Genomic DNA, 59,298 nt, shown 5'->3' on the forward strand with positions numbered 1-59,298 from the left:
CTGCAGCACAGTGCTTGTTGCCAAATGGAGCTGGACTATGCAGCTGCAGAAAACAGCTGTGGCACTGGGCAACAGATCAGCCAAAGAAGAGGTGCTTCCGCTCTCAGTGGGGGCGCTTGGAGTCAGATACACATGAAGTTATACTGGAAGAGATAATAACTCTCATATGTGGGTCATGTGTTTCCAAATAACTCAGCAAAATACCTTTTTGTTAACAAGATTAATATTTTAAAAGAGACTTGAGATGAGAGTCAGCAAACGCTGTGTCTTTTAAAACTACTTTGCAGTACACACTGAAAATTATCTTAAAAACTGGCAGGTGCTGTGTTTACTAGGCCATTGTTACTTGGTCCAAATTTTCATACAGTAGCTGAATATTTTCTTTCCAAGACGATCCCTATCCTTAAGAAGTTCATTTAGAAAAGTTGCCAACTTTTAAATAGCCAAAAAAATCATGACAATTAAATAAATTCATATATGTTGCAAATCTGTTGATAAATAATTCCCAGAAAAAGACAGTCATGACCTATGGTGTTGAAAAAGACTTTCTGAGAGTGAAACTGAGGATTGTCAAGTTGATCTTTGCTCTTGTGGTTCGGTGTGAAAGTTTGCAGTGGAAGTTAAAGGAACCCAGCATTTGCTTGTAGAGCCGAGTTTTGGGAGACTTCATTATTGACCTGGAATTAAGGGAAGTCCAGAATCAAATGTGTATATACATTTTTTTTTAAAAAGTGCTAACCATCATCAACAAGTCATCGAGTGATTGGAAGCGAAATTCTCCTTAAGAATATACAGTACACAGCAAGTCAAGACTATCTATACCTCTGACTTGCTTCTGAAAGGCCTCACTATCGTCAACCAAAATAAACACAGCTGCATGAATGCAAAGAACACACGCACTCGGACACAAGATACACACGGAAAAGTTGAGTAGAACACCAGAATGTCAGTCAGGGTGAGCAGCGTGGCCCTGGCGTCCAGTTTATGAATGGCATCCGTCTGGTCATCTGCTGCACCACCCTCATCAGAGCGTGTACCTCTTACATCTTCAGGACAAAAAACAAACTTATTATTTAATTCAAAAGGAGGTTCAATCTTATAGCTATGTCCTCCACGAGTCTGGGTGAAGACAAGTTTGGGCATTGGGGTAGTCGAGGCACACGATGTTTGTCCACACCATAAATGGCACCAGGGAAGCGACTGTGACTCACCCGTAAACACATATATGAGGATAACTTAGGTCTTAAAAGTCATTGGATCTGAACCCGAGCAGGTTAGGAGAGACAGCACTCACTGGATTTTGTTATGCGTCAGTGGATATGGACTACATTTTACGACTGCAGTCTCCGTGGACATAAAACTGGCATTTCAAAGAGGCGCCCAAGCGATGCAGTAGGAGTATTGATGTAGTATTGCACTAAAGTAGGGAAACTTGCTAAACCCAAATCAAGAAAAGAATAATCATAATGAATGAAGCAGAATCTGAGACATTATGACTTTTAGTCCCAGGTATGGGTCAATCCCCCAGAACAATGGCTATTATATATATATATGAGATAAACACAATGAAAGCTCTCTCTAGAGCCATAGAACAAATAATATAACTCTTTTCACAGACTGAATAGTACTACACACGATGCATAAACTGAATTTGAATGTGTAAAATTGGTGGAGTACCCCCTTTAATATCTGGTAAAATGTTAAACCATGAAACAACATTTAATGAGAAATGATCTTGTGTCGTGCCCGTTGTTTGTCTTGACTCTCACATTAAAACAGAGTGCTTTGAATCTTCACCCGGCCTCTTCAGCTTCTCTATGATGAGAACACTGCTCCTCATATGCTATTATCCTTTTTTTTTTAGCTCTGGTATATAAACACAGATTTGGATTACGCAGAGCAGAATCAAAAGACAGCAACTACGTGCGCTTCTACTGCAATAAAGAACTGGCCATTTGCCTCTACAATAGCCTGTCTTTCTGTCGGTTGTCCATTAACTATAAATGGTGCCTACCTGAATATTCTCCCATTGTGTTCTGCCTGGTGTGTTTGGTCGTATGTAATCCCTCCCCAGTGCTGTAACAAAAGCATCAATATGTGTTAAATATCAAGAAAGTAAGAAGAAACAAGACAAAATAAAACAACTTATTGTAAGCAATTGCTTGCAGGCCGTGACTATGTGGCATATACGCATTTGAAGGCTTATTTAAACTGTTATTTTTTTGCTTTTAAAGTGCCAGTGGACTCGATGGACATCTTCTCACTCGTGAAACTGCCTTTTTGCTACTTATAAAACGTAAACACCATGCTTCTGCTGTTTTGGTCAGGTTTTCTTTACAAAAAAAATAGTATTTATATAATGGGGACTAACTATGGTCTGTATACAAAGACTAACTTTTAAAAAAAAGCTGTGATATTCCGACTCATCAATAGACCATTATACAGGTAGGAGACACTGTAACAGGTGTGTACCAGAAAGCTTCACGTTAAATGAGTAAGTTGCTCAGACTATCCCACAAAGGGGAGAGAAATAACCTGAACCCTAATGTCGTGAACTGCACCAGCTGTCTTACCTTTATTTCAGCGATCATATCTGGGGTGGCAAACTCTTTACAGTGCTTTTTCACGAGGGCTAGCGTAGAGGTCTTTCCTCCTCTCAATGCAAACTGCGTGCGACACCTGGAGGAACTGTCACAGAAGACTGAACTAAGCAAAGTTGTGTAACTCCTACAGGCGGTGTCCTAAAGTGTGGGCAATTCTGCCACTCCTTTGTGAAAGTGGGATGATTCCCCGTTTGTGTACAAATACAAGAGGCTCCCCTTTCCATTTTCTCTTATTTGCGAGCGGTTGATTCGGCCGCTTCCTTGTTTACTTCGCTGTGTGCTGTGATTGGTCCGTTACAGAGCGCCATAAAAGATCAAAACGCGGGGTACGTTTGTTTTTACGTTTTTTACTGCGCGCCGGGGGCACACGGATAGCATTACGTGGAACATTACGTTCACACCTAAGAATCGCACCGTCGCGGTGAACATTAAACCGAACGCGCCCTTTACATTCTCTCTTTCTCTCTATGTACGTGTGTGTGTGTGTGTGTGTGTGTGTGTGAGAGAGAGAGAGAGAGAGAGAGAGAGAGAGAGAGAGCAGTAAACACAAGCTCAGAAACCTCAAAACTTAAGTTTGCTCAAGCTTTACCGGAAATGTTGGGCTGTTGTGCTGAGGCAGCTTAGCCACCGTAAACAATATCAGTTACCATCAACATCGACTCCGACATGTCGCAACCCGTGCGGAGTCGTGCCGTGACGGCGGGACAGCGATGTGTGCACTGCCGTGCTTAGTTAGCCGGCCACCCTCAAACCTTATGCTGAGCTCAGGTGCTGTTGTAGCGGCGTTAAACGCTGTGCGTCTCGGCCACTGCAGCGGTGCTCCAGGATGGACCCGCGGTCAACGTCTTAGGATAAGAGGTGCAAGCCGGGCTGAGATTTAAAATACAGAAAAGGGAGGTTTACAAGTGTTGTGCAAAACGGTGGAATCGTAGCTACATTGACTCATTTAACCTAATAATGTACTGATAAGTGGCTACTGCTGGTGTCACTGCAGTAAAGAAAATGACTCAAACTCACCATCTTCTCCCCAAGACACCATGACAAAACCAAAATGCAGGTGCAATATCTTATAAGATTAGTCATTTTTAAAAAATGTTATTCATAAAAATACTGAGCAAATTATGTGCAACCTTTACGTGGGGTGCTAAAAGCCAGAAACATGTACACATATGAGCAACATGTCTCCTCATATTGATATTAGCTTTACCTAGCATCTAGATCTTGTCCTTGTCTAGATCTTGCCTAATGGGGACCTTGGGTTTCTGACTGGTTGGTCAAACATTTCAACCCGGACTGTGGGAAATTAAACATGGCTTTAAAAAAAAAAAAAAAAAAAAAAAAATCATTTATTAGACAAGAAGATTGATAGAATATTCGAGAAAATAATCTGCAGATTGATCGATAATGACAATAACCATTAGTTGCAGCCCTGGTCATTACCACGACAGCCACAAACCGACTACTTTGCTGTTCACTGACAGCAAGTACATGTTGCACTTTAACCAGTATGTCATCAACATGATGCCTGTATAGAGATCACACTTGGTATAGATCACCTCTGACTGTTGCCTCAGCCGCACTGCACCTGTCTGGAAAAGAGGTGGTGCAGGAGTAAGAGACTGTAAGTCTGTCAAAATTGCTCAGCAGCCTTGTCCTCCATGTGATCGCACAGGGCACTGTGAGAAGTTTGATGTGCGTGTGTTCGTGGACATCCTGTCTTGGACACAAGAGACGGTATATGGTCAGTCCTCCCGGTGCTCACTGCACCCATTCAGTACGTTGAGTCATCGATGGTAAAGTGATGTTTTTTTTCACAGTGCTTTGGCACATCGATGGTAAAGTGATGTTCTTTTCACAGTGCTTTGGCTCAGGAGGCCCTGAAGGCAGTTTGTAGAAGACCTTCTCCCTCAGACACTGGAAATCTGCTTTGAGGAAAAGAGTGATGCCCGCACACTGACTCAAAACCATAAAGTTATTAATTTAGGCAGGCAATGTATTGGTCCCAGTCAGGTCACCAGGCATCGAGATATCCCATTTTCCATCTATTTTCCTATCTTACCGTTATGTCAAAAACGTATCTCTTTATCTCCATAGCCGAGGGCCTTTACCTTTAAGGATGATTTGCACTTTGGCCGCGTGGACCAGGGCCTTTCAGAGACCTCTAATTCTGCAGGAAAATTATCTGCAAACTTCTGTTTTCTTTTTCATAAATGGTATTGAATTATTCACTGTTATCTATATACCGCACTAGTTGCACTCACGCACATTAAACGTTACCTCACTCTTTTTTCCATATGGTTGTGTTTGTTCTCTGAAGGCTAAAGGATTTTTTTTTTTTTTAATCATTGATGTATTCCTGATGAACAAATCTCCACTTGCACCAAGGCTGGTCAGTCAGAAGCTCTTTGATGAGCTCTGTCCTGTCAAACCTTTTTTTTTTTCATTATAAAATCTGTAAACATCTGATAAGTCAGTAAAATACAACATGAAAATGAACTAAACTGAAATAATATCTTGTTATAATTTCGCACCACGACTGCATCACATCTGAAGTATTTCGGATCTCTACACGTTGATGTGTATTCTCCCCTCAGATACCGCGTCCTGCTGATCACTCACAATAAGAAGGTGGCGGATTTGCTTACGTCTGCCGACGGCAGACAGCCGCCGCCTGTGACAAACACCCCCGTCCTTATGCCCTTACCACCGCAGATACACTCATACATGTCGCTACACCACAACTGCCAGTTATATGTGTGATACATTTATACTACAATATGTACATAATGTGTACAATATATGTTTGATATACCATATGTATAAAAAAACAACATACCAGGTAGCCGGGTTCTGACTCTTGTCCATGATTGATGGTTGCATTATCATACCAAAATCATGATTTTATATTTATGTGAATTGTGTCACATTGTAAACACATTAAAGTAAAGTCAAACTTAGTGTGTGATTGCTTGGTTTATTCATCAGTTTTGTCAACATAAACTGTCAAAATGTCATTAATATAACTTTCTTGGTACCGTGAGATGTAAATATTGAACATAATCATGTTATCCTGCTATCTGATCCTGTAGCTTGTGTTGAGGACTTGTCTCTGACAATGAAGACAACTTAACCAGAATATTGCCTTTCCAGTGAGTTTGATTTCATAAGCGTTTGCAAATGGACTCAGCACTGTACAGAGATCTGAGGTCCCCACAAGTGAGAGCCTGATGACCTGGGATCGGGACCGGTTCCGGCGGTTGTGGCGTAGGATCCTGGACGGCAGGGGTGAGCTGTGGTCCGGTTCTGTTTTGACACACTGAGACACTGGTTTTGACGGCTTTTCTGTCCCTACCTTCAAGCATCTTTCCCTCCCATTTGCTTCTTCTAACCAACATTATGTTCAATATCCAGTCTGCCACAAACAACTTACATTTCTTTCTTTTCCATTTCTTTTTTGACAACCTCTCGCATTCATCCTGACTCTCCTTTTCCCTTTTCTCCAAGGCTTCCTTTCATTGTTGTAACTGTCTTAACACTGAAACTACCTCTGGATGGAAATCCACATTCTTTTGCCCACGCAGACAACTGTTGCACAGAGTGTTCAGCATGTTTTGTTTTCATGAACAGAACATTTGGTGATGACCTGTCAACCAGGTCTTCCATATTTTCATATATACTATTATTGGATCCCATTTTCCTTATTCTCTAGATAAGGCGAATATATTATATATCAGATTAAAGATAAGTTGAATATATTACATTGAATTAACAAAATTCTGAGTTTATGAATTTCGTAGACAAGTTGGTGACATCTGGTACTGCCGAATGTTTCAGTTGGTCCTCAGTGCTGCATTTATCCCCTTAACGGCTTTATGGAATTTGACCTCCTTATTCCGGCCTATTCAGCAGAACTGCATGTTAATTTGGTTTTCAGGTAACCGTATTGATTAATAACAAACTACCTGTCCTGTTCTGTGTGGTCTGCTCTGATCAATAATATTTCATTTTTGGGAGGACGCACAACATTTCAAAGAGGAGGTTGGCAGCGGTCAGTGCAGTGTTTCCTGTTGAGGAGCAAAAAGTATAAATAGTGGTTGTAAAAATATACTGCATCTATATTTTGATGAGAAATTAAATGTGTCAAGTACCTGTGGTGTCATAGGGTGGAGACACCTCCACTAGATCACATCCGACAAGATTCAGACCACGACAGCCCCGGATGATCTCAACTCCCTAAATTAAGCCGAGACAGTAAAAAATGTATTAATATTCATAATGCTAACTAAGACAAACGAGTACAGCAAATTCAATTATTCTTAAAAAAAAAAGAGCATATAAAGTCTCAAATTTTTAACGTAACCTTCATCTATTTATTATTTTGACAAACTGTGTTCGTTTTAATAGCATCAATAACAATCACTCAAATTCCTCTGTTGACATTTTCCTCCTGCAGGCATGTACCTGTAAATTGCACTTGTGGAAAGCGGTGGAGCAAATACTTAACGTAACTAGTAATATGACAAGGATGTGTCATAAAAAAATAAATAAAAAAAAATTCAGACTATAGTTTAGAAGGATTCAAGTCTGTTGCGCCCTGTTTACCTGGATGGGGGTAAGCCCTGCTATCTCTGGTGTGCCGGTTCCAGGGGCAAAGCCCGGGTCGAGAGCGTCGATGTCGAAACTGAGGTAAACGGCACCGCTGCCCATCTGGGCCCTGACCTCAGCCATCAGAGGAGCGAGGGATTTGAACCAACACTCTTCCACTTGGACCACGCGGAAGCCCTGCGCAAGATACCAATACGGGAAATGATTGTCAAGAAGACAGCCGCTCTCCTTTGCTTAAAACGGACAACATGCAACCGACAGCGGCGTCTGACCTTACAATATCTGTTACTGGCTAGCTCAGTGATTGTTTGACCGAGAGCTGAGTTTTGGCATCTGCAACTTATTTTCAGTTCCAAACAAAAACTGGTCCCCTGGAGCTTTAAAACACACCACCCTTAGCTAGCTCCCTTATTCATGACTGATATGGGTTTATTTTTTTGTAATTGTAACTTTAAATTAACATTTCGACCTTTTGGGACATGCGCTTCTGCCCTATCTTGCCGGAGCTTCGATGAGAACACCGATACCACTCTCATGGCCCTACAGTGGGTAGGAAGCCGGAGCCAGCAGCCAGTCGGCTTAGCATAAAGACTGGAGAATGCGGGGGCCTGTCGCTATCGCGCCTGGCCAGGACATAGTCCCGCAAATAGGCCCGTCTGACATGTCACACTTGGAAAAGTGCAGGTGTACATAGTAAAAATGAATAATGGCTGAATTCCATTTAGCTGCTTTTCAGTTTCGGGGTCCCGGGATAGTGCATGCTGGCTCGCTGTCACACTCTCGCGCCTCACTGGGACACTTGAACACAGCTGAACCATCATTGACGTTATTAGTAACACCTCCGCTCCTCCTGCTATTACAAGTCAAAATGCCTGCTGGGAAAAAGACTTATCACCGCAACATATTATACATAACCAGGTATGCAGAGGAGACCTGTCTTCAGTCACAATTAATACATTATGCTGATAAAATAATAATAATAATACAATATGCTACTAAATAGTTGGTGTTAATTTCAAATTTTATTAAAAGAGTTGCATAAATTCTTTTAAAGAGAAAGTTTTTCCACATTAGTATTAATGCAGAACGCATTCATCTAGAGTTGCAACAATGAGTCAGTGAATTTATTAGTTGATCAAAAGAAAATTAAATGCAAATTATTTTTAATGACTAATTTTAATCTAATTAATTTAGTTTCAATAATTGATTGATCAATTTTTCAAGCAGAAATTCCTTCATGTTCTTCATGTCGTATTTTGGGAAATGTTAGTCAAAGCAAGACATTTGAAGACATAATCTTGGACTCTGGGAAACTGGGATGTATCACTGTATCTACATGACCTGCAGTATTCTAGCAGAGTACCTGGGCCCGGCTCCACTCATATGAGTCCGCAGAGTAGCCCGAACCCCGCAGGCCGATCTGGACCACTCTCTTACAGTCCAGTAGGCCTTCCTCCGCGCAACGTCTGAATGGAGTCCCGTGTCCAATCTTCTCCCCCAAGACCACATCACTGGTGTCAGCATGAGCATCCACGTGGACCAGACCCACCGGGCCGTGCCTGATAAAATATCACGGAGCAGTGCTGAGTGAGGCACGAGGACACAGCCTATAAAAAGGCCGAGCTTTGGCATCGGGTGTCTGAGATTCGGATTTGGCCTCAGCTTTGTCCGAGATGTTGGTTGGTTTTGTCATGTGTAGGCGTATATATCTACAAACCGTGTACAGTCGCGCAAAAGTCATAGTGCTCATCATGGAGTAGAACAATGAAATATCTGTTTTAGGGCTGGAATCATCGGTTAGTCGACCGCGAGAAAATGAATCTGAAAATCACTTAACTGTTTCAGTTGTGTGTTTAAATCGAACAAAAATGACAAATATACACTGGCTGAAGCTGGATTTTCTGCTTTTCTCCCTTTTTATCATTTTAAATTGAATATCTTTGGGTTTTGGGTCTACTGCTTGGACAAAACAAGACACGTGAAGACCATTTTTCTACTTTTCAATCACTACATTAATGGAAAAAAAAAATCAACAATTAATCGGAAATGAAAATAATTGTTAGTTGTTGCCCTTATCTGCGTTTTTCATTGTGGAAACAGGGAAAAAGCCTTGTCCACACTCGTCCAGGCAATGCTGAGTTCTGATTATATGGATCATACGCAGCCCCCGGGGCGATGATACATGGCCTACTTACTTCTCAGCAACAGCTTGCAGGATCGGATATGCAATGGTGTGATCGCCACCTGCAGACACCAAAACTTATCATCTGACCTTTGATTGAACATGCACTTCGATTTTATAAGGCTGTATGGCTAATAATTGAACAGACACGAGAGAGGGCTTGCTTTCACTCCTGTAAAACATTTACCGAGCTCTGGTGTCTATCTGTCCAAAAGCTGTCGGCTAGTTACTCTCACCCATAGTCAGAGGGACACATCCAGTCGCCAGGATCTTCCGGTAGGCCTCCCTGATGCGCTTGCAGGTGTCCTTCAGGTCGTACATGTTCACATTGACGTCCCCGATGTCGGCCACCATGAGGGACTCATAGGGCGCTGCCCTGGTGCCACTGTTGCAGGCCCTCAGCAGGGCAGACTCTGCTCTGATCTGACGGGGACCAAACCTGCAGTGGCGGAGCAAATAGCTGTTATTTCATCTCAGCGCTGCAACCTTTGAATCTACAGCTGTGAAGCAAACTGGGCCACTTTGGACTGTTACTATTGACAAAGTATATAAGTACTTAAGAGCATTATACTTGTACTTGTACTTTACTTGGGTGTTTCCATTATATGTTGCCTTACACTCCGCGACATTTACTGTACATGGCAGCCGCAGTTCCTCGTTACATTTCAGATTAAGATTTTTTTAAACACAAAAACATGTGGTCAGTTTATAAAGTACGAAGCACTGTTGCAGATTAAACAACCCAGCGTTACAGCAAGTTGTTCAAATGATTCATTCAAATGCTGCTTACATTCATGCATCAGCAATAATATTCATTCATATATACACGTGGTAAGTATGACACTGACTGGTGACCTCCTGCATAATAACTGAAAGCAGGACTGTTACTTGAAACAGAAAATTTGAATACTGCTGCTCAGTAATATTTATGTGCTGTCATATACTCAGCTGACTTGGGAGAAACGTTCAAAGAGTAGAGAATAAGACACAATTGTCCTCCTTGTGCACTGAATTACATTTTCAATTTATTTTCATAAACGTGGAGATAACAGCTAGAGGCCTGTCGCTGCTGTATCCACAGAGTAACAGTGTATTGTAATAGGGACAGATACACCCACCACACTGTGTGGATTCAGCAGCAACAGGCCCTCGCTTTCTCGTCAGCAGCTGCAGGGGCATAAACTCGCACCTGGCTCCGGGCCGGTTGGAGGTCCCGGTATCGATGGGGACGCCGACAAACGCCGCGTCGAGCCCGTCCGCCGTCTCCTGGTAAGGTAATTTGGCCATGGTGGGGATCCCCGACACCCGTGCGACGAACTCGGCGCTCGGCGGCACGTTGAAGCGCTTCCCCGAGCACTTTCTGCTGGGATTCGGGCATAACCCTCGCCCGTCGCCGCCTGGAGTCAGAGCCGGCCGCGGCCGCGGAGAGGAGACCACCGCCGCGGGACAATGCGGCGGAATAACGGTGCGGGCCGCATTCAGGTTTCTCCAAAACGAAAACATAACTGCGGAGCTCCTGGCGCAACTTGGGGCTGTGAGAGTTGTGCGGCAAACTTGCGCTGCCGCCGCAAGTGTTTTCATGTAAGCTCGCAGCGCCCCGTGTCCTATTAGCCTCAGGGAAATGGGAAAAACAAGTACACCAGGGGGGAGTGTTCACTGCTTAAGTGAGTGGTTATACGTCGTTGCGCTGAACGCACCGTCTGGCAGTTCAATAAATTATACACGACGCGATGTCACCCCTCGGCGAGATACTCACCTTCTCGGTCGTGCGTGCGGTTTTCAAATTTACGACACGGTTGTGAGCGTGAAGGCGGCACGGGGCGCACACAAGACAGCAACGGAGCAGGTGGGCGGGGCGTCTATGGAAGCCCGTCGCCGCCAAGAAAAAGAAAAGCGACGGATCAAAATTAAAAAAGAATGATTAAAAAAATTAAAAAAAAAAAACTCCCAACACACTATAGTGCAGCTGTAAGCAGATGTACGTTCTTATGAATGTATTTGCCAACAAATCAAACTCCGCCTGTCGGGCACCCATGAGCCGAGGTTGGTGGAGAAACAGATGAACGTCGATGGAGGCAAAACACAGTTGTAATGATATAAAATATGTCTTAATGGGAGAAGTTATAATTATTGACAAATACCGTACATTGATAAACATCTAAAATGTACCCGTGGCTGCTTGCAAACACATTATTGGGTGTTATATACAATTTATTAAATGTCCGTACAGCTTATTAATGATAAATAGGGGGGCTTAAGATAACGCTTTACTTTACTAAGTCTAAAGTATAAGATACTAAGTCACTGCCTTATAATTTGACTTTAGTAACTCAAATTAAAAGATGGTAAGACGTCAGAATTAGTGAGAATTCTGAATTCAAAATAATAAGTCAACATTTTGTTTTTTGGTTTTTGATTTTATAATGTATAAATATAAAAATACTCATGGTAAATCAAAATTATGAGATTGTAAGTCAACTTTTTTTAGTTAGAAAATCAAAAATTACAATATCGTCAAAATGATGAGGTTGTTTTTTTTTAAACTTTTTGAAGTAGATGAATAAATTGACTGACCATGAGTGGTTTTTATCTTTATAATGTTTAACCTTTTATTTATTTCTTTATCTTTACTTGTGGAAACTGGCCTCCATACATGTCATTTTTGTCATAGTGCTTCAGTCGCCAAATTCTCAGTTTTCAGACCAACCATTATGGCCTGCCTTGGTTACCACAGAGCGCGGTCAACAACTTGTTCAAAAATAAGAGAACCGCAATGGGAAAATGTATGTACTGTTTCAAAATCATACTTCATGACGCGATGCTATTTACATTTGAATGAATACATGCAGGTAAGGCTGACTGGAATAAAGGGTTGCTTGCCTCGTACATGTCATATGTCAAGGAGGCACTAATAGTTGTGTATGGTTATTCATAGGAAGATTCAGACAGGACAATCATTCATACTGAAGGCATTTTTTAAGACACGTTTTTTTTTTTTTTTGGTACTTTGAGAATTCTGGAAACAAATCGTGGAAATCCTTTCCACAAATCTTCCACAAAGGCTTGAAAGTGTAATGAAACTTTCGTCTCCACTGATTTTAGGAAAGAGGATTTTTATTAACTTTATTTTGCTTTTAGCCTCATTCATTAGTTGAAATTTAACAGAAACAAACTATTCACATTTTATGGGTTTTTTTATATAAATTATGTGAAAATATATCTAACTTTGACCCTGAAGGCTGTTAAAACGGTCAGGCACAAGTTATTCGTGTAATCTCTTTATTTATCACCCTGCCATGTTATGTTCTGCTCCTGTAACTCAGCAGTAATAGAAATAAAGTTTTTTGAAAGGAGACAGAAAAAAATAATCAATTTAAAGAGGCACAGTAGCGATTCTATTCTAGCGATGACAGACTTTATATATATATATATATCTATATCGATAAAAATATCGATATAGATATAGATATATATAGATATATACACATATATATCTATATACACACACACATAGAAAGAGAGATCTAGATAAGGTCGTGTGTCACAAAGCAAATCCACATCCAAAACCGTTAACCAGACCAAATAATCAACATATGCTCCAAATGAGGTTTTGGGTCGTAGAGGTCCTATTTAATGTTGCTCTGGATGCGGCAGACGGCGGAAGGTTTTTGTTTTCTGTTTTTTGTTTTTTTCCATGTGCGCACTTCACCTGTCCTCCTCAAGAGGAGGAGAGCGCGGTGCGTGCGTCATCAGACCAGCTTCAGACGCCGCACATCGCAGACGCAAACGCTCCCCAGACTTGTCTCATTACATTGCATAATATCGACAAGCCATCATGGTAAGTACGATATTAAATGTAATTTCTAACGTTCATCTTTACGTCTGTTGTTCTAAATGTGTGACCTATATCAAAGTGAAATGTGTGTGTGTGTGTGTGTGTGTGTGTGTGTGTGTGGGGTGGGGTGCGGCGAGGGGGGTTGTTAGGTCTTTTCTATGACATTTTCTCCAACGTTGCCCGCTCATGTCTCGGTATTTTTTTATGGCTATAAATTCATCGTCAACACGCCTGCGGTCAGACAATCAAAAAACTGAGGCAGATTTTCAGTTTGTTAGAAGGTAGTCTAATACATTCCTGCACTGCAAACGCCTAATCCTCTTCCCACATAACTCGTCTAAATCAGCTTATATACCAATACTTGACCACTGGCTTCACACTAACCTCGCTACCAGTTTGTCAGTTTTATTTTCTGGCCCTTTATGCAGCTTTTATATACATTTATATCACATCAGCTCATTGCCCCTTGCAATAAAGGTCATTTTATGTGAAATGATAAATCTCTCTGACTGTTTTTATTTGTTACATAAAACTAAGCCACCCATTATATTTCTATTTACCATACACTAGAAAAATAAAAATAAAAAAATAGATATAATAAGGTAGAAATCTGATGGTACACAACCTCGGTGGAGGATCTGAATGTGGCTCTTTAAAGAGCCAGCATACTGCAACATGTCTGACCTAGATAATCCCCTCTCCCTACAGTAATCCCATGCGACACAGTCTAGTGTCGCAGCAGAAAATGGGCGCCTGGGCTCCAGCGAAATAAATGGTAGACCGAAATTGGGTAACGCGCGTTATCGTAGAAAATGGACGGTGTGAATAGTAAAGGCTTTTCATGCAAGGTGGAGAGACTGGACTGATGCAGTCTGTGCTCATTTGTGACAAACAAGATGATACGTGCTGCCTGCGATGCCTTGCGGTTTTGTGGCTCATTTAAAGGGAATATTCAAGAGCACCTTCTGTTTTTGAAGAACCCGGAATCTTAAGTCTGAAAGGCCTTGTTGTTCGCACGTGTTTCTTCATTTTAATTATGAAATCACTCGTGGAAATTCCGTTCCCGATCTCAGAATTGCATCTTAATCCAAATCTTCTTTCTCTTCACCCCAGCGTGAGTGTATCTCCATCCACGTTGGTCAGGCCGGCGTCCAGATCGGCAATGCCTGCTGGGAGCTTTACTGCCTGGAACACGGGATCCAGCCGGACGGACAGATGCCCAGTGACAAGGCCATCGGCGGCGGAGACGATTCTTTCAACACCTTCTTCAGTGAGACGGGAGCGGGGAAGCACGTCCCCAGAGCTGTTTTTGTGGACCTGGAGCCCACTGTCATCGGTAAACCCCCAGAAACAAAGATACAGATATCATAGTTGCCTCCTGATTTCGGTTAAGTCAGACTCTCAAGTCATTTGTGATCCAATCTGTGTCTTCAGACGAGGTGCGCACCGGGACCTACCGCCAGCTGTTCCACCCTGAGCAGCTGATCACAGGTAAGGAGGATGCTGCCAACAACTACGCCCGTGGACACTACACCATCGGCAAAGAGATCATTGACCTGGTGCTGGACAGGATCCGCAAACTGGTGGGTAACGTAATATCAGGAGGAGGAGTTCCTAATTTTAATTCAAAATATTAAACCTAATCATAATATTGTGTCTCATATATTTGATCAGTGTCTCACCCGCTCTGTCCTCAGGCCGACCAGTGCACCGGCCTTCAGGGCTTCCTGGTCTTCCACAGCTTCGGAGGTGGCACCGGCTCTGGTTTCACCTCCCTGCTGATGGAGCGTCTGTCTGTCGACTACGGCAAGAAGTCCAAGCTGGAGTTCTCCATCTACCCGGCTCCGCAGGTGTCCACCGCTGTGGTGGAGCCCTACAACTCCATCCTGACCACCCACACCACCCTGGAGCACTCTGACTGTGCCTTCATGGTGGATAACGAGGCCATCTACGACATCTGCCGTAGGAACCTCGATATCGAGCGTCCCACCTACACCAACCTGAACAGGCTGATCAGTCAGATCGTGTCCTCCATCACTGCTTCCCTTCGTTTCGACGGTGCCCTGAACGTTGATCTGACAGAGTTCCAGACCAACTTGGTGCCATATCCCCGTATCCACTTCCCCCTGGCCACCTATGCCCCTGTCATCTCTGCCGAGAAGGCGTACCACGAGCAGCTCTCCGTGGCTGAGATCACAAACGCCTGCTTCGAGCCAGCCAATCAGATGGTGAAGTGTGACCCTCGCCACGGCAAATACATGGCTTGCTGCCTTTTGTACCGTGGCGATGTGGTGCCAAAAGATGTCAATGCTGCCATTGCCACCATCAAAACCAAGCGTTCCATCCAGTTTGTGGACTGGTGCCCCACTGGTTTCAAGGTTGGCATCAACTACCAGCCGCCCACTGTGGTGCCCGGCGGAGACCTGGCCAAGGTCCAGAGGGCTGTGTGCATGCTGAGCAACACCACTGCTATTGCAGAGGCCTGGGCTCGGCTCGACCACAAGTTTGACCTGATGTACGCTAAGCGTGCCTTCGTTCACTGGTACGTGGGTGAGGGAATGGAGGAGGGAGAGTTCTCCGAAGCTAGAGAGGACATGGCAGCTCTGGAGAAGGATTACGAGGAGGTCGGAGTCGACTCTATTGAGGGCGAAGGAGAGGAGGAGGGAGAGGAGTATTAGAGGGGGCATAAGGGGGTAATTAAACAGGAAACAGTTAACTTAATTGTGTTCCCAAATACTTTCCAAACAGAAATGTTTGTCTATTAATCACCAGTTTAACCATGTTCAGAGTAAAATCATTAGAATGCCAGTTTGGCTCTGTCCTAAATAAAGCTCCTGTAACGTGAAGTTGTTTGTGTCATTTATCAAGCCTTTTTTTTTTTTTTCTTTTTTAAACTGAATTTTTTTAGTGAATAGTGACGAATGAATTATGAGTAGCAGGTGATTTCACCATCATAATCTTGAATTACTGAATCAAATGCCATCAGAACTCAGCAGATGAGGACACTGCAGATCCAAGTTTGAGAAATATCTGTGCATCAATATAGACCATACGTTACATGTCAGGTTTTGCAGAAAACTTACTCTACACACTGTGGTTTACATTCTACCTTCATTTTTTTAAGTATTTATAGTTAAAAACTCGTGTGCACATTTGAGCAATGGCTTCCCTCACCAGATCTCAAATGAAGTGGGGTTTATTCAGGTCTAGGGTATATTAAATCTTTTTTTTTAAGTTTAGGCCTGTAGTTTATATGTTGCAATGTTTTCAAGTAAATTTGTGTTACTGAGATGCTGATTTGTGTCCCAGTCATCTTACTGTGTGTGTAACGAGGAATGATCTGTACAGTCAATTTAGAGCTTTTTTCAGACACATACCTTTATTCTACAACACGGCAGAAAAATCTACAAATATCCAAAAATATTTCTCACCATCATTAGTATGAAAACAGTACACGCACTCTTTATCTTGTATCCCTAAGTGTGAAAGGTTAAGTCACTCTATTCAAATCAATTTACTGGAATATAATTGGTATCGTATATATAAGCAAGAAACAAACAAACACCAGTAAATCATACCAGTGGCTCTGAGAAAGTGCAAACATGGACATAAAGTGCAAACCACGGGATCAAAAACCAGAACAAGATCCATGCGTTCCATCTGCGTCATGGTGATTTTCATGTTGTAACATGACGGGGAGGTGTTCAAATGCATCACGTCGTGCAGAACAGGAGTATCAGCGATCGTTTGACTCACTGCCTTACACCGACACCCACTGGAAACCAGCCGTTTCATGGCGATTTGATGGACAAACAAGCAGTTTATGTGGTGTGTCATACCTGTGAAGATGTAAAACTTAACGTCACCCTACACAGTAGAGTCTAACAAGTACAGCATATTGTAACTTTAATGTAAAATATCTGCACTTGCCTTCACCTTTTTCGGTCCTACACAGACCAAATTTTCGTCAAACACACAGGTAACAACAACTGTGCGGGTGTGGGGTCTTGCCTCGCAAATAGTGCAGTAGAGCTTGTAAAAGAAAATATATCCTCTATTATAGCAGAATTACCAGTAGCCAGTAGCCCTTGCTTTTCTGGCCTTATTTAGTTGTCTGACAAACATCCCTCATTTATGAAGATATTAACCTTAGAAAAAACAGGGGAGCCAAGCTCATTCCTCCAATCACAGTAGCTGTTATTGTCTGTGATGCACAGCACCCAGAAGACACACTGCATTTTGCATTAGCGGCGCTAGTAGCACTTTGTTCGACTCCTGCCGATGGTGTAGTGATGCCGAGTGAAACAAATTCACAAATTTGTGATAAACTCATTCTGGGAGATGCAGATCAGCAACTTCGGCAGCAGTAGACGGCACTGGGTTAGGGTGGACCAGGAATAGCAAAAAGGTGAATTACACCATTTAACAATTCACAATAAATGCTGGAATACACTACAGCCACAGTTGGTGTACAACTATGTAGGAGTACAGCGCTTTTGCTCCTCTGAGTAGCCATCAGATGTACAGGCTAAGACTAAATATTAGAAATATAGGTGTACTGTATATGAAAGCCAGTTTTAACTCTAGCCTCCCAGTCTATCCACATGAAGGTTTCTAAGTTACGTGATTTAGAGTATCTATGCAGACAGTATGAAGGCCTGACGCTGCTCTCGTCCATACAGCAGGAAGCCCACAGCGGTGCGCAGGTCCTCCAGGTCCAGGTTAGACAGAAAGCTCCTCTGAAGCTCCTCCTCCACCCTGTTCCCAAAGGGACCACGACAGCCCTTCAGGAGCACCACAGCAGACTGGCACAGCAGCCAGTCAGCCAGCTTCCTCATGCCTGCACTGTCCTGATTCGCCAGGGCCTTCCGTCCCCAGAGGCTGAGGTGTAGCATGTTAGCTGCGACACGGGCACTGGGGCGCTGTAAGAGTAAGAAAAACATCAGTGAGTATTGCTAGTTACTATTTCCAGACTAATCTAAGCTACTACCAGACCGAACAATTCGTATAGCATTCATTTATAACAGGAAGATATTAACAATGGGCAAAAATGACTACATGTAATGTAACAGAAGTTGCTCATAGTCACGAACCCACGAAGAATAACCACCTGATAATTTCTCCTCTTCGCAGACTGTCTTATCATTTTTAAGCTCACTGTTTTTGGTTTCACGGCCTGCAAATTTTCTGTTTCGGTTCACTCTCACTGCCCTCATCAACCTCTGCAAGCTGTCTGCCACTATTTTTTTTTTTTTAAGAAATACATATATACCATTTATTATGGCCGTGGTAGGTTTGTAACCCCTCATTAATCATGTTTTAACTGTTATAGTTATCAACTAAACAGAGACACGACTACAAAGTATATACTAAACTTGCACTAACCATGTACAGAATAAATATATATTTTAGTGCCTAGTGATAATCTTAAAGTAAAGTAATGGTTTTTAGTGTTAGTTCAGTTTCCGCTTAAGATTTTTTTTTATTATACTATTTTCTGTGCTACTTGGCTGTTGTAATGTTGCAATTTTCCAGTACGATTAGTAAAGTATTACCTATCTTAAACAAATTAATACTAATGTTTATAGGCTGGAAGTTTAAACAGGCAGCTGTTGTTAACGCAGCCACCATATCAACCTTGTAGGGAAATAAAACTGCAGCTCAGTGTTGTGTTTAGCATGGTGCACCGCCCCCAAGTGGCCAAAAAAATAAAAAAAATAAAAAAAATAAATCAATGAATTGAGGTTAAAGTTCTTTTCATAGTAATTAAGAATGATTAACTTGTTCTGAAAATTACCAAAACTTGTGTAACTTCTCACCAGAAAGACAGAGAGATAAACACAGCTATGATTACAACATTTCAAATTATTTATTAGATCATGTGATTTTAAGAGTTTTCCAGGACCTGTGGACACTCGGCTGAATCATATCAATCACTGACTGACCACACAGTGTCCTAACAAATCCTTCCCCAACCCCTGCTCTCTACCTTGCTTGGGTTCCTCCTGAGGAGCAGTCGGACCACTAACTGCACATCAGCTGGAACACGGGAGGGCAGAGACGGAAGCTGCCCCTCCTCGTAGCTCCTGCTCTGCAGTCCCACCGCTCGATAGAAGGGGTTGCACTGGCCGAATATCTCGTAGGAGATGGCACCCACAGCCCAGGCATCGGCTTTGCTGTAGTCGATCACCACACCACACCCTGGAACAGCAGTGGCCACCTGCGGGCAGGCACATCGTGGAAAACGATGTAATATATGGTTGGTTATGGTTAACTGTAAAACTTCTATTCGTGTGAATCACTGAACACAAGGACAACCCCTTCGAAAAGTCTCTTTACATTTTTAACTGCAGTCTGAGCTACTGCCACCTCCGGCTATAGCCATGGAGGAGGTAATTCCATCTCTACATACACTACATTTAAGAAGATTTTCATGAAAGTACACATGTATCGGTACATCGAAAAGCCGTATCTTTGACGGCTGTTCAAACTGTGATTACGGGTAATTTGGCGCTGCCGTCAACCCCAAAATGACATATCTCTCTTGGAAAGTTCGTTATTTAAAAGGATATGTGTTAGCTAAAAACACATGGAAACGCGTGTACATGTTGCCCAAAATTTCATACATCTGTGTGTGTAGGGGCCAGTGAGAGACGGCTCACCACCTGTTGGAAGCGCTACCTAAGCCTACCTCAGGTGCCATAAGCGAGGCATTCCCTCCTCTGTTGACCCAGATACTGTTGAAGGGCAGCTGTAGACTCGAGTCACTCTGGGCCAGGCAGCAGCCAAAGTCAGAAATCACTAAACGAGGGCAACAATCTGTATAAAAGCAAAAATGAATGGAAATTTTAACGGAAGATGACGTCTCAAATTGAAGTGATCTGCATTTCTGTTTAATTTGGTGATGGAACCCGGGATTGTCACTCTTTTCACCTGAGTCAAATTCCAACAGCACGTTGTCTGATTTGAGATCTCTGTGAGCGACGCCCTGTCTGCACAGATGGTCGACCCCCTCAAGGAGCTGCAGCACCATCAGAGAGCCCTGCCTGCCACCTGGCGTGGACACCTCCAGGTACTGACGCAACGTGCACGGGTAGCTGAGGCACAGAAGAAGACAGGCTGCTACTGCAACTGAGCTGGATGCGTCTGTAGTCTTTCTTGTATGCACCTCATCCAAGTTATTATACACAGGATTGTCATGAAATCAGATCCAGTATTTGATACTATTTACGGTCGGCGTGTTTTTCAGCAATAGACATTAGATGTATCTTACTTCTTCATGACCAGGAAAAGAGTGCGATCGTTGCCCAGACCGGCAGGGTTAAGCCTGGCCGGCAGCACGTCTGGGTACTCCTCCTGGGCACCTGGTAGCAATGGGACGTCCGCTGTGAAAGCCCGGTACACTCTGATCACATTAGGGTGAGCTGACACTCTTTTGGGCGGGACTCCAAATTGTCTGAATGTAGAAACAGATGAGACCACAGCCATTCATGAACAACTTCCCTACACCATGTTCAGCACTGCAGCACTGGTGGGGAACAACAAAAACACTTACCCATCCAGAGTCATTTGTTCTTTCTCCTGCTTTAAGGCCAGAGGGCCTGCAGGCACTAGCTCCTGTGACATGGATTTTAATATGCCCTCGCTCGATGAACCTGCCTGCAAACAAATGGTATCGAAAAAGACCAGTCAGTACTGATGCGTGCTCGTCATTTGTTTTCCCACAGACGCCTGGTACCTAAAATAGAAATCCCCGGCGATCAAACCTGTTTTAGAATACCCACCCCAAAGTTCCACATCATCTTGACAGCCAGAGGGAAGCTTCTCAGTGAGCAGCATGTCAGAGATCGACCCTTCTCTCCTTCCTCTTCATCTTCACTCAGCTGCACCACAGAGCCCTCGCTGTCGCTCTCCTTTGGCGGGGCAAACTGAGCTGCAGCCTCGTACACCGCTGCATTGGAGCCTTTCCCAATCTGTTTCCCAATGATGTAATCCTCCAGTTTATATCCAGAGGTGAATGGCTTGAGTGGGCTCTGGAACCTTTTCTTCTTAAACACAGCCTGTAGATTGGGAGAAATGTTTTTTTTTAAGATGTGAAATTTATTTAAATTTATTTCGGCCAAGTGAAGGATAACAGACTCAGCCAGGGAAAATTCAGAGAATCCTCACACACCGGATTAAAGCTCTTAAAACTTTTTTTGGCAGAATTTTTTTTTTTATTATCATTACATTCTATGTTTTTAAAAATTTTCCCAAATACCCAGTAAGGTCAAAACGTTTAGTTGTTTTCAGTCCCTTTAAAGTTTTGGGAGCTTTACTCCTGAAATATTTCTTAACACTTAATACCAAGTTGTAGATAACATAATGCTGCATCATAACATAGTTTTAGAAATTTTAGATCAGCAATCAATACGGCTTATCTTCCTGACATTTCTGTACTGCCAAATTCATCTTTTTTTTTTTCTCTCTCTCTTTTTTTTTTTTCAGCAAGCTTAACCATGCCAAGTGGAGACGACTACAAAGGGGTCATCCTATTATTAGTAGCAGGGGAACAGACAGGAATTGTGTAACGCAGATGGACAACTTTCATCATTAGGTCTCAACAAAATTCATGATTTTATAAAATAATCCATTTTCCAGTGTCAAGCACTAAGACAGTGAACAAGCACTAAGACCCTTAACTGAAGTAAAAGTGGTTACACCAAGGTGTAAAACTAGTTGATTATAAGAAAATGTCTTGCATTAAAATAGTAAAAGTAAACAATTATTAACAGCAAAAAATATTCACGTATCAAAATTAGGCAGAATGTTATATTACTATATACCTTATATTATTGGATTATTATTACTGATGTTATATACGTGTGCAGCATTTTAGTGTTGTAGTTGGTGTATGTGGAAATATGTTGAGCTACTTTATATATTGTTGGGCAGTTTAATCTGCAACAATGCATCACAGGTTATGAGATGATATGTTTTGTGTGTAAAATGTTATTGAGCATGAAGGAACTGCGGTTGTCTGATAAACAGAAAGGTCAGTGGAGTAGAAGGTACAATGTCTTCTGCTGAAAATTGGTGGACTACTGGTATATAGTTGCATAAAATGAGGATAGTCAAGTAACGTAAACGTAGCACAAAACTGTACTAAAGTAAGCTACTCAGGACAACCGTTTATCTGGGAATACAGTACCTGGATCTCCTGACATGTCGCCGCACTCTTTCTGTCATCCTCAAGCTGCTGCTCGATGAGCCCCACGCCGAGACCGAAAGCCAAAAACACGGCCCTGTTGCGCGGGGACCCGCCGGCAAACCTCCTCATGAAGCCGGCCGACTGAAGCTGGGCTGCCAGACCCCGCAGAGAGGTGCGGTAGTAGCGGTACCGAGACGGCAGGAAAGCCTGAGGCTGAACGGTGCGGACCGACGGGCCTACACGGAAGCGGTCAGCTCGGAGCCTCGCTGCGAGTCGGCCAGCGGATTTGAGGAGACCCAGCTGAAAGACCGACCGGCCCAACTCCAGCCCGCGGCGCATGGCGTGTTTCACAGACATTATTTTACCCGCAGAGGTAATTCAGGCTGTTTTCGGAGTCCGGCTGGCGTCGGCCACACTTCGGCGGCGTCCAGCAGGCAACGACACCGGTGTATAAACAAAACAACAGCTACTGGGCATGCGCGAGAATGACAGTTGACCTAAATATTCTTTATCTTCTATTCTCTTTACTGTACAACTAAATATTCTGTAGGGAAAAAAAACTACAATTTTAGCAACAACAACAACAAAAATCGTCTGGAATTTCCAAAAAAATATTTGCCTCAGCGGTTTTTGACTACGGGAGGCAGAAGACGCCAAACAAACTCTGCAACAGAAAAACTAATCTGCAACTCTTTTTGACAAAATGTCAAATGTCAGGATTTGATGCTTGTCTTTATTATAGTGAACTTTTTGGATCACTGGTTAAGTAAAACAAGCTTTTTTTTTTTCTTCCTAGAGAAAATGTACACACAACGAGAGGCAGACCAGCGAGAAATTCAGTGCAAGTCCATCAAAATTAAAACATTTCAATCTATGTTGCGTTCATCAGGGTTGCGTCTGGTTTCCTCACAGACATTGATAATTGATCGATATGTCACCATAGATACCACATATCCAAAACGATCATCACTATTCACAGGCAACCTTTTCTTCAACACTATGTACAAAATACCATCGCCCTCAGTTGATACAAAAATTACAAGAAAAATGTTCTACGATTATTAGTTTACATTTATGTTTACATTTACTCATTTGGCAGATGCTTCTATCCAAAGCCACTTACAAGTGAGGGATAACACGCAAGCCTCAGTACAGTAGGAGACCTTGAAGTAAGCTCTAAGCACAAAAATTGTTCAGTAATACCAAAAAAAAAGTGCACAGTCAGTGCAAGTCAGGCATGTTAGGTTCCTAGAGGTGTTATGAGAGGAGGTACTCTCGGAAGAGATGAGTCTTAAGGCGATTCTTGTAGACAGAGAGGGGCGCCCCTCTAGTAGATATATGCAGACCCAGAGCTCACTCCGTGGGCAAGCATTAGGGACTTGAATTTGATTCGGGCAGCCATGGGTAGCCAGCGGAGGTCCACGAACAGCGGAATGACATGTGCCCTTTTGGGCTGATTGAAAACCAGATGCGCCTCCGCATTCTGGACCATCTCTAAGGGCTTCACTGTGCATGAAGGGAGACCCGCTGGAAGGGCGTTGCCATGGCCTGTGCAAGAGGTGGGTGGCGTACTGAGTCAGGTCAGGCCTGATTCTTCTTATGTTGTATAGAGCAAAGCGGCACGACCGGGAGACAGACGCAACATGGTCACAGAGGGGTAGCTGGTCATCAGTCATGAAACCCAGGTTTGGTGCAACATTGGTTGGGGTGGGAGATGAGATAAAGAAGCAATTTTTGACGTTGATACTGTGATGGAGAAATTGCAGAGCTGGGATGACCGGGAGTTAAGTCTTAGGGAGGTTTAGTTGAAGGTGGCGTTCCTTCATCCATGTGGATATCTGACAGACAAGCCGAGAGACAAGCCGAGACCATGGGGTCATCTGGCGGAAATGTAAGACATAGCTGGGTGTCGTCTTCAAAGCAGTGACATGAGAATCCGTGTGAGCGGATAATCAGACTGGAGGAGGTGGTGTGTATCGCAAAGAGAAGAACGCCCGATGAAATAGGATTCAGACGAAGAATGCGCTTTGCCCGAAATGCCCATATCAGAGTGTACAGATGGCAGGATGCTGTGGCTCACCATGTCAGAGGCTGCTGATAGGTCCAGCAAGATAAGAGCCAATTACTCAGCTGCAGCTCGAGCTGCCCTTAGGGCTTCTGCCACGGACAGCAGAGCCAGTTCAGTGGATCGGCTGCTCTTGGAGCCCGACTTATTCGGATCAAGGAGGTCAAACCATGAGAGGAATTCTGAGACCTGTTTGAAAACCGCCATACAGTGTATTGGGTATGACATTACAATAAATCTCTCACAATATTGTCTAATAAATATACTTATTCGTCTTAACCCATCCATCAGTAAAAAGATTGAATATCCATTTTTTCAGTATAACATAGCCTACTGTTTTTTCGAACCTCATTACCCAGACTAATCTTTCGAAAAAGTGTATTCAAGTCACCTCCATCACTTAACATTTCGAATAACCCTAAGTAATTACCAAGTCCATCTGCATTTGAATACGTCCAACCAACAACTAAATCTCCAGTAATGCTCAAAGAAATTCTGCTCATGGAGCCCAAATATAATCCAGTAAACTCTAAAGAAAAGATGAAAGTGCTTAGTTTAATCCAGAATGTCTCCTTCTTAAGAGGCAACACACCCTCTCAGTTTCCACATGGTGAAACAAAATATCAAAACAGTTTACCCTCGGCTGTGGGAAATTTTAATGAACATGTTAAACTGTTTTATTACATTTGACAGACAAAAGAATTGATCAATTAATCGAGAAAATAAAGGGCAGACGAATCGACAATGGAAATAAGTTTTAATTGCAGCCGTTCAGTAAACATCAATCAACCCAGTGAATGAGAAGGTGTAAAACAGCTTTCTGTGAGCTGTCACATCATGAAAAAAAACCTACACTCCTGCACGACTCCACCTCATGCAGTTTTTAGTTAAAAGCATTAGAAAAACAATGCTTTTTTTTTTTTTTTAAATCAGTTTTGAAATTTTAACACCAGAATATTGTTAAAGACAAATACTTTTCAAGTTGAAAGCTTAAATAAAAACGTGAATGAATGAATGAATGATTTAATTAAAGCTCTTAAGGGTTAAATATGTCTAGCCTGCGTTAAAATTAACCTTGAGAATTATACACTAACACACTGTGAAGGCAGGGTCGTCATGTCAACACTCCGAGTGTTCAGTGTGACCAGAAGCAGCAGAGCTTTTTGCCGTGACAAACTTTCCCCCGCCTCATGAAAGTAGGCCTTAGCAGCTTCATTTTAACGAGGCAAACCCGATTAAGTGTGATTCTTGAATGCCGTGTTTGGTCAAGCCATTTGTCAGCCTGTCAATTGATTTTCACACCGTACGGGCAGGAATGTGGGGCAAGGCCTGAATTCCATACACTCCTAAACTGGATGGCTCCCCAGAGCTAGGGGCTGCACTTACCGGTAAAACCACACCGGCATGCCAGTCTGAGTTTAGGTTAATAGAGCTGACAAAGCAAAGGTTTTCCTTTTACTTTTTTCCAAAAAAAAAAAAATCAACTAGAGATGTATCAGCAAAAATGCAGTAACCTATCAGCATTATAGAAGTAGCATATACGCACGGTATGCATTAAAACATACTGTTAATGCATGCACTGCTACATGAAATTCAGTAATGATTTCCTGGCGAAGACAATTCCCCCCGGCTGACGTAAGGGCTGCTCTTACTCTGAACTTGCTGTGTGGACACTAAGCAACGTTGTTTTTTTTCTCTTTTTTCGAGAAAGATTTTTGATCCTCATGTCTTCTTCCTGAGTCTTTTTAGGCGGATGCTACTGACACAGCCTGTGAGAATCGAACTTACTGGCTTTTTAAATTCTTGTAAAGGCAGGGCAAGAGATTGCTCACAGCAAAACGTACTTATCGTAAGAGAAACAACTCGTCTTTAATGTCATTGTGGATGGTTTATTTCACTCATTCTGTACTTGTAGTAACATTAGGAAAGTTTCACCAATCGGTGTATGGACCCAGTGCTTTGGTACCATGTCCTTAAAGCTGTGTCAACGAATATTTTTATATTTGCAGTGCGTTAAATGACTAAATGCAACGTGAAAGGTGTTATGTCATGTTGAGTGACCACTTTTAGTCTTTTGATTCAATGTAAAAATTTTAAAAATATAAATTGGGCTGGGTGATAATTCAGTATTGTAATGGATTTAAACCACATTGCCCAGGTCTGCTAATTAATCCAGCTTTAATATCTTTGCTACTGCTACAACTACACAACTACCACCACTACTACTAATAATAATAATAACAATAATGGTAATGGGTGTATTTATGTATCACTTTTCAGAGCAATGAATGAATAAAAATCACTGAATTATAAGCATATTAACATTTTTCCAGGAAAATGACTGATAAACCTGGCTCGATATGGCATAACTCAAGATTATAAACCGCAAACAAACTTAGCGTGTAAAGCTTAGTTTAAAAATAATGTCTTGAATCAGCCTGTTAGTTTGTTTTCAAATGGAACGATTTAGGATCTGTGCATTCTGCGCGACAAGGATTGTGGCGACTGTTTATGTTGACTCATTGTCGATTATCCATTTGATCCACTGGACGTAGCTCCTCACTTTGGTGTAAACCCCAGGGAAGTACGGGTTTGCACAGCTGATGCCCCAGGAGACAATGCCCTCGAAGCGGCCATTGCAGATAAGGGGACCACCGGAGTCGCCCTGTGGATCATCAAGACAAATTAGAGATGATGAACAAACATGTTTTGATACCATTTTTTTTTTTTTTTTTTTCAAATCCAATTTTGAACGGTGCACACTAGTTTGCAGTATCAACTGTACAGTCTTTAAGTGGTTTTTACCGTGTATTTAACACGCAAAGACAAGCATGTCGGTATAAAAAATCTTTGCTAATTAAGGAGTTAATTGGCTAAATTAGGAGGAAACTGATTTTTCCTTTGGAGACAATTACTCAAGAACAATGCATAATAAAAACTTAACACTTACACCACAGGTACCTAACTGGAGTAGATGATCTGATTAGTTTTTGATGTGCCTTGATGCATACATTTACATATTAATGATGTAAAACTGATTTTTTTTTTTTAAAACTTGTGTCACCAGTATTTGTACTCTACAACTACTTGAGCGCATTTGTCATGGAACTAATGAGGGGACATAAGGCCTCTTGTTTGGTTAATTAAACAGGGATTGTGCGCATTAATGAACATTGCCGTAAAAGCGCCAGGGCTCGCCAAAAGGCCGCTTTCAGTCGTGTTGGTGGCGCGGCTCTAACGGGTGGCAGTATTGGTCTGTTGGTTGATCCACCAATTTGATCCAGACTGAAATATCTCAGCAACTGCGTCATGAAATTTTGTACAGACATTAATGACCTTAAGAGCAGGAATCCTACTGACTTTTGTGACCCCAGGACTTTTCCCGTAGTGCCACAAGGTTGATATTTAAAAAAAAACAACATTTTTTAGTGAAATTGTCACAACAACTAGTGGATGGATAGACATGAACTTTAGTACAGAAATTCATGCTCAAAGAACCGCTTTGCCACAGTACGGACTAAAAGAACCACTAACACTGCTATGGACCTCTTAGTGTGGTTCATCTGTAGTCCCATGACAGGTGTTTCATAGTCACTCCTAAAAAGTTACCGAAATAGGATAGAGGCATGCAAAGTAATAATAGAAAGGGGCTATTAATGTTAGCATATACTACAAGACAGTAAAACATGCAACACAGAAGCATGTTATACACAGCATGTACAGCAATAAAAAGGGAAATTAATTTTGAGATTAGCATGCACCGTACAAGACAGCATGCAACACATGCATAATAAAAAAATTTAAAAAATCTTCCTACTTGGCAGGAATCTTTGCCACCCAGTCGAGATCCAGCACACAGCATGTTTGAGGTGATCCTGCCCCAGTAGTAATAGCTGCAGTACGGCTGTACTCTCACGTCCACAGCACGTAGCACGGGCGAGAGGGAGAAACTGTAAATCTGCGTCACACCCCAGCCGCTCACTGTGCAGACGTCATCGGAAAGTGGAGGGGTGTGTTCATCGGGCAGGTCGGCTGGCTGCACGTTGGCGTTCAGCTGCGCCGGCTCACTCAGCTGCGACATAAACCACAGTTACGGCACCACGTCTGTGAGGTGCTGACCAAGCGATCACATCACCTGTCCGTTTGAGAAGCGGAGTGCGTGCATGTGCCAAGACGCCCATGTGCTCTACCTGTTATTTCCGCCTACCTTAATGAGCATGATGTCGTTGTTGAACGTCTTGTAGTTATAGTTGTGGACATAGATCTTTGAGACGTTGAAGATCTGTTCAAATCCTTCTTCTGTGGTCAGGCTGTGTTCACTTAACACCACCCTCATCAGACTGCTCCTGAGGGGCCAAAAGCAGACACAAGGTGCCTCAGAGTTTACCCTCTAACTGCAAAGTAAAGAAAAATTACCATTTCACGCCTAAAAAAAACCACTCTGTCCTCCTTTTATATTAACAAAGTCAATTATTATAACATCTTAACTCTTCTCAAAGTGTGCCTCTGTCTGGCAACGTCGAGTGTCGGTACTTACGGCCTCCAGCAGTGGGCAGCAGACACCACCCACTGAGGGTGCACGAGGGTTCCTCCACAGTAGTGTTGCCCGCTCTCTGACTGCAGGGAGGCCTGATATTTGATGGAGTAGGGCACAACCTCCTGACCCCCAATGATCCTCGCTGCAAATGCCTCTGCGGACAGTGGCCATAGGCAAGCAAGTCAGGCATTTGGACGTAAGCTTTCTTTTAGATGCTAATAACTCTGGCTCACAAACATGTTCTGTGTTGTGCTGAAGAGGAGAGTGGGAAAGTTAGGTAACGTTTCTGTTTTTACCCTCTTTTCAACCGCTGTTAAATTAAAGACCTTTTCAATAGGGTTCTACATCTTGTCAACAGTCGACACAGCCGAGGTTGTTGTACCTTTCAAAGACCGAGGAACTTACCTGATACCGAGAAAGTCAAAAGCAACAGCACAGCAGACCTTCGCAGTGAACCCATATTTTTACTTATCACCTGAAACGGAGAAATATGACTTTTAGCAGCTTCTATATACAGTATATAATGTGCCAATGAATTTAATTGCTCATACAGTCGTGATCAAATCTGATTGGCTTTGTGTGAAGTAAAAGAAAATGAACGCATTATGCCAAATTGTGGCAGAGTTATACCCACAATAGGCTTTAAAGATGTACAGCTTTGTGGCCTAACTTCAAAATGTGCAAAAGGTCTCGGCTTCACCCGGCCACCTTTGTAGAGGATCATTTTTTATTTCTTTTTGCTCAAAGGTACCGAAGTGCAGGTAATTAATGGCAAAAAGTTCCCAAATCCTTCTGTTTTAGCAAATGAAATGTTACAGCAATGGCTTAATACTGACAGGGCACAGTCTCTTAATGAGCTGTAATTCATTATGAGTATCAGGGCCTTGCTTAAAAAAGTGGATCAACGATGATTCATCATCCTACTCTACTGTATCACTGTGATTTTATTCTGAAAGTACTGTACTAAATTGCTATTTTAATGCAATTTTAGCGTGTGTTCAACTAAATGTTTTTCCGATTTTTTTTTTGATTTGATAAACACTGTCATAACCTGAAATCTGGACAGACTATGTATATTAATTATTAAATTTGAAAGAAAAAGGGGTTAAAATCGCCTTCTACTTACCTGTTAAGTCCAAACGCGGCGACCTTCGGATTATCTCCAACTGGTGGGGCCAATGCTCTCCTGGTGCCTTTTATAGTGTAACTGCATCCTTACCCAAATCTTTTGTTTAAATTATCTTTTTGTCCTCTTCTGTACTGCGACCATCTCACACTGCAACAATGAAACTGACCTACTACGTGACAAAGCTACGGTGTTCTCTTGTATTATGTCCGTTTCTAAGCCTTGGTTTTCTGCCTTGCACCTTGGGATATGAAGCTATTTGTCATCATCGTCACCAGTGCGCAGCCGGAGTAAATGTTTACGGACTTGTTGATGTGATGTGAAATTTGCTTGGGATCATTTGTCATGAGTTGAATTTTCTGTGTGACTGTGGGGGGGATATAACAGAAAAACAAAACAAAAAAAATTCAGAGTGACGTCTGAATTTTGTTTGCATTGTTGAACTTGAACAGGAAATTCAACAGCAGTACACTGTGACTTTTGTGGTTGAACTTACAGTATATTACTTTACACTTCATCATCTAGAATATTATGTATCTACGTGTCTCATTTACAAATAAACACGCAATAATTCCTTAATTAAAACACAAGTCATTACAGCCAATAATGCGCCTGGTGATTAGCCATGATAATTATACTGTCTGGATTTAACACCACACTGCAACATGCTGAAATGTTCACTACATGTTGCACGTGTTAACATGACACAAAACATGACTAAATTCAGGCATTCAATAAATGTTCAAAACATTAGTAACGCACTCTTTTTCTATAAAGAACACAGATCAAAACCCGGTAAAAGCCATTATTTCCTCATTGATTTCCCTTTAAATCTATATGAATTACATACTGTCTGAAGACATATAGATGACGCAAGGGACAGGGACACTTTATTACTCTCTGGTTACTCGCTAACTGTGTATTTTGTTCTCTCCATTACAATAGGCGACAAACTTTACACAGACTATGCACCACACACCCTGGTTTTGTTATACACACTAGTGCAGTTAGATACACACACAGATACTGTATGACTACGGCTTTGAAATTTAACATAGAAGTTTAATTTAGAAGTAATAAAACTAATGCCAACTAATACCAACTAATACTACCCTGGTAATAAAACTATTACTATTGTAACAAATACTGGTAATAATAATGCTGCTTTTAACACAACTGTGACCACTACAGCCATTAAAAACAATAGTATAGCTCTTACTTGGGAAACCCTAAAACTAAAACTTGCTTTCTCGATTCATCGTTTTGCCTGTGAAAAAATCACATTCCCAGAGCCCGAGGTTTCGTCTTCAAATTACCTGTTTGTGTGACCGACCCCCAAAACCCAAAAGGAGTCCGGTCTGCACTTATATAAAACAGAGAAAAGCAGCAGAGCAGCAAATTCTCACATTTCAGAAGCAGGGGATTCTGAGTAAGAGTCCTGATAGTATTGGCTCGAAAAGGATAAAGAAATAATTGGCAAATCAAAATTCGAATGTAATCTACCTTTAGATTTTCCTTTTAAGAACTAAATGTATGTATAAATTCAGCAATTCATATTCTTTTAAAATCTGTCCTGTTAAAGTTATACTGTATACAAATTCCATTATTTACTGTCTGTTTATGTATTTGAAAGTATTTTACTCATCAAATATCAAATACTGAGTGCTTTCTTTATATTTACAAAATAAGGGCCTCCAGAGTCTCCATAATATGGAACTAATAATTGGTTCATTGGTTCAAGACCCTTGAGCTCCCAACAGGGTTCAGATCTGACCCCAGAACAGGCGGATGTAAACCCCAATATTACCTCATGTATGCTGAACCTAAAGTTATGCGTATAACACATGGAAAACGATGCATACACACACCGTATTGCACATGCCAAATGGATAACAGAAGAGCTCATGGATAACCTAGTATCCAGTGATGCTGGTTCAGACTCTGCTGGGTCCTTAATGCTTGATCAGACTCGAGGCCTGTTAACATATCCTTTAATCACATATGGCTTGACTTTAATCATAATCTTATTTTAATTTTTAAAATTTGTTTATATTGCATGTTATTTCTCTGGTCGTGATTGCAGTGGCAGTGAGGCATATCCTGGGGAACCCGAGGCATAACCAGGGCAGGTGGGATACGTACTCCTACCGGCATGTTCTGTGTCTGCCTCAGAGTGCTGTACCTCCGGAGGGAGTCGACGCGCACATGAGGCACCGGGGGGCAACCAGATCATCACGCTGAATCACCTCTGCCGAGTCCTCCTAAACGCGAAGGAGCAGCAGCTCTGCTCAGCTCCGGGCTTGCCTCCATCTTCCCCCTGACAGCCTGCACGCATCACCAACAGTCAACGCCCACCTCACTGCTAACGCTGGACCAACACACACACACACTTCATCTTACTCTGACTTTCGAGTGAGATTTACGACACCCCCGTCTAATCTGAAGGGCACAATCCACTGATTTACACAGAGTACCATGGCCTAAGACTAAGCACCTTACTAACAACCTAGCATAAGCTTTCCTGGGGAGACTGAGCAGTGTACTACCCCAGTAATGGAAGTGTAACCTTCATAACCCTTGTTTCCCGACCACCTTTCCCAGTGCCACCCCTGGCACCTTGCCGCCAAAGAGCTTTTGGACAACCTAAGTGACTTGGACCAGAGAAATGGACAGGGCTTCCCCCAAAACGTCTATCTCTGCCTCCCCAGGAGAGGCTGTGCAGAGGCTGCGTTCAACCTCTGAATGTCCGCACATAAACAATTGACCCATCAGAGCTTGGTAGGCTATATTAATGGGGACGCTGTCTTTCTATGTATTTCACCAGCTTGCTTCCTAGCCACATTCATGAAAAATGGCATCAGAAAAATGGCGTGTATGGATGAAGCATAACCGCACATATCCTTTTGATTCATGTCAAAAAACCGCAAGCTAACTGCTCCCTAGCAACAGCTACCACAGCTTCTGTACTAGCTGAAATTTGGTGCGATGGATAGGTCACTAGCTGCTAATTGGTTAGGGCAAAATTTTAAAAAATACTGGGTATCTAAAATTTCAGTAATGCTTTATTTTAACGTGCGCCATATCTTCCAGCTAATTTCCTGGAAACCTTCTCTCTTAATTTCCTAAAAATTAGCTGGGGTTTAGCTGTAAATTACCAGGATATTTCCAACAAAGGCCTATGAAATGTTGTACTAGTTTTAAGGGAAATTGAGAAAGTGTTAGTTGCTACAGTTATTAAGTTTCCACTTGTTATACGAGTTTTAAAAAAAAAAAAAAAAAAGGAAAGGAAATTATGTAGTAGGCGTCACAACCTGGCTCATAAGGCCATGACAAAAGTGTTCAGCAGTCAAAAGAAAACAAAATTTATTAAACAAAGTCAGGATACTTCAGTACATAACAAAAGCACAATAATCCATGGAGCATGAATCTCAGTGGATTCGGTAGTCTGGGACGAGCGTGAGAGTGTGTCTGAGTGTTTTAAGTGCATGAAAGCAAGGTGCAGGAAAGGGTCTAATGAAGGACCGAAACAACATAACGAAGCGACCGCCTGCGGGGAAGGATAGACTGGGAACACCGGGCCCAGGCGTTGCCAGTTGGCACCGACGATCCCCGCCCCACCCACCAGGCATCAGGTTGGCAGGTAAGGGCAGGGGTTGTCACGGTCAGCCGACCTGCTGTGTTTAGGTCACACCGGCTTAGCAGGGAATTGGAGTTATTTAATTGGCGACTGAACGCCGTTACAAAGTTACATCGTTCTTTTCAGGAAAGAACTTCAAGGAAATTATCAGGTGTTTACTGGCCTGTAAAATAAAACATAGAGATGCTGGCACTGATAAGACCCCAGTGCCACCCCAGTCTAAGGACTGTAAACCAAGACTGTCTCAGGATCTCCTCTCCAGTGAAACAATTTGTTGCAGAGTCATGAATTAATTATTTTCTAAGTGAGCTGAGTTTTTTTTTTTTTTCTCATGTCAGTAATTAAAAACAACACAGATATACTTGCAAACCTCAAGTGCACTTTAAAACATTCGGGAAATGTGTCAACCCTGATTAAGCTTTGTTTATAATCTGTGTCGAGTCGAACGGATGGAATAAATCAAGTACAATGCTTACAACTACAGTACAGCGCGTTTATAAGCTGTTTATATTCTTCTTATAAATGCTACCATGAATGGGAGGGGTTGCCATCAGGCTACTCAACTTAAACAAGAAAAACCAGTATTTCCAATCAGAGGATGAGTTCACAGCGAGAGTATTAAAACAGACAGGACAGTTCTGGATTAAAGCACTGTGCTTCGTGATATACAGCTGGTTTTTCATTCCAGGGCCAGACAGATGAATGTGAGGACAGGGGAGCCGGCAGCCATGTGTAATGATGAGAGCCCTTGGGCTGGGGAGCAGGTCATGTGGAAAAAAGGCAGTGGTCAGCACTGAGGGTATGAGAGAGGTACCAAGAGCCCGGCTATGGCTATCATTAGCAGGGAGGGAGAGGGCTATTAGCCAGCCGAGGGTCAGGAACTCCAAAGAGGGATGGTAGCAGTGATGAGACCTGCCGGAGCTGTGCTTCATTTTTAATGACACCCGGCCCTAGAATAGATGTGGAGCAGCAGTGCCGGCGCGACCTCGTCTGATACAAAAGCTTTTGTTGCTTGTCATCAGTCAAAACCCACATTAATCCTTCCCGGGGAAATCAATGAGGAGAGACTGTACAAAGATGAAGAGCCGCAGAGACCTTTCCTCTTTCATTTAGGGCGACAGCAGCCCATTTGATCCACATTAGGAGCTTCAGTCACGAGCTGAAATATGTCAAATACCGGGCATCGCTGACACGGCTGTAACATCAGAGTGGCTGTGCAATGACATGATAAAGCTCTACAGGAGGACCTGACACACAGTTTCATGATAACACAATAAGCACAGTATATCCCTCACCCTTTATGTGACAGTAAATGGGCCAACAATAAACTGGGTGATTACAGTAACAAAGGACAAGCGTAGGACAGCTTGAGTAGGTCATGGAAGAGGTGAGACAAGGGGTGTCTGTGCTGTGGAGGCTTCAATTATATATCCGTCCGGGACAAGGAGGTGACCATGGAAACGGAAATAAGAACTATAAGAAACCCGAGAGTACAGGTGCGATGCCCTCCCGTTAAGATTAGACAAGTAGCACACAGGTGAAGCCTCTCTCTGCGTGTAGACTGCTGTTCCCATTGTCTCACCATGGACCTGCCATCTATACTGCTTTGTATACTGTTGGAAGTCCTGGCTGTAAATTGTGAGTACGCTTCTTTATCTTGAGTTTGCAGGTTATTTGTGTAGGCACGAAAGGGCTTAAAGCGAAGTTAAGCATCTGGGTTACAGTGACAGGAAAGTTCGGGCGCATACTTTGTTGTCTAACATCCCGAAAAACAACCTACTCAAGGTTTTGAGTTCATAAACTGAATGTATATTTACATGGGCTGAATGTGTATCTAATATGCTGTTAGTATCCATTCAATACATTTTTTAAAACATCCCTTTTAGCTGTGGCACTTTCAGTTCTGATGCTCCCTTGAGATGGTGTCTTGGCAAAAAAAAGTGTGACCCAGAGCCGTTTTCATCGGGGCATGACTGAGCGTCCTACGGCTTTAAATCATAAATCACCCCAGCAGAGTAATGCGGAGTGGGGAATACGGGCAAAGATTTGACTTGAAATGAAAAGATGAGGATATTTTAGTTATGGAACGGGCGACAGCATCGTGTTGTCTGTGATATTTGCGAGATCCACTTCGGCTCGACCACCGTGAAATCCTTCAGAGTAGTGATACCATTGTGATGTAGGGCTGTGTACCGTAAATACACACGAGTGTGGTTTGTCGAAGTGGCTGATCCCCTTGTTTCCATTTTAAAGTTTCACTTTAAACCTTCGAATAATGAGGGGCATTGTCAAAATTCCTGTTTCACGCACATTGTTACTCGGTACAACAAAGATATCTTTGTGAGATAGAGAGCTTTTGAAATGAAAAGGTCAGTAAAAGTGTGCTTATTCATGAAAAGAATTTGAAACCGCAGGAACAACAGATGAAGGCTAACAACAAAAATAACAATAAGTAATTGTGGCCAACACCCCCTTTTATGCCTGGCGGTTATGTCACAAAGATAAAATGTGAAAGGGGACTCTGATAAACAACTTGAAGAGGTCTAGGACTAAAGGGACCGAACAGAACTGCTTAATTCACAAGCGACGACGCTGGAGACTGATAAACTTTCCTACTTTATTTCAGCTTGGTTTGAAAATATGGACAGACTATGGAGAAAATGCGATTTGTTTGCATCAATGGTGGCAAACTACACTGGCAGTAAACAGAGACTCACATGTAACTGACCAGCTACATGAACAGTTTAGCAGCCCACATGACACACAATAGGAGACCCATTGTTCAGGGTTCAATTCCAGGGTCTTACATAATGCCTTCTAGTGTGCCTGTATATGTGTGTGTTTATCTCACTGTATAGATTTACCATTTCTCTCTTGACACAGAGCATTGCTGCTAATTACAACTTGGGATCAATATCTAGGACCGCAAACGAAATGGCTCTCAGTCACTGTGATGTACACATATCGGCGTTAAACGTCAAATGTTCACAGCGTCGATGCTCATGAGGGCCCGTGGCCAGGATTTCGGAAATAGTGAATCGAAAACGCCCCATGGTTTTTTTTAATTAAATGTAAATAAACACACTGTGTCTGTCGCTGTGAATGTATACTGTATTAAATCGGACCACAATCTTTCACTAACGTCAACCAAGGGCTGTGAGCGCCTAAACATAACCATAAAAAGATATTGTACTGCAAGATCGGATACTTTGGCGGGAAACAAATAAGTTGTCTGTGAAAATTTTACCGGAATGTTCAGTATCAACATATTTGCAACGTACCAAACAAGTAAATGAACAGCAATTTTGTGGAAATTCAAATTGCTCCACAGGTTATTAGAACCCTCAAAGTCCAACGAAAAAATAAAGAGGATGTTTCATCATCATGATTTTTATCATGACAATGTATCAAATGACAGTGTGGAAAGGTGCTGCTCGTGGTGATGAACCTACGGAGCAGTGCCACCTGCGGCTCCCCTCGGCTTCACAGAGCTTCAGCTCAGTTTCAGCTCATCGTTTGGCTGGGCCGGTTCCGCAGCCTCCCTGTTATGGTTCACTCTGGCCGCTCTCGTAGCCGCTGTTTTCAGCTGAAAAGGTCTAAAAGCTCACTGCACGCTGCCCGCTCGGCACCAAACGGCAGACAGACACAGTTTCCAGTCTAGCTGGTGAACACAGTGGAGCGTGAGGCAGCTGAAGAGCCAGATAGTCCCCTCATATGGAAGCACAGACCAAACACAGAGTAAAGAGAGAGTGAATATTGGACTATCATTCATCAGATGGCCAGAAACACAACTCCAAGTGAAGGATAATGTTGCTTCGTAACTGCTGCTTGCTATCAATTTCACCGTATCAACTTAAAAGGTGATAATATGCCAATTATATCTTCACAGCTGGTTTCCACTGCCCCAAAAATAGCCCCCCAAAAATCTGTTATTACCAGTTTAAGTAAAAAAAAAAAAAGGGTTATGCCGCGTTCGTGTCATGGTGATTAAAACAAAAATGACGTTCAATTCCACCTCGGACTTGTAATTCTGAGTCAGAGATATCAGGAGATTCTGACAAGAAAAGAACCACAAACATGTTGGCAGAGCGGCTGTGAACGCACCACCACTGACAGTTAGAACAAAACACGGCTCACTTTATAGGAGCTCTACACGCTCTGTTTGCCTCTGGTTTCACTTGGTAACAAACAGGACGCAACAGCAGTAGGCAGCTAAAGGTTAGAACTGGGGATAACAACTTGGAATAATGAGTGAACATTTATAAGCTCACTGTATGTTTTGTATGCAAAATCTTAATTTGTATCTAAAGCTGTCAACCACATGTAGCAGAGCAAAAAGTACCGTATTTGCCACTGAACTGTAGTGGAGAAAGAAATTCAAATTAGCATGAAGTGGAAATAATCGAAGAAAACACACCTGCCTTGAATCTGCTCTTGAGTAAATGTACTTGGTTACTCTCCACCGCTGCTATTTAGGATTCAAAGCACCACGTGAAGAGTAGAAATCCAAATCAAGTCATGGTCAGAGTCATCCCCACCGTGAATCAGTGTACCTCAGAGAAGAGATTGTTTTTCATTGATCTTCTAAGCCAGAAGCATCTGTGAAGCGAAGTCCTCTGTTGTTGTTTTTGTTTTTGTTTTTTAAATGAATTGTATTACTCTTTGCTGATGCCGCAACTGTGGTAATAAAATTACAGCTGTGCTTGCGCCGTGCGGTCTGCAGAAAAACCTTAGGGGCTAATGTGCGTCTCCCTCTCTGAATCCAATCTGAGGTAATCTTTATTTCCCTCTGTGTGTGTCGCAGGTCTAGACGTTGCACAGGGACGTATAGTGGGAGGATACGCGCCAGTTCCCCATTCAATCAAGTACATTGTGTCGATACAGACAACAGAGCGTCAGCACATCTGCGGAGGCTCCTTGATAAATAAGTACTGGGTTATCACGGCGGCACACTGTAACATTGGGTGAGCTGATTCTTCTTTCGATTTACTTCTACCAAGTATAAAAGTTTCATAACCTCAGGAAGAAACATAAACTTGATAAAGTGGTGAAATAAACCTCAGGTCAGGGTAGACTGTACGTCGCTGTGTCCTGATTTCACTTTTGTACGCAGCAATAAAAGGCCTACTGACATATGATGACCTGAACTTGACTTCTCTGCGCGTAAATGTGTGAACACCGGATTTCATATGCAGATCCGGTACTTTCGAGCCGTATCAGATATGCGGTTCTGCAAGTTATCAGGAGCGAGAGGAAGCATGGGAAAGTGATACACGCACACCGGTAACAATGGAGCTCTGGTACTGGAGACTAACACCGGCATATGATGGCCTCAGGGCTCGCTGACACACTATAGATCACAAAAGGTTTGGCTCATAAGGAAGCAACGATTTTAGACAGTGTTTGGTGTTTAATCCAGCCTGTGAGGTTACAACAGTACATCAGCAAACAGATACTGGCCTTTAATACATGACATACTGGATTATCAGTGTTTCCAAGTTCCCAAATGTCAGTGTTTCCCACAATCGGTCAATAAATATCAGTGTCTGCCCTCCTCACTGTGTTAGTGGTCCACTAACAGTGATGAGGCAGTGTTTTTTCATTATCCATTGTGTTTTACATTTCGTCATGTATATAGTTTTATGCCTTTATCAGAAAAAGCTGGCAATAGAGAGAGGAAATGTTTTGAGGGATAGGGAACCAAATGCCACAGAGTATTGTGGTTTTGGATAAATGTAGATGAAAATGTCGTGGCCGAAGTCACTGGGAACTTTTTTCTGTGTTAAAACAGACCACGATCGTTCCCTGACCTTAACCAAGTAATGTGAAAGTCTAAACATAAAGATACAAAAATGTGGTCACTACACGTGGATACTGTTCTGCAAGATCAGATAAATTTGGTGGAAAACACGTCCAGTATCAACCTATTAGCGAGTTGACATAGCGCAACATATCCCCCTTACGTTAACACAAAACATACGTTTCCCACAAAAATGTTTGCTGTTGCAAATTAGTTGTTGATGAACAGAATTTGCAGGAGAAAATGCAAATGGGGAAACAGATCAGTATATACATAATATCTACGAGACGGGCTTTAAACAAAGGCGTCAACCTGAATTCAAACGAAAGACATTCGAGTTTACGGTCAACATCTTAAATGTCTGGGAAATATTCATTGTTATCCATAAACTGGATAAACCTAAGCCATGTAGATACAACGCTGAGCCTTGCATGGAAAAAGAAAACCTACCATCGCCTGTTGGCAGTAGCTTCCTACGTATTAGCATTTATTGTAGCTTGTAATTTGCTACTTTGCTATTGCTGCGTACTCAAAGCTGCCCTGTTCAATATTTTTAAATTGACAGTGGGTCAAATTGAATCTGAAAGGTGTCGCCCGTAGCCACGAACCCACAGAGAGCTATCACCGAACGCTGCGGTTCCCTCCGAGTGTTTTAGCATCTTGCAGCTCACTGTTTTGGGTGTACGGCCTACTAGCCATTTTACGCTACCTGCCCAGCACCAGTGCTGCAGACAGACAAAGTCAGCAACCATCTGGTGAGCATAGCGGGGCATTTAGCAGCTAGAAAGTTATTTGCCTCAGGAGTTTGTCAACTCACAAAAACAGAGCTAAAAAGAGACGGAGTATTTATCAGGTGGCCAGAAACAAAACTCCAAGTGAATGTTTAACCTTGCTCTCTAATTGCTGTACGTGTAAATGTGCAAGTGTTTGCTAAAAAGTTCACTGCAACAACTTTATACAGGGAGAATGTGTCGACCTTGGGATGTATTTACGGCTTGTTTTGTTGGAATATACTGCATATTTCATTCCGTTAGAGCTTTTTTATGGCAGACGTTTTGACGTCATTGCAGGAAAAAGCAGGTGTAATTAACAGCCTTATTAAATGCTGCTTCCAGTTAAGTGTCTCAGTACCAACAACCTGGTATTGTGCAAGCTGGTTCACTGGCACGGCTTACTGCGACCCCCAAATGGAACACAGCCATCATTTATGCTATTACTTGCACCTGTGCTTTTCCCGCTTTGACTAATTGAATTGTCTGCCGCGAAGAAAACGTCTGCCAGTGAAAGTAGAGCTCAATGGGACTCTTCTTACCAGGACATTTTGACATGTCATAGCAGGAGAAACACATTTGGTACTAGCAACATTGACAATGGCTCCGTTCTGTTTACGTGTCCCAGTCAGACATGACAGTGCGAAAGGGAGCCAGCAAGCACGATGCCAGGACCATTAAACTTAGGGAAGCTCAACGGAACTCAGCCATCATTGATCATCTTCTTCTTATTATTATTATTATTATTATTAAAATCTGCTGTGTAATGATTAGACATAATTCGTTAATTAGTTTATTAGTTTATTAGCTATGTAATACACTGAAATCATTGATCTTGTATTAATCCGTGACCTTGTATTTCTTATTGTTGAATTATTAATTTCATGTTCTGTTAGTTATTATGATTTTTTTTTTATGTACACTGCTCTTCCCTGTGTTCGACTGTGTATTGTTGTTATTCAGTTTACAGTATTTTTATATATTTTTAAAATAACAAACCAATGTTTTTTATGTTCACAGGTCTCCCTTGAAAATTAAATCTCCGTCTAAAGTATCTGGGACTTACCTGATGAAATAAATGTGTTTTAACTTAAAGTGGATGGTGTTTTCTCCTCATTATCCAGATAATCTAGTTAGGAAATCTAAAAATTGGTTAGACACTACAATCTTAAAAAAGCTGAATGTTGGTTTTTGACTCCACAACTTGTTATGACTAAAATTCATTTTAAAGAGTAACATAACTAGAAAAAAAAAATTGTCCACATACTCAAGGTCCAGTCTGAGTGTGATCTTCCCCGTATGTCTCGCTTTGCTTGTAAATCAGTGCTTGGATAATGGAATTGCCACGTTCATATATTTCTTCTGGACAAAGTTGTATATCAGCTATCATACCATTAAGGGAATAGTACAAGATTTTAAAATTAAAATTTGGAAGTCCTATGTCCTCCTCCCGCACCAACAATAAAACATTCTGTAGCCAACTGGGAGATACAAAAGAAAATGTTCCAACCTTTTTTAAAATGCCTGAATCAAACTGTCAATTTAATAGCATAATGTCAAATGTCCACCGTTCTCATTCTCCCCCTCGCCTCAAGACAGAGTCTCCTCCTGCTTTGATTGTCACATGTCATGAGATCAGAGCCGTCACATCGTTTGCTTGGGTCCACTGGGATCCACCCAGATATTGGACTTATTGACACGCAGGCCCGCGTCCTGCGGCAGTAAAATGAGACCCTACGTTGATTAGACTGAGTAGAATTTGGACCCGGTCTTGGTTCCTCACAACTGAGACCTCTAAGGCTTATTCGCTTTCTTGCTGCTCGGCTGCTGGCTGTAGCTTCACATGTAACGGACGGATGTGAGGGTGACCTCAATCTTCTCATGTAACCCTTTGCGAGAGAGTGAATAGGCGTACTGCTCAAAATGTTTTTGAAATAATACTTTAATATTAAAGAGAACCATTGGACAGCTAAGGTGCTATCTCTGCATTACAACATGGTGACTTTCACTTGCTTTTTTATCTCTGCAGGGTAAACAAAATGATGATAGTAGCGGGAGACTACTCTCTGACCATCTATGAGGGCACAGAGCAAGAAATCATGCCCCATCTTTTGGTACCCCACCCTGAGTACAACAAGACCACCAACAACAATGACATTATGCTTATAAAAGTACAGTATGCAAATTACTGGTTTTCTTCTGGGGTTTTTTTTAGGTTTTTTTTAGATGTTGCTCTAACTGTGACCGAATCAGTTTTAGTCTTGGTGTGTCAGTTTAGTGGGTCTGTTTACTGATCACACTGTCCACCGTCTCTCCAGTTGAGGGCCCCGGTCTACCTGAACAGCTACGTTTCCATCGCTCTGCTGCCGAGGCAGGGCGCCTCCGTGGCGGAGGGCCGAATGTGTCGCGTGTCCGGCTGGGGATACACCAGCCCCGGCGGGGGCCAGATCCCCTCGACCCTCCGTACCGTCAAGCTCCCCATCGTCTCCACGCAAAAATGCAACGGCAGTGAGTCCTTTGGGGGCCACGTAACGGAAAACATGCTCTGTGCTGGGTACAGCAGTGGTGGGAAGGATGCCTGTCAGGTAAGTGGAACTTTTTACTTAGTGTGGCCACAGAAGTCTGTGACCATGTTGAAAGTTTTATAAGAGTCGCCTGTTTTAACCTGGAAAATTATATTTTCCAGTGACTGTCTGAAAGAAAATGAAAAAATAGACCAAATTCTTACTTATATTTTTGTATCTATATATAGTTAGTCACATTTTTCTTTCGTGTTTTGCATTTCTGAAATCATTGCAAGAAGTACTTAAATCTTTACATATTTGACTGTGTGGAATATAAGCGATTTCCTAACTTAGATACACCTTCATTTTATTCCCCCTGTGTCCTGCATTTTTACGTTTTATTTTATTAGTTACCATTGTTTTGTTCAGCTATTTCAACTACATCTTGTCAAATTCCTTGTACAGTATTGGTTTCTTACCGTCAGCAGATCCCATTAACTACCACAACCAACATTATGATAGCCCATCTCTCCGTTCTTGCAGACTTCCCTACCCTGTCTCTAGTACTCAGATGAAAGTGTATTCGTTTCATGTGCCTCAAACATGTAGTGTCTTTTTTTTTTTTTTTCTTTTTAATCAAAACGCTCAAATAATTTTCCAAAACTTTGGCACTGTAGTTTTTAGAAAATCTTACTCAAAGAGGAGTGAATAGTGTATCTTTTTGGGACTATTTTTAGCCGCGGATGAATCCATAAGAAACACTGAGGTGCCCTTGTTCATGGTAAAGAAGGAAATGTCACCCCGTGCAACGGCGTGGCTCACTGGTGCGTTTTGAATAGTTATTGGACAACAATGGAAGCCTAAGACACAGAGGAATAAGGTATATTAGGCATGGGATGCACCGACAATACTTGTTAGTGGATCAATTCTTTGTTAGTTTTGGTCAATTCAAGGGATTTGTTGACGACAAGAAAAACATACATCGTCAACGGACCTATTCGGTAGAGCAGGACTCTAGGAGGTCTGCTAAAATACCATGTCATCCCTGATGTTTTCTTTCCTTGCTGTTTCAGGGGGACTCCGGGGGCCCGCTTGTGTGCGAAGGCCGGGTCTACGGCGTGGTGTCCTGGGGGAGAGGTTGTGCTGATGCCCAGTTTCCCGGCGTCTACACTGCTGTGTCCAAGTACCGCAGGTGGATAGACAACACCATATTTGGCTACTACAGCAGGTGTGACAGGGATCAGAACCCAGTGTGACCGAGATCATGACAAAACACTCGCTGGAGACTTGAGGTTCTTCATTTCAGGTTTAGCCTGCTTTGATTTAACACGTCTGAGCTTTTTATCGTTTGTGCACATTCGATTATATGTTCATGTGTTAAAGGAATAGTTCAACATTTTGGGAAATACACGTGTTCACTTTATTGCCAAGGGATAAGCGAGAAGATCGATACCACTCTCATCTCTGTACGCTAAATATGAAGCTACAGCTACCAGATGGTTAGCTTAGCTTAGCATAAAGACTGGATGCAAGGGGAAACAGCTAACAAAATCCACCTACCAGCACCTCTAAAATGTGAAGCATTATGTGCTGCTTAACACCTAATGTCTCGTTTGTTTAATATGTAAAATACAAAAAGTGTAAAAACATCAAGCTGTGGTTTTGCAGGGTCATATGCTGGTCTATTTCTTGGTTCTACGCTAAGCTATCTCTCCATCTTCATATTGGAAGGACAGACGTGGAAGCGGTGTCGATCTTCTCATCTCGTGCCCGGCAAGAAAGCAAACAAGCGCATTTCCCAAAATGTCGAACTCTTCCTTTAGGTTTTCAAGCTTGAATATTTATCATGTCTGTTGACGATCTGTTTAAAGCATTTCAAACACAAAACAAGTGATGGATAATCGCCCCCGCGACAAGACAGGACATTTTGACCGAATTACCACGACATCAAGAAACGAGGTGCCATATCACTGCTTAAATAGCTCAGAGTCAAAGCTTCCAAAGCCTCATGAAGAACTATTTGAAGTGCCGTGACCAAGTGCACTCACCATTAAACGCGTCCAACCGGTGCTGCGAATGCAAATCGTATGAGCAGTCAGTGCTCGTTCAGAGTTGACAGACGCAACAACACCACCAACTGTCAAATACCATGCAATCCAATACTGTAACCCTGTAAAAACACACACACAAAAAAAAACACCACCTTCGGGAAGCTTAAAATGTCTAGTTCTGTTAGATTGGAGCTGGAACGATTAGAAAATGAAACAGCAAGTACTTTGATGATCAATTAAAATCACAAAATATTTGCTGATTTTTGTTTTCTTACATTATTTCAATCTGAATATCTTTGGGTTTTGCACTGTTGGTCAGATTTAAAAAAAAAAAAAAAAAAAAAGGCTATTTGAAAATGGTAACTTGGGCTCTAGGAAATTGTATTAGGAATTCTTCAATTAACCAAGAAAATAATAAAAATTTAAATTGAAAATTAAAATGATTTGAAAATTGTTGAAAATTGTTGATTCAGCTGCAGGGTATTTTTCATTTTCCAATGTTTGTGGGGTTTGTTGTTCTGGATTTCAAAAGCAAACCTCAAATGGTGAAGCTCATGCCTTTTGATCAACTCCACTAATATTCAATGCAGGCATAAATAATGCACAAATCCCTTACAGACTCATTTAATCAATAAAACATTAATGTCTAAAGAATTTATGTCAGCCTGAATGTCCACTAACTTGGTTGCAATGATTAAGAATCTATATGTGTGTGTGTGTGTGTGTGTGTGTGTGTGTGTGTGTGTGTGTGTGTTGTGGAGGAAGACAGAGCAGCTGCTTTTTGACGAGCCTGTCCTTAGTTTTCAGAATAAAGTTGAATTAGTAGGTAAATGGTTACCGCCAATTGAATGTGGTTTATTTATGGAGTAGTCCTGTTATAAAGCCGGCACTATGCATAAAGCACCTTCGAGTGTGAGAGTTGAGTAAATGCACGGAATTAGGTAAGAGAAGGAGATTGAAATGGTGCATGTGTTATAAAACAATGACATGAACTGGAGTGTTTTCTTGTTTTATACACTTTAATAAATGACCAATCATCCCATCTTGTTTTTTTGTTTTTTTTTCCACCCACTCTCTGGCTGACTTCTTTATTTGCAATTACAAAGCTTGTCGCCGCTCCTGGCTTCAGACACGGAGACTGTTAACGACTGATTACACAAGCTGTTTGGATAGATAACTTGCACTCGTCTTCTTCATGCTGCGTCATTTAGACAACAAGTCGGTAAAGCCATTAGAAGGGGGACAATTAATGAGTCACTACACTGATTAATTTGTGAAAACTACAGCGATCCCATTTGGTTTAGAGCCTTAGTTTCTTGTCACCCATCTTGCTAAAACAGCTGACGAATGATCCCAAAACTGGAACTGGAACTACCTTCATGAAATATGCATGGGGCCAGTCTTCCCTCTGAGCAGTCTGGCTCTGGGGCGTAAGCTGGACTCCTTCCTCCTCGTCACGAAGCCGCTGCCTCAGCCGGCAGTGATTCCCCACAGAGGAGAACAGAGGCCTGGCCAGGTGAAATCAGTACAGACTGCGTCACACCTGATAGGTGTAGATGCATCACAACAGAATGAATAGTTGATGGCCTACTTTGGAGGCCATCTCCGGTTTCGCCGCTCGGCCCCATTCGTCTGTGATGACGGGTGTGTCAGCGCCCCGCGTGATTGATGGATCTCAGGGTCTTTTATGCCTCTGATTTTACAGGCTCGGTTACATAAAGCCCGGTTCCTTTCGTTCTGGCATGGGAAGACCTCTCCGGGGAGTGTTAGAGAATATCGCCTAACACGGCTGATTCCAAGCTCCCTATATGCTTGCTCGCCGGCTAACAAAGGTAAACGTCCCTCTCCGGGTTTGTGTGTTTCACGTGGAAAAGTATTGATTGAGGCCTACATATTGTCGCCACTCCCTGAAAAGCTTCTCCCAGTGGACAAAATATGTTTTACAGTGATAATGGCTTCTTTTCCCAAAAACTAGGCCACCGGAATCCATTATTTTCCATTATGTGTTATTGATTCGAAGAACAAAGTTTCCGTTAATGCCTCGGCAGAGATTTGGGGTAACGGGTGGGAGGATATACACATAGACAGTATTCAGATCCTTTACTTAAGTAAAAGTACTAATTCAAAAATAGAACACACCATTACAAGAAAAAAGTCTTGCATTTTAAAATCCTACTTTAGTAAAAGTACGGAGGTATTATAAGCAAAATTTACTTGAAGTATCGAAAGTAAAAGTACTGGTTCTGCAGAAACATGCTACTTAAAACTGATGCACTTTCTATTTTAAGGATCAAGGATCAGGGATATCTTTATTATGCCCGAGGGGCGATTTGTTCTACAGTCAGCAGTAACCACACAACCACCAGACAAACAATAATAAATAGAAGGCCAATGGTCAATAAATGCAACATAAAAATCTCACTGAGTTACTTTAGAGGTTCAGTTTTAGTCAGTTTTACTGTTGTATCTGGTCGAGTAGGAGCTGGTTTGGCTCCTAGCGCAGGGGTCGGGCCCCTCCAAAGGGTCACAAGATATATCTGAGGGGGCGTGAGATCATTAAGGGGGTAGGAAAGAAGAAAATTCATATGAATGTACGAAAGTTTGGGCTGTTTGTGAAAAAGCTGCATGATTTGACCTCTTTTGGCCTTATTTAAAATTAAACCACTTGAGAAGTTTAGAGGGGAAATCGCTCTATGGAAGTCACTCTGAAAAGTAATTATAGCTGTGAGACAAATGTCGTGGAAACAATCAAGCAAAGTACAGGTAGCTCAAAATTGCTCTGTGGAGTCCTTGAGAAAAATGTATTCAGTTACTTTCCACCTCTGTGTTTAGGTATCCACTAGCGTCCGGGCCGAAGCGCCTTTCGCCGACAGCAGATGTTTTAATATTGGAGCAACCTTTTTGTAGGATGAATGCTTCGGTGATACATAGGAAAAAACATAAATGCTTTCAAGGACGTTACAACGGAGAAGTGTCATCTGTTAAAAGCAGACGAAAATGCACATGGCTTATTTGAACCACCAGAGGGCATTTGATCATTAAAGCATGAGGAATAGGAAAACAACAGATGAGCCGCAGGCCTGCTGGCACTTCCTCCTCCTCGCCTCCTTTTTGATTATAATAAGCCCTTCCTCTGAAGTGTTGTGTCTGCGCACGAAAACGTTACATCATGCTGAAACCGAAATGATTATGAATGAACAAAAAAAAAAAAAAATGCAACACGGTCATGGACGCGTTTTGATTCTGCTGGGCGATGCTTCGTTAGAGGAAAAATGAGAAGGGCGGAGGGAGAAGGACGGAGAGAGGGGAAGCATTTGTTGAGACAAGCTGAAGGAAAATGTCCCCGGTCTTCTGTACTTGTTGTGGCCGAGGTGCAGAGTCTTGGAGGCCAGACAACTGTTCGAGCTCAGTGGTATGCCAGGAAGCTCCGAGGCATGACAGAAGCTGAGAGGAAAACGTGACCGGATTATTGTGCACTCCTCTCCTCAAAACCAAAGAGCCATTCAACTTCACAAACAGCCTCTTTCTGCTGCTTTTCCTCTTTCATTTCCTCTCTTCTGACCCTGCAGAGATTCATGCACTTTGTTTATTCTTTTTTTTTTCTTTTTTCTTTTTTAACAATTTCTCTCCTTAATTCTTTGACATGGCTTCAGCCAGGAGGCTTTTTCATGAATCTGGGACGACAGGCATGTGTGAAATATGCAGAAGATGGAATGATTGGCTCAGAGGCAAAGAAAAAGTTTCAGAAAGGATAATCATTACCACATTCTGCAAATATTTTTTATAAGAGAAATGGACAGAAGGGATGGCACAAAATAGCTCCTCTGTGATTCTTTATTCAATGTTTCATTGTTACTGTGCAGTCAAGCTTTTTTTTTTTATTGAGTTGCTTTTGATAGAATAAGCATTCTTGATGGGTGTATTCAGCACCAAAAATAGACGCCGGTCTCGAACAGGAGGACAGATCCGCAGGATAATGAGAAGGCTGAAGTGGCTGGATCCGCCACTTGAGTTCAAATCACTTCCCCTCCACAAAATGCAGCCCTCAAGAGTCGACCGAAGCGGCGAGCGTCAAACCTGCCACGGAACGAACCGTCGGCTAACACAGAGAATGAGACATCGATTCTAGCTGTAGAGGACAGATCCTCCAGTTTAATAGTTGTCTCATAATCCGGCTGACGCTCTCTCAGGTTGTACAACCAATCGGCGCCAAAATCCATTACGTCCGAACTGGGGACGTTTGTTTCCCCTGTCCATTTGGAAGAGCTTGTGGCTAAACGGAGATGAATAGCTTAAAAGTATTACGTTCTGACAGTTGAGGCAGCGCACACCTGGGAGAGCAAAGCTGAATATTTAAAGAGACATTTATCGAGTCAGGGATACAGTGCTGGATGACAAGAGTGGGAAATGCATCCTTTAAATTAGCCGGGGCTCACGTTGACATCCCGGGCTTGCCAATCCCATTTTTTCCCCTGAATAATAAATGTGGTGATTTAAAGTGAGCCATTCACTGCTGCTGGTTGTGCGAGTGTTGTCCTACATCACTACAGTACAGGGCCCCTGTGAGTTGGGAGCAGCATTGCAGGTGTGTCTCATAAGGCTGCCTACCACCCAGATGTGGAAGATTATCGTAGTTACATGACTGGTAAATCCTCTAAAAAGAAAAAAGACATCTGCTCAGCCACAACACAAATAATTAGCTCGCTTAGAAGAAGAAAAGAAGAAAATTACAAAAAGGACTTTGAGGCTTAAGTACGATGTGAAATGTCAGACTGTGACAGCCTGAGATGGTTTGAGGTGCAGGAAAACAGAGAATGATTAGCATCGAGAGGCAAGCATGGGGAGGATAATTGGCATCAACAGGACCTCAATTTCCATGAAAGACCTTTACCACGGAGGGTGAGAGAGATGTGTTGAAGTGTGTCATCTCTCTTTTCATCCCCCTCGACAGTCAAATGAGACGGTCTGAGAGGAAGTTCCTTGGATTCACAGTTGAAAACACTTCCCCGAATCTGTTCGTTCATCAGTTACCAAACGCAGGCAAGAAAGTGCATCTGTGGTTTCGATCTTTAACACGTAAATAATGAATGGCAAGACAGTTTTTCAAAAGCTGCCTTCACCCCCCCCCCCTTTTTTTCTTTTTCTTTTTTCTCTTTTGCCACTGCTCTGTTCCACGTCCTTTTTACTGCTCAGTAGATTTATCAAGTTTCCCCTCAGAGGATTAGCAGAAAGTAGAGCACTTTAATCATGTTTCCTAACTTAGGGCTGCCATCAAAGGGAGGTAGTGCTTTGTTCTGTTAAAAAGATATCGCTGATAACCCCCCCGAAGCCTCAGATCAGAGCCCACTGACTTATTCCCCCACCACTTTACCAACTCACTTGTGAAAATATTATAATCTGTTCATTGTCATGGTTGCTTTGGTAGTAACCTTCAGTGGCGGAAAATAACAGAGTACATTTATTCAGGTACTGTGATTAAGTACAGTTTTGAGGTACTTGTACTTTACCTAAATATTTCCATTTTATGCAGCTTTACACTTCTAATGCGCTACAGTATAGGAACAAGTCTTGTGCTTTTTTACCCCACAACATTTATCTGACAGCGCGTCTGTAGTGGATGTGATGAGGTTTGAATAAGTAAATAAACGAGTGAAACGTCTCTTATGGGGGCCCTAAGTGCACGAGTTCACTACCTCCTAAAACAAGAATAGAAGTCAGCAGAGCGCAGACCTCCACCAAGGCCAACATCAAACAACATGCACCAGACTTCAGAGGAGAAAATTCAAATTCATAGTGAATGATCCGGATCTGCCCCAAAATTTAATGGGTTCTTCCCTGGCCCCTGCCCTGCCACCACATTCAGTGCAAATCGGTTTGGTACTTCTCCGGAGTATTCCCCCTGACGAAAGCAACAAATAGACACGGGTGATAACACAACCTCCTGTTGAAGTGACCCTCCCGCCCCCGCTTGTATTACGTGTCACTGGCAGACGGTGGGAAAGAGAACGTCCGGGGCGCAAATCGAGGCCGCGCGAGGAAGAATAAGAGAGGTAGTCCCAGAGGGGCGGGATGTGAGGGGACACGTCCCGTCACAGTTGTGTTTCAAACTAGTCGTGAGGCGTGTTGTGTTTGGATGTGCACGACCGTCTCCCCCTCTTCTTTAATAATACACGTCCACTGTCTCCCGTCTAATCTAGCGATGAGATGCAGCTTTGTGTAACAACAAACCACAGAGACAACATCATCGCAGTACATCTTGCTGTCGTGTACTTCGCATATGCCCCCAGTGCACATGCCACGCTGCACAGAAGAAGTTAACATCCGCACTGAATAATGCACTACAGTTAAGTGCTCAGACGACTGCCGAGATGTTTTGAGCAGACAACAGCGATTAAACCTGTGGCAATGCTGTGGAAAGAAAGAGAGAGACGTCCTGTGTTACCGGCGCCAAGAGACCTCTGTTTTGACTTCTGTCCAACCAGGCAAAGTTGAAACTGTGCAAAGCGCAGGTAGCAAGAGGACAAAGTGGAGCAATTAATCTTCATTGTGCTCTGGAGCTCCACGCTGTAAAACTGATGCCACCGCTCAGAGGAGGCCATAATCACACTTCCATCCAAATCTCGGAGGGAGACAGAAAAGAGATCTCCAAAGCTGTCGTGCAAAGAGACGCGAGGGAGGATTTGACGCTTTGATCGGTGGGTGTGCTGTGGATGGGCTCCGAATTTCTTTTTGAAGTTGAGCCGCTCAGACAGAATCTTAAATGTACTTGGCAAACAGTCTGAATCGTCAATGGATCTCCCCACAGAAAAAGCTGCTTTAACGAGCTTCTTCAGTCTCGCCGGAAAGAGGCACATTCGATCCCGTGTCATCACATCCGTGTGAGGGAGGATGTCGAGCCCGCTCTCCGCAGGAACCGCAATGTCAGGGGTGATCCTGCAACTCGAAACTCAGGGGGAAAAAAATGAAATGATCTCTGTCACGGAGAAAATAAGGCAGGCCCACAGTTGGACACCGAGACGTCAGTGGTCGCAGAGACTGTCACCTTGAAACTTTATACTCTAACTGGATACTGCTCATCAAAGAGACAGCCCCCCCCCCTCCTTGTGTGTATGTGAAAGCCAAATCTTTCAGCTCTCAGCTCTGTCCAAAGGGGCCTGGTTCAAGAGGGAACAATGATTGAACAGAGCAGAGTCGTTTCCGCTTCTGTGCCCCGCAGCTGCCAGATAGCACTTGCAGCTGGAGATGGCAGACAGATTACATCTCATCCGTATGCAGAATGCGAGAACCACTGTCGTTCCCCCCTTCGCTGCCAGACAGTGATTACTAGCAGAGGAGAAGGAGGGGTTGGCGATCAATATGGAGAGAGAGAGAGAGACTGATGGGATACGGGAGGAGACGGGCCTGATCTGAAGAGATCCACGTTGCCGCCTGGCCAATTCCAAACAGAGACAGGTGTTATCAGGCTGCAGAGCCCTGGGGCAACGCACAGGCTCTTATTTGGTAGAGTTTCTGCGAGAACAAGGGCCATCATGATATGTCTCGTGAGAGCCGGGCATCAAAATAGTTGAGAGGAGTTGTCAAACTGGGTTTGGTCTGATCTGGTCCGAACAAGTAAATAAATTGGTGAGAGGTTTCTTACGGAAACCTGTTGTACATGCAGAAAACACAAGCAAACACGGAAATGGTCTCCAAAAACAGCGAATACAGCCCAATACAAAAATGCACGCCAAATACAGAAATCATGACCGCATACAAAAAAACGTCAAACACAACCAATCAAAAATCACACCACAGAACCAGGAAAACACAACCACACACAGTAAAGCCCAACAAACACAAGAAAACACAACCACATTAAAGGCTGCAAGATGCACAGAACAAAATGAAAATTAAAGGCTGCAAGATACACAACAAAATGCAACTGAGTAACAGAACAAAAAAGCGTTTCCAGGGGACACTAAGAACTGACACACACGTCAGTCGGCTGCCACCGTTTGAGGCTCATGGAGCTGGAAAATGAGCTTATTAAAGTTTCAATGTTCCGATCGCATGGTTCAGATATTTGCTACACATCTAGCATTAGCTTATCCGGCCAATTCAAATAAACTGACACGATATACTCAGTCTGTCGGTTTTAGTGTCCCCTGGAAACTTCTTGAGTTTTGTTGTATTTTTTTTTATATTTTGTTGTGTTGCAGCAGCAGTTTTCTTCTACAGTGTAGATGCAGTCGTGGGGACACCGGTGACAGAGATCCTTCTTTCGCTACGTACACGAGTGTTTTAGATGCTTTTTTTTAATGAGGACCAGCTGGAAAATCATAAGTGACTTGGTTACATAAAGATCATTTAATAATTTACTGATGAATTATATGCCTTTGTGTTGAGCTCTGCTGTCTGTTCGATTTAGCAGCTCTCTCGGCGTGATGATGCTTGATTACCAAATAATGAATTCACCGACTTTCTGGCAGCACGCAGGATGGGCAGATTTACTGCCAAGATAGTCTTTTATTCATTAGCGTTTTGGGCTCCCCATAGATTAATAAGTATTCCGCCTTCAGGCAAACTGTCCTTCCCCACAAGTACAAACAAACGTCCTTGCAAACTGCAGCCACAGAAGTTACTGTTCAGAAGTATCGCCTTATTCATGAATCAATTTGTGGCTGTGGTATGCAATTTTAAAAGGAAGCGCTAACTGGATTACCCGCATGTGAAATTCAGTCTGTGGAAACGCTGTAGTATAATGAGGCTCAGACCTCATGACTAAAATGAAACTGAATATGCTTGTAATCCGTAAACATAAAAATAAACACGCCTTATTTGCCAAATTAAAGTGCACGATGCTGGGATTTATTGTCTATTAGAGGCCAATTGAAGGTAAAAAAGAACAAGATGAAAACAAATGTATTTGCAGCAGCGGCGGCGGCGGTGGCGGCGGCGGGAGCAGCATGGCCCAGCGTGCCTCAGGCTGCGCAACCTGAGCTAATGGCTTCATTAGTGAACGACAGTAATTAGGATTAACGAGGCTTCGCCACAACAAGCCGACACCCCCTGCACTTAAACCTCCATCTGCATCAGTGTATTTCACCATATTCGGCCTTTGAAGTGAACTTCACATGCTGCCTTAATGAGAGCTGGTACATAATAAGATACTGTAAGTGGGATCAAGTGGGTTTTAGAGCAGTTATTTCAGATAATTATGAAAAAGTAAACTTGCTTCGTAAAGAAAATCGAAGGAAGCAGTGCGAAGGATGACGCTAAGCTGTGCTAAACTGAATATACCAAAGTTAACTGGTCACTTCATCGACTCGGAGGAACACGTCAACATTTTGGGAAATATGCTCATTCACTTTTGTGCTGACACTGAGATGAGAAGGCTGATACCCGATGCTATTGTCTGAATCTGAATTATGAAGCTGCAGCCAGCAGCCAGTTAGCTTGGCTTAGCTTAGCTTAGCGTCAAGGCTGGAAACAGGGGGAAACAAGTAGCCTGGCCCTGTCAGAGTTTTTAAAAAAAGAAATCAAGCGACCAGCAGCTCCGTAGCTCAGAAATTAACATGTTATGTCTTATTTGTTTAATCCGTACAGACACTGGAATGCGAAGGCAACAAGTTGCGGTTTTACAGGGAGTTACACGCTGGAACTATCTCCTGGCCCACGTGCAACGACTTCACGGAGACGAGATATGAACACGTTCATTAGTTTATCCGTAGACTTGCTGGCAGGCACACAGCATTTGCCAAGCTAGTCCTTTAAATGTTACAATACAAACACATTCAGTAACTTCTCAAGATCAAATAAAAACACTGGGACCATATTCCATATGCAATTCTGTCAGCACATAAATTTAAACTAGTGTCATATGAGCACAGGCAATTTTCAGGGGGTGTACAACTTTATCTTTCTCGCTCAAAATGATAAATGTGTATTTGCGACCCCTTTCACATTTTCATTTGATACATTGTTATTATAGAAATAATAATTATAGCTGCTTTAAGTGAAGTCCCTACATCCCTATGGATGGAAGATAATGCAACTTTAAACGGTTACTTTTTTATACTAAATAGAGCATTATAATTAGAAGCTAAAATGATTATTTATGGGTTTTAGTACTGAGCTTTGTCTTCGACTTGTGGCTTATACTCTATCCTTTGGACAATGTCGGAAGGTGGTACCGCGTTGGTCCAGTTTTATCTGCCGTGGATATTGTAATTCATGGCAAAGCTTTACACCGCCAGCTGCTAAAATATCATCATTGAGTGGAAAACGGTGGCCCCCCACGGGGAGCGCCCGCGAATCCATCATATCCTTTCGTCGTACTTTGTGGTAGCTGTGAAGATGCCATGTTTTCCCCCAAGGTTTTTCTCCACATGCAGTGTGCCTCATGACAGCCCAGGGAGAGAAACTGCATCTGTTACTACAAACAAGCGGGCCTGAAAACCTATGAATCACCCGGAGTGACCACTGACAACTTAATTTACCCAAGCCCCAAGCTTACAACTCATGCCGGTCTAAGTCTTTTTAATTTGAAAAGCTGTCTGATAGGCCAGAGTATTGGCCTATCAGACAGCTGTATTCTTTTTAAATCCCGCGCACGGTGCTGATGTATGAAGTTCAATTCAGTTCAGCTCAATTTTATTTATATAGCGCCAAGGCATAACAGAGGTTATCTCAGGGCACTTTTTATATAGAGCAGGTGTAGACCGGACTCTTTATAGTTATATTTACAGAGATTCAACATTCCCACGTGAGCAAGCACTTGGCAACAGCAGCAAGGAAAAACTCCCTTTTAACAGGTAGAAACCTTGAACAGAACCCGGCTCATGGTGGGCGGCCGTCTGCCTCGGTTGTGAGAGAAGTGGGGGGGGGCATAACACAATAAAGGTACCACATGAAGATGTATGATAATAAGGAGAGTAGTAATAAAACTAATAATTGTAATAATAGGGCTAATAATAATGGTAATAATGGATAAAAATGATAATCATAAAAATTGAAGCAGTGCATGTTGAGCAGGATCATGGGGGCAGGAGGTGGTTTGCAGTCACAGATCCAGACTCTGCAGCACCAGGGGCAGAAATACCCGCGGGGAGCGAGAGGAGAGAGGAGAAAAAGAAAGTTGGGGGAATATTGCTGGTTCAGCTTAAAGTCCCAAGTGAATATGTTCGAAAGCCTTGATACTCTCTTAATATGCTGTAGTATAAATGTGCTGAAGGGGAACAAAGGGTATGGATCGAGTGTAAATTGAATAAAATGCTTATCGTCTCGGAAAATATCTTCTTTGGTGAGACGGTGATTTCTTTTGGCTGCTGAATTCCAAGGGAAACTAGTTTTCTCTATACAATACCTGGACATTTACACTGTTTTTCATTCATGAAAAATTATCATTTGTTTCATCTCAAAATGAGCTGGAATCTCGTTGTCCAGAGCTCCAGCATCAAATGGATGTTTTCTGGCAGTGACAACAGTTCATGTCCCCGGCACTGAATGAGGGTGGGTGGGTTTTGGTCTCCGTCACTTTTCAAAGTTTCTTTTTGTCTGCCTGACCTTTTCTCTCATTTCAGGCCAAATCCACAGAAATATTACCCTGCGAAAGATAAAACCACGAGTCCGTTTTCCCATTCTCCATTATAATCATCCTTCAACATTTGGGTCATAGAGACTACACATCATCCCGGCAACCCAAAGTCCACTTCAGGGGCTCAAGGTAAAACAGGTTCTTTTTCTTTTTAAATTACCTAGACTAGTTCGGTGTTAGCATTAGCTAACACAAACATTGTACCTCATCCACGCCAATGATCCAGCTCTTTTGAAGCTCTGTGTTCTGATATTTTTTGGGCAAGAGTTTGGATGTATCTAAGTAATATTCCGTGACACAGCTAATGCAACAAACATGTCAGAAAGTTTGTGAGGTAGCTTTTTCCTGCCCTGTCTGGATGCCGAGCACCTTTTTAATAGTTGATGTTGTAGTTATGTGGCATCTCTATGGTTCAGCGACTGCAGATTGAAACCCAGGTCACGGGCTTGTGTACAAAGAGCGTGCTGTGTGTTTGCAGGTGTATGAGAGCGCGCGCGCACGCGCGTGTGTGTGCGTGTGTGTGTGTGTGTGTGTGTGTGTCTTAGGTGGGAGAAGAAAATTGCAAAGCGTTCCTCCTTCCCACCCTCTACACTAATGTCTCACTTGGGCTCCCTCACTCAGATTGCTCATTTTCCAGCTGCTGCTTTTTAATAGGAAGTCTGTCCTGTGAAACTGGACAATTGGCGGAAACCCATTCAACAAACGGATCAGTGCTCCATTTGGGCTTGTACGTCATGAAAGTGAAAGAGTGTGACATACATAAAGTGCCTTTTTTTACCCAGCTTATCTGCTTTTGCAGCATTTGGCCTCATCACTGTTTTGCTATCTAATTATTTATATCATACAAAGTACACATCAAATACCTTGAATGACTGGTTCATGCAGGTGTCCCGTACCAAATGGTGCCCGGCGTGCACGGGCTTACAAGACACTAGACGGCAGCAACGGCCGAGATGATCATACGATGAGTCATAATATACAGTTCCACAAATGAAAAAAAAAAAAATCCAACAGATTTGGTTTACGTAGCAGAAGTGTCCTCCCATGAAGGACACAGGGTACCCTGTCTCAGCCACAATGCATCTTCTATACATCTGGCCAAAATGCAAAAAAAATATATATATATTTCGACGTATCACCTTCAAACAACCAAACAAACCAGGAATCTTTAATTTTTTAGCAGAATGGCTGAATGGATGGCAAAGATGACAACCACCGGAAGGCCCCCCGTGATGAATCGTTCTTTCTCTGATGATCCCTTAACTTTCAGCTATAAGACCACCATCAGGCCAAAATTTTCCCCAGTAATTTGATTTATGACTAAACACCAGCTTGACAAGGTACGCCTGCCGAACATCAGCATGGCTGGTATGCCTTTGTAAGGTAGGAGTTCTTGACTGTCACACAAATGGGTTTGCGTTGTACGCTGCCAACTTGTTTTTGCCACGTGCGAATTGAGGGGAAAAACGTAACGGCTGCTGGCAATATTTTTTCTAGTGTATGCACCACATGGTACTCACGTGGAGGTGGGTGGGTCATTTTTCACTGTTTTCCAAAATATAACCAAGACTTTTTCAGTGTTTAACCAAGACCATCATCTTTTTCGAACTACAAACCAAGTATGTAAGTACTCAAATGTAAACATAAAAATGTTTTTTTGGAATTCTTTAGTTGCTGCAAGAGAGGTATTAAGAGAATGGATATTGTAGGAAAACTAATGAATACACTGTCAGTGTAGATGTTACTGTTATGTTCAATATTAACATTTTGTGACTTGCCAGATATGTTGATTAGCTACATTTCCTAAATGTCAAGTGAGTGATGTTGCTTTCTTGCAAAACGTATTTGCAATTGCAAATTAGTAGTGTATGAACATTATTTATAGAAGAAAGGTCTGCGTCTTCTCTGTGAATTATATTTAACGTGTGGTTCCTTGGAGTAATTTTTGATTTGAATGAATTTTTAAGCTTTGTGTAAGCTTGTTCCAGATATCCTCCTTCCCTTGTTTGTTTAGTTTTTCTTTCATATATGTATGTATATAAATCTTTAATAATTTTGTGTTCTTTCCCAGTACACTTAAATACAATTTTAGTATCAGTTGCCATATTCCTGGTGTTGCATCAAGAGGAAGTAACCGATCATACAAGTTTCTGTCTCAGTGACATGTCACACTGTGTTTAGATGAATAGTAATTATGAAAATTATCCATCTCTCAAATAAATTAATGAATAAACTATCACCCGCCAGCACGGGGCCCAGACAAATGACTGGGTCAACAGGATTGATTACAGACACGAACTGCTGGTAATCAGTTGCTCAAAACTTGCCCTCATCCTGCAGCTGATTCTTCACTTCAGGGCTGCAGTTTATTGAACTGACAAAAGAAAAGCACAACACAGGAGGATGATGCGTTCTGAATAGCAAATCAGTGCTGACATTAATATTTGAGCATCGACGTTCCCCTCTTTTTGCATGTGAGGACTAAAACGAGGGGAGTTTTGGGGTCCATTAACGCGAGCGCTCTGATTTCTAATCCACAATTACTTGAGTCAGACTTTACAGAGGAGCTCTGGCTGTGTAGCTTAACTACAAGCTGCTAAATTTAAATTTAAATTTGCTCTTTCTTTTCCTGCTGAGGCAGAGCACCTCAGCAGTTTGTGGTGCAGGTAGAAGACAAAGCGGAGCGTTTTTTTCAGACGATCGTCATGGGTATAATGTCACATTCAGGGCACATCCACCTGGGCTCGGGATGCAAAGCATTCTGCAAATCATACCAAAATAACAAGATACCTGTATTCATCGCCTTTAAGACTGGGAG

At 42.5% G+C, this 59,298-nt stretch overlaps 5 protein-coding genes and 1 long non-coding RNA gene across 6 annotated transcripts; 2 read left to right on the forward strand and 4 right to left on the reverse strand.

The window, feature by feature from the left end:
• Nucleotides 1–1,318: 1,318 nt before the first annotated feature.
• On the reverse strand, nucleotides 1,319–2,897 carry LOC120803451. Its single transcript, XR_005709340.1, has 3 exons — nucleotides 2,574–2,897; nucleotides 2,015–2,076; nucleotides 1,319–1,866 (listed from the first exon to the last, which is right to left on the reverse strand). It is a non-coding gene; the product is annotated as an uncharacterized LOC120803451 (long non-coding RNA).
• Nucleotides 2,898–5,563: 2,666 nt separating this feature from the next.
• Nucleotides 5,564–11,235, reverse strand: agmat (agmatine ureohydrolase (agmatinase)). Its single transcript, XM_040153847.1, has 8 exons — nucleotides 11,147–11,235; nucleotides 10,580–10,994; nucleotides 9,627–9,829; nucleotides 9,404–9,452; nucleotides 8,572–8,767; nucleotides 7,206–7,385; nucleotides 6,752–6,836; nucleotides 5,564–6,667 (listed from the first exon to the last, which is right to left on the reverse strand). Exons 2-8 carry the CDS (start codon nucleotides 10,969–10,971, stop codon nucleotides 6,594–6,596), a joined length of 1,179 nt encoding a protein of 392 aa, XP_040009781.1. The 5' UTR covers nucleotides 10,972–10,994; nucleotides 11,147–11,235; the 3' UTR covers nucleotides 5,564–6,593.
• A 1,975-nt stretch (nucleotides 11,236–13,210) lies between these two features.
• On the forward strand, nucleotides 13,211–15,918 carry LOC120803534 (tubulin alpha-1B chain). The gene is made up of 4 exons (XM_040152053.1): nucleotides 13,211–13,228; nucleotides 14,339–14,561; nucleotides 14,660–14,808; nucleotides 14,923–15,918. Exons 1-4 carry the CDS (start codon nucleotides 13,226–13,228, stop codon nucleotides 15,901–15,903), a joined length of 1,356 nt encoding a protein of 451 aa, XP_040007987.1. The 5' UTR covers nucleotides 13,211–13,225; the 3' UTR covers nucleotides 15,904–15,918.
• Nucleotides 15,919–16,588: 670 nt separating this feature from the next.
• pink1 (PTEN induced kinase 1) lies at nucleotides 16,589–22,892 on the reverse strand. Its single transcript, XM_040153733.1, has 8 exons — nucleotides 22,416–22,892; nucleotides 21,010–21,285; nucleotides 20,781–20,884; nucleotides 20,499–20,681; nucleotides 20,159–20,322; nucleotides 19,917–20,044; nucleotides 19,215–19,445; nucleotides 16,589–18,147 (listed from the first exon to the last, which is right to left on the reverse strand). The coding sequence occupies exons 1-8, from the start codon at nucleotides 22,770–22,772 to the stop codon at nucleotides 17,863–17,865; spliced, it is 1,728 nt and encodes a 575-aa protein (XP_040009667.1). The 5' UTR covers nucleotides 22,773–22,892; the 3' UTR covers nucleotides 16,589–17,862.
• Nucleotides 22,893–26,438: 3,546 nt separating this feature from the next.
• Nucleotides 26,439–29,477, reverse strand: LOC120803907 (trypsin). Its single transcript, XM_040152932.1, has 5 exons — nucleotides 29,423–29,477; nucleotides 29,018–29,171; nucleotides 28,688–28,826; nucleotides 28,298–28,552; nucleotides 26,439–27,145 (listed from the first exon to the last, which is right to left on the reverse strand). Exons 1-5 carry the CDS (start codon nucleotides 29,475–29,477, stop codon nucleotides 26,990–26,992), a joined length of 759 nt encoding a protein of 252 aa, XP_040008866.1. The 3' UTR covers nucleotides 26,439–26,989.
• A 5,850-nt stretch (nucleotides 29,478–35,327) lies between these two features.
• Nucleotides 35,328–44,110, forward strand: LOC120803360 (trypsin). The gene is made up of 5 exons (XM_040151741.1): nucleotides 35,328–35,418; nucleotides 38,585–38,744; nucleotides 42,380–42,521; nucleotides 42,669–42,935; nucleotides 43,928–44,110. Exons 1-5 carry the CDS (start codon nucleotides 35,364–35,366, stop codon nucleotides 44,108–44,110), a joined length of 807 nt encoding a protein of 268 aa, XP_040007675.1. The 5' UTR covers nucleotides 35,328–35,363.
• Nucleotides 44,111–59,298: the final 15,188 nt, after the last annotated feature.

The sequence above is a fragment of the Xiphias gladius genome, chromosome 18, assembly GCF_016859285.1.
Source record: "Xiphias gladius isolate SHS-SW01 ecotype Sanya breed wild chromosome 18, ASM1685928v1, whole genome shotgun sequence".
Classification (NCBI taxonomy): domain Eukaryota; kingdom Metazoa; phylum Chordata; class Actinopteri; order Istiophoriformes; family Xiphiidae; genus Xiphias; species Xiphias gladius.

Excerpts from the sequence above, each read along its gene's own strand:
- LOC120803534 (XM_040152053.1), top strand. Across the intron at positions 14,562-14,659 it reads CCTGGAGCCCACTGTCATCG|ACGAGGTGCGCACCGGGACC; the intron begins GTAAACCCCCAG and ends CTGTGTCTTCAG. Across the intron at positions 14,809-14,922 it reads TGGACAGGATCCGCAAACTG|GCCGACCAGTGCACCGGCCT; the intron begins GTGGGTAACGTA and ends CTCTGTCCTCAG.
- agmat (XM_040153847.1), bottom strand. The coding sequence starts at position 10,971 with ATGAAAACACTTGCGGCGGCAGCGCAAGTTTGCCGCACAACTCTCACA. Across the intron at positions 9,830-10,579 it reads TCCAACCGGCCCGGAGCCAG|GTTTGGTCCCCGTCAGATCA; the intron begins GTGCGAGTTTAT and ends CCGCCACTGCAG. Across the intron at positions 9,453-9,626 it reads ATGTGTCCCTCTGACTATGG|GTGGCGATCACACCATTGCA; the intron begins GTGAGAGTAACT and ends TGGTGTCTGCAG.
- LOC120803360 (XM_040151741.1), top strand. The coding sequence starts at position 35,364 with ATGGACCTGCCATCTATACTGCTTTGTATACTGTTGGAAGTCCTGGCT. Across the intron at positions 38,745-42,379 it reads GCGGCACACTGTAACATTGG|GGTAAACAAAATGATGATAG; the intron begins GTGAGCTGATTC and ends TTATCTCTGCAG. Across the intron at positions 42,936-43,927 it reads GTGGGAAGGATGCCTGTCAG|GGGGACTCCGGGGGCCCGCT; the intron begins GTAAGTGGAACT and ends TTGCTGTTTCAG.
- pink1 (XM_040153733.1), bottom strand. The coding sequence starts at position 22,772 with ATGTCTGTGAAACACGCCATGCGCCGCGGGCTGGAGTTGGGCCGGTCG. Across the intron at positions 21,286-22,415 it reads CGACATGTCAGGAGATCCAG|GCTGTGTTTAAGAAGAAAAG; the intron begins GTACTGTATTCC and ends CCCAATCTACAG. Across the intron at positions 20,682-20,780 it reads GAACAAATGACTCTGGATGG|ACAATTTGGAGTCCCGCCCA; the intron begins GTAAGTGTTTTT and ends TTCTACATTCAG.
- LOC120803907 (XM_040152932.1), bottom strand. The coding sequence starts at position 29,477 with ATGGGTTCACTGCGAAGGTCTGCTGTGCTGTTGCTTTTGACTTTCTCG. Across the intron at positions 28,553-28,687 it reads ACGACATCATGCTCATTAAG|CTGAGTGAGCCGGCGCAGCT; the intron begins GTAGGCGGAAAT and ends TTTATGTCGCAG. Across the intron at positions 27,146-28,297 it reads GTGGCAAAGATTCCTGCCAA|GGCGACTCCGGTGGTCCCCT; the intron begins GTAGGAAGATTT and ends GATGATCCACAG.